The following is a 71,860-nucleotide window of genomic DNA, read 5'->3' on the forward strand; positions in this document are numbered from 1 at the left end:
GATCAACACCTCTGATAGACCCATATCTGAGCAGAATATATCCGATTCCTCCTCTGTGTGCTAAAAAACAGAGAATATTTCACAGCAAAATGCCATAAATGTGGGTTTGAGTTCCCGTTTCGCCTCATTTTATTGATTTAATGACAGAAATAACACAACAGCTGAAGACATTTCCACCAAAATAACCCTCTGATTGCTCAAACTTAAAGAATTTAGACTGAAAATGAGCGTAAATCTGTCCAACACACCCCCTCACAGCTGAGAATCTTTCAGATCACGAGCTTACCTGAGATGAGCTGAACAAAGGTCCAGGAGGACGGATCCATCATCGGGGGGGTCGAACACGCCGCCGGATGGATGAGTGACGGATGAATGAGTGACGGAGCAGCGGAGCAGCGTCTCCTTTGTGTCGCTGCTTCAGAGTCTGAGGCAGAAAATGAGCTCGACACATGAAACACAGACATGAAACCCTGTGATGAAACCACCGCCGAGCCCACGGCCCACAGCGCCCCCTGCAGGCCATCCGCAACTCTCTCTCTTTATCTCTTTTATTCTCCAGGTTTCCTTTCCCTTCTGCTTCCAGCTGATCCGATGCTTCCCTCCCCCCCTCTGAATGAAAGCCTGAGTGGTCTCATGAATATAAAGCTGATCGGGGGGGGGTTTACACAAACAAATCAGCCAAAACATCCACGATAACTTCTTCTTTTTTGTTCAAAATGACATTATATTAGACAACAGAAACAAATCATCATGTTTCCAAACTGTTTTTAACTCTTTTAGGGAAACATTTTTAACATTTTATCGACACTCAGAGAGAAGAACATATTAAAATGAAGACTTTCCACATTTAAAAACACTAAAAACAGGAATTAAAGTGAAACTTTCCATGTTTTTATGATCCCTCTGTTTAACATTCAGCGGCTGATGAGTTTTATTTATAAAAATGATCACATATTCCTCTTTATTCCCATTTCTAAGTGCAGTGTTTTGTGTTAACTGTTCAAAATGACATTAAATTAGAGAACAGAAACAAATAATCATGTTTCCAAACTGTTTTTAACTCTTTTAAGGAAACATTTAACATTTTATCGCCACTCAGAGAGAAGAACATATTAAAATGAAGACTTTCCACATTTAAAAACACTAAAAAGAGGAATTAAAGTGAAACTTTCCATGTTTTTATGATCCCTCTGTTTAACATTCAGTGGCTGATGAGTTTTATTCACAAAAATGATCACATGTTCCTCTTTATTCCCATTTCTAAGTGCAGTGTTTTGTGTTTACTGATGACTGTACCATTATCAGGCAGCCGGGGGGGCAGCCATCCTCAGAACAAACAATACTACAACACATTAATTTAAACATATAAATGTAATCTTCTAATGGAATGTGGACAAAAGAACTGATGTCCTGTCTCGCTTTGGAGAGACTAACATATATTGTAAAAAAGAAAAATAATTTTGCTCACTTATGGAGACCTTATATGGACTTTCTGGAAACTCACAACCTTGAATTGTGATTAATTGTACAAGTTCTGCAATGTGTGCACTGCTGTGACCCTAATGGAATGTAATTTTGTTTTATTAATTATTATTTATCTACATTAGTATCATTTTGTTTGTTTTATTCTATGTTTATCTGTTTATTTATTTTTATTCTAGTTTATTTATTTATTTTTTATTTATTATTATTATTGCTCGATGGGGATATAATGTTCATGTTTAAATCAATGAAAAATCATGAAAAAAATATGTTTAAAAAAACAACAACATATAAATGTAATATTTTCCCCTCAGAGTTTTAATTCTTCTTCTTTATGGTTTCATGCAGTAAAAGAAACCTCCGACAAAATGAGCAGCAACAAAACAAGAGAAACAGTAAAAAAAAATCCAGAAGAACTGTTTTATTTCCTGTTATTGATCAGTTCAAAGAAATAAAATCTACATTATTTTCTCACTTTTCCCTTAAAAAGACTTTAAATACAGAAACGGCTTCATTTCAGGGATAAATTAACATGATAAAAAACCTTCAGACACGAGCAGCTGGAAAGTGTTTCAAGGCACTTTGAGCCTCTTTCAGCTGAAAGAAACAAACTGCTGTTTCCTCTGATGATGTCATCAGAGAAGCTGATAAAACTGCTGTTTCCTCTGATGATGTCATCAGATTGAACTCGATTTTTTGAAAAAACGTGGGCGCCATCTTGCAAGGACGGCCACTAATCGCCTGGTTAGTTTCGTTTGGTTAATAACGGTTAAATCTCGCGGAAAAGTAAAGAAATAAAAGGATTAACTGAATCGCGTTCTGCTAACTCTAAGCCTTCAGCAGTGGATTTACCGTAAAAACTCGTTTTTTTTAGATTTCGTAGGTTTCTACGTCCAAACTAAAGATGCGTTTTTGATCTGGAAACTCTTCAGAAACATGATTTTTCTAACAGAAACGGAGTGAAATGTGATTTTTAGAGGCCGAAGCAACAGTTTAAACGTATAAAAATGATTCTGAGCCAATCAGAATGCGACGTTAGAGTCTCATTAGGTCCGGGCAGCTGGGAACTCTCACGTTTCCAAATCTCTGGCCGAGAAATCTCACCAAAAGAAGTCCGAAAAGAAATGTCCCCAAAAATGTAGCTTATGTGGCCGATAAAATGATTTTTAAAGGTCTAAAAGGACCCGATTTTAAGCCCCAACATCCCGTTTCTGAGGTCTGCAGAGTCACGAAGTTCTAAAAAGCTGCATTTTACAAACATGAGCCGAGTTCTTCAGCCGCGTCCTGTTCTTCAGGGTCGAGTCGTTGTGGTAAAAACACAGATTCTGTCTTTTTCTGTGAGTAAATAAAAGAAAAAACGTCACTGAAACACGACTGCAGGCCGCAGATTTCACGTCTCTAAACGACGGTTTGACTTACGATCGAAAAAACAGACGACGCGTCTTTTTTCTGACATCATCGACCACCCGAGTCCGGTTAAAAAAATGACATCATCGCCTACCGTTTACATTCAAATGGTGGTGTTGATCGAGAGGCTTTTACAAAAAAAACGAAGCGTCTTTAAGGCCGAGCGGCAGTCGACACGAGCTTTGATCCCCTGAGTTTAGCTGCTGGCGTCCCTTCTTCTTCTTCTTCTTCTTCTATCATTATTGCTGCAGGCGAGAGTAAAAACAAGAAAACCTGCCGGTGAACGGATCAGGCAGGACGGAAAATACTGTAACCGATGCTTCATTTTTTATCAAAACAAACCCTCTGAATTCTGGTCAAAAATAAACAAAAAATAGGTCCTCTTCTGTCACAAATAAGAAATATAAAATTATCTCTCATGTAAATATATATCTTCAGCCAAACACGCGTGTAGATTTCATCATATTTACAGTCAGCTCATTTACATACAGTATGAACAGGGAGGAGACTCAGTCCTGACGGGGAGAGAAATCCGGCCGATCCGACACCAGAGGATTCTGGGAGATGTGGGCGGAGCCTCCTCAGGTCAGACTTTTAGTACTGGACGTACTCAGACTGAAGAGACTGAAAGAGAAAGAGAGAAAGAGTTTAGAAAAGAGGTCATCGTGTGGAAGAGGAAATTCCAGATTAACGCCTCGTTAACGTGTTCTGCAGTTAAAACGCTCTGGATCGGATCTGTCACAATCAGAGGGTTCAACGCCACAAACAAATCCACTTCTGTCAGTTTAATGCAGCCTAACGGGACCATAAAGGGGGGGGGAACTCAGATCTATTTACAGAGAAGTTAAAACAGAGAAAATTACACATTAAAGAGGAAATAAATGCACAGAAAAGCATTGATGTGGGAGCTCCAAACGTTTCCTGACAAGAGAAATGTGACACTGAGTTTATCTTTAATAAATTAAATCATACTTTAAGCTTCACAGTCAGTTAGAACCAGTTAATTCATCATGAGGATAAACTCGGTGACCTCAGTGTTCAAAACCACATACTTCTCCTACTACTCCTACTAACTTTTTGAGTTAGTATGCGAGTTTGAGTAAGCGAGTATGCATGATGTATGATGTAGTATGCAGGATGTAGTATGCAGTATGCAGTATGTAGTATGCAGTATGTAGTATGCAGGATGTAGTATGTAGTATGCAGGATGTAGTATGCAGTATGCAGTATGTAGTATGCAGTATGCAGTATGCAGTATGTAGTATGCAGGATGTAGTATGCAGTATGTAGTATGTAGTATGCAGTATGTAGTATGCAGTATGCAGTATGCAGTATGAAGTATGCAGTATGTAGTATGCAGTATGCAGTATGTAGTATGCAGTATGCAGTATGTAATATGCAGTATGTAGTATGCAGTATGTAGTATGCAGTATGCAGTATGCAGTATGTAGTATGCAGTATGCAGTATGTAGTATGTAGTATACAGTATGCAGTATGCAGTATGTAGTATGCAGTATGTAGTATGCAGTATGTAGTATGCAGTATGCAGTATGCAGTATGTAGTATGCAGTATGTAGTATGCAGTATGCAGTATGCAGTATGTAATATGCAGTATGTAGTATGCAGTATGCAGTATGTAGTATGCAGTATGCAGTATGTAGTATGTAGTATACAGTATGCAGGATGAGGATGAAGGATGATGGGAGTTTGACCGCCCAGCCCACATGTGTTTCTGGACTTTAGGACTTTGGAACCGAGTTCTGCAGGTTATCCGGTTCCTGTAGAACCAAAGCAAAGAGCCGTGTGCTCATCCCCCTCGTCTCCGGTCCTGTTTGTGGTTTCATGGACAGGATCTGGAGCTGCAGTCGGGGGGAGGAGGGAACCTCAGGGTTCCAGCTCTGCTTTATGCAGATGATGTGGTTCTGTTGGCTCTGAGTCTCTTCCTCAAGGGGGAGGAGTCTCTGCCTCAGGGGGAGGAGTCTCTGCCTCAGGGGGAGGAGTCTCTGCATCAGGGGGAGGAGTCTCTGCATCAGGGGGGGAGGAGCTCCATCCATCCAGAGTTTCGTTCTGCTGCTCAGAGACCTGAAAGGATCCATTTATTTCTGGTTCTTTTCTCCCAGACTCTTCGGCCTCATCTCGGTCCTTTGTGCTGAACAAACAGAACTCCTCAGGATGCATCCTGCGTCCTCGTCTGAACCTCTTAAAGCTCAGCGGGTTCCTCAGCTCAGCAGCAGCTTCAGGTTAGTGAGAGTTAGTTACATTTAGACAATCAAACACCCCAGAAATCTGCTGATTTTCACCTCCCGCTGATGAACACGCTCAGAAAGCACAGCTGGAAACATTCAACAGGTTTAAGGAGACAGAAAAGCCACAAAGGACACGTTTAAACTCCTTAATCTCAAAGATGGCCGCTTTAATGAGCTGTAAGTCATGTGACCTGCTGTCACTGAGCCGTCAGAAGAGTTAATCATGGAAGGAAACAGCAGGAAGTCAGAGGTCAGAAAGTAACAGGAATCATCAGATCTTAAAGAGTTTTCATCCATCCAGCGTGTTAGTGATGTCAGGACAAAGAACCAATCAGCAAAGAGGGGCGGGGCTGAGCTGCTGCTGTGTCGGAGGACTTACGGGTATGGAGCGGCTCAGGTAGCGTCCCGAGGGGCCCTTCATGGCGCTGTAGGCCCCGCGGACCCTGTAGGCGCCCAAGTCCTGAGGCGCCTGTCGCACGAAGCCTTTGGCTGCGGGGGGCGCCACGCAGCCGCCGTACGGGCCGCCGCCGCCGTTGTTGTTGACCTCGTGCTGCATGCTGCGGGGCCCGTTACCATAGCAAGACAGAGCGGGGGAGGAGCTTATGGAGGAGGGCGGGAGAGAGGAGTACGGGGCCGTCCTCTCGTCCTCCGCGGCGTACAGGTTGCTGAGAGAGCTGGCCAACCGCGAGCCGAGAGCCGAGCTGAGGTCAGCGGCGAGGGGGGCGGGGCATATACGATAAACACATGAACAACAAGAAACAGACAAACTGAAGCTGAGCGGAGGTCAGAAACCGTCAAACTGACAAATCCCACCGATGATGTCATCAAGAAAAACAAACAAACGTTTCTGCAAAACTTTCAAATGATGTTTAACTTTAATCGTAAAGTTTGATCACGACTGAATCAGAACCAGTTTGAACCGGATTAAAATCCGATCCGAATGATTAATTTTGATCAGATGGACTTAAAATGAATCTATTCCAGAGTAAACCTGTTTAAATTAGATCTGAGTTATTAAATATGATCCTGAACAAGATCAGAACTTAAAAATCTAATTAAAATCTGATTTAAAGCCATTTTAGGATCAAACCAGAAACTGAAAAAAATAAGAGAAAGAAAGACAGAAAAAAAAGAAGAAAAATAAATAAATATAGAAAGAAAGAAAGAAAAATTTATGAATAAAAGAAAAAGAAAGAAAAATAAATAAATAAACAAACGGAAAGAAAGAAAGAAAAATTAATGAATAAATAAACCGAAAGAAAGAAAAATTTATAAATAGGAAAAGAAAGAAAGAAGGAAAGAAGAAAGAAAGAAACAAATAGAAAGAAAAATAAATAAATAAACAGAAAAAGAAAGAAAGAAAAAGAAAGAGAAAAAAAGAAAAATAAATAAATAAATATAGAAAGAAAGAAAGAAAAATTAATGAATAAAAGAAAAAGAAAGAAAGAAAAATAAATAAATAAACAAACGGAAAGAAAGAAAGAAAAATTTATAAATAGAAAGAAAAATTAATGAATAAATAAACAGAAAGAAAGAAAGAAAAATTTATAAATAGAAAAAGAAAGAAAGAAGGAAAGAAGAAAGAAAAAAATAGAAAGAAAAAGAAATAAATAAACAGAAAAAGAAAGAAAGAAGAAAAAGAAACAAAAAAAACAGAAAGACAGAAAGAAAGAGGACAAGTTGAGGTCAGACTGATGAAGAGGAAGAACGAGGTGATGAAGGTGAACAGGTGATGAAGGTGAACTCTGACCTCCTGAGGTTGGACCCTGGGGTCGAGTTCCTGCTGATCCTCTTGGCCGCAGCAGAAGCAGAGGATGCTGGGAACTTGGAGGGCTTGAGGGGGGAGGCGGAGCTTTGGCCGGCGCCCGACGACAATCTGAACACAGACGGGCGAATCTCCATCAATACGTGATCAATATCATCGATTAAATGTGTCGGACTGTGGAAGCAGACGGTACCTGAGCGGCTGAGAGGCGGAGCGGCTGTGCATCTTCACCTCCTCCACCCTGAAACCAAAAGAGGCGTCAGCCCAGCGGTACAGACTAAACGGTGAAACTCTCAGCTCTGAACCTTTCTATTGAGGCGGGCTTATAATTAAACAAACGTCCCTTTTGTTTAATGCTGTATTTTATGTTTGCTCATGTCTTTTAAAGCACTTTGTGGCTTCTAACCTGTGAAAAGTTCCATATAAAGAACCTTTACTCACTCATTTTGCTTTAAAATATCTGGATTGTTTCGTTTGTCCATAATAAACCGATTTAATCTTTAATAATTTCCTCTTAACTAAGTCTCACGGCTCCGGTTTCAGTACCTCAGGACTGTGGTGGTGGCCGGGCGAGGAGGTCTTCGGCTCTTCAGGGCTCTGAGTTTGTCTCCCTGCGTCAGAGCCGGCCCGCCGTCCGTCAGCTCAGCCTGGAAGGTAAAACAAACAGAACCGACACGTTATTCTCCAGAAAAGGACGAGCTGGTTCTGATCGATCCAAACAAAGCTCCGTAAAACAATCCCAGATTTAATGAATCCACAAATAAAATAAGAGCTTTCCATTTTCAGGACGTAAGGCCAGAACATCCCAACGTTTTAATCTGAAGAGGAAGAAAGATGTTAGCTGATCGAGTTTGGCTCGTGGTCGCCGAGTTGATCTCTGAGATGAAGCAGCATAAATTAAGTTTTTTGACACCAAAAAATACATTTTATAAAGACAACGGGGAGGAAAAGGCAGCAGAAAGAGATAACAAAACTGATGATGAGACAACATTTTTGTCCCCTTTTAAAAACATATGTTAATATTTTATTCCGCTTCAGTTCTGATCATAACCACCAAGTTTTCAATTATTTAAAATTTTTAACCCTTTAAATACTGGTTTATATGATGTAAATGCCAATTTCTGTAAAAAAGAAAAAGAAAAAAAAAAAAAACACAAAAACTGCTATATTTTCAAAATATGGAATGCAAAGTGGAATTATTGAGTTGGGATAATTATGGTCTGGGATATGTCAATGATCAGCAACAGCATTGATTTTTAGGGATTTCTTTTTTTTTTTGCTGTCTGATTTAAAAACAAAAACTCCTTAATTTCTGAAAAGGGACATTTTTGTCCCCTTTTATAAAACAACTTAAAAACATCATATTAATATTTTTTTCCACTTTTTTTTTTTTCCATAAATCTTTTATTCCACTTCAGTTCTGATCATAACTACCAAGTTTTCAATTAGTTTTTTTTTTTTTTTTTTAAATTAACCCTTTAGATGCCAATTAGAACTTTTTAGCCCAAATTTTAAGCCTTTAAGATGCCAGTATTTTCAAAATATGGAATACAAAGTGGAATTATTGAGTAGGGATAATTATGGTCTGGGATATGTCAATGATCAGCAACAGCATTGATTTTTAGGGATTTTTAATTTTTTTGTTATGCCTGATTTAAAAAAAACTCCTTAATTTCTGAAAAGGGACATTTTTGTCCCCTTTTAAAACGACCGAAAAACATCGTATATTTATATTTTTTTCATAAATTTATTTATTATTTTATTCCACCTCAGTTCTGATCATAAACACCAAGTTTTGAATTATTTTCAAAAATGTAACCCTTTAAATACAGTTTTTTTTATGACGTAAACACCAATTTCTGTAAAAAAAATTTTTTAAAAAGGCCACAAAAACTGCTATATTTTCAAAATATGGAATGCCAAGTGGAATTATTGAGTAGGGATAATTATGGTCTGGGATATGTCAATGATCAGCAACAACATTGATTTTTAATTTTTTTTTGGTATGTCTGATTTAAAAAAAAAACTCCATAATTTCTGAAAAGGGACATTTTTGGCCCCTTAAGGAGTTTTTTTTCTACACAATGAAAAATTGCATTGTATATGATGTGTGTTTGAAATTCGAAAAAAATAGTTAACAATGCACAACTGGACCAAATATGATGAGTATCACTATTTCGAGGCTGGAAAGGGGTCTGACCTCGTGTAGGTGGTCGGCGCTCTGCGACCTGAGCACGCCGCCGCTGTGGGTGGAGTTTAAGGAGAGCTCGTCCATGCTGCTGATGAGGTGAGGCACCGCCTTCTCCTCCAGCTTCGCCTTCTGGGAGCGCTGACCGTCGCCCTGAATCCAGAGCGCCGCCTGCTTCCTGTTGAACGCAAAAACAAACACTCAGCTTTCCGTTACCAATCTGCTGGATTTAAACGTGGCACAAAAGCATCTTTGAGCTCCAAAATTGGCATTTTATTCATTTATTTACTGAGGATCAGCGGTTTTTTCGTCTTTCAGGGTCCTAATAACACGGCTTTAAATGTAGAATATCATCAGTGAGCCGTTTAAACATCGAAAATAAAGTGTGAGCTCAGAAAACCTAAAAATCTGACACAAACTATGGAGATTAGTAATAAAAATGATGTGTTCACTCCTCCTGGGAGGTTGTATCTTTTGTTTAGATCGCATCGATTTGGGTCTTGACGAAAACCGGAAGTGACGTAGTTAAAAACGGGATAAAACGGGAACTTCTTTCCCGTCATTAACTCATTGGCTGCCAGCCATTTTCAGTTCAGAGCCACCCATACTGCCAAGTGTTTTTCAGAATTTTGACTGATTTTCCAAGACCCACAGAAAAGTGTGTCTTATGACTATGTACACACCGAAATTACCAAAAGAAAGAGTAGACTCTCTTCTTTGATCAGGAAAAAAAAGTTTGTTTCTACCATTTTCAGTCTTTTAGTAATAGACAGTAGAACATAGGTTGGTTTCACCAAAATCAGCTGTTTGACCCAAAAAACGGAGAAAACACGCTTTTTCTTTTTTTGTGCAAAGTGGCACTGCTGCCACCTAGCGGGTAATTTTGCCAGTATATTCTCTGTTTAGTGTTTACAAGCCTAAGATTTAGTGACGAACTCCGCTAGATTCTCCCCCAGCCCGCTCCGTTAAAAAACGCAATTGACGTCTATAGACGTCTTTGGCAGTGAACGTTTTTTTTAAATTGACGTCTATAGACGTCAATGGCACCGAAAGAGTTAAAAGAAGCATACCAGCTACATGAAACCGAAGAATAATTTCAATAAAATTCTAATACAATTGCCCAACGTGGTAAGTTAATTTTTTAACGTTGTAAAGAATCGGAAAATGTTTTTTTTTTTTTTTTGCATAGGTAGGTTGTTTGGCAGATTAGCATTATGCTATTAAAATATACTAGCCATTTCTAAGTGTTCTGTATGTTAGCGGCTAGTTAGCAAAATGCTAGCACTTGTGTAGTGCATTAAACAGGTTGAGGGTGATGTGTTCAAAAGGGAAATATATATGGCTCATAAGGTTGTAAAATGTGAGTTAAAGCCAGCATCATATGTTATACTGTGAAGCTTTAAAATGTATGGTTTAAAATGTGTGTTTATTTGAATGTTATAAATGCTAAATATTGAAAATTTATTTGTTTACAGTTTAACCGGTTTGACCGTGTAATGCACAAGGCAATAACCAACAACAACAAAGACTAGCTTATGTTATTCGTAACAAATTATGATAATTGGTGTGGATTTCTTCAGCTGCAGAGAGTTCAGACTCAGAACACAGACAGAGCCGCGTAAAAGCAAACATCCACCTCATTTCCACTCTATTGTTTAAAACCAGAGTCAGCAGAAACCAGGTTCAGGTTAAGGAGAGAAACCAGTAAAAACCCGTTTACCTGCAGCGACTCAGGCATCCGTTACCCACAAATATGTCTTCATGTTCATTTAACGCAGCGGTTCCCAAACTTTCTCTCAAGAGGGCCGGAGATTTTCCATGTAAATTACAATAAATATGCCTTCTGTATACAGCAGATCCATCTCAGCTGAATTTTAGCCCATTCAATGTAGGCTGTTGTTATTATTTATGTTAAAATGATAGAACATAGTCTTAAATGGAAATAGCTGAAATCACAAAACAAGTAATAATAACATTAATAATGTTAGAAAGAAGCCCGTTATATTTTATTCCAACATTTGTGAACTCAAACAATTCTATTTGGCATAAAAAAAATTAAAAAAAACTTCCCAGAGTGAAGAACAATTAAGAACATTTTAATATAAAATCATGGCTTATTGGGGGGAAATTCGACTACTTTTGACACAAAATACTGAGGTGAGAGCAGCGTGAACGTTATGTTATGATGACTGCATAGGATTCTAAATACAGTGGCCATAAGAGGACAAAAAATGCGTTTGTGTTATTACATTTGCAGAGTCCGTCTCTGAAAAAGGCTGCGCAACAGCGCCACAGCCTGCCAGTGGCCAAAAAGGAAATTACATATGTACCTGTTAGGAGTCGCCATAGAGAATGAACGGGGAGAAAAAAGGGTGCGCAACAGCGCCACAACCTGCCAGTGGCCAAAAAGGGAATTACATATGTACCTGTTAGGAGTCGCCATAGAGAATGAACGGGGAGAAAAAAGGCTGACGGTGTTAAAGTCCGGTGTGGGAGGTAAGGAATACATCACGGACATATTTTGGAGGGCCATTAAAGAATAACGTGGCGGGCCGTAGTTTGGGGATCATTGATTTAAGCCTTAAACGTCTCGTTCTGACACTAAACTCTCTGTTTTATCAAAGATTGACTGAAGGGAACCGTCTAAAACTTGGTTAATGTGTGTAAAGCTGAAACAAAGTAGGTGTTAGGACATTTATTTTTCTCAGCGTGGAGGTTAAATGTTAAAAGAATCAATAAATTTGAGATTTAAACACACCAAAACATGTCAGAGTTGGACGTAAAAGTTCAGCCGAAGCTTCTTCTTTTACCTCATAAGTGATGGATTCCAGATTTAAAAATACGCATCAATAGAACCCGACAAAATATATGAATCAAACCTTTTGGAGGATATTAATTCAACCGTTTCATATAAATAAATGAGATACGACACAAAATGGATCTAAAAACTGATCAAATAGAGGAAGAAAAACATTGGAAACGTGAATAAAATGAATCACGGTTCATAGTTTGAGCTCCTCCGGCTGCTTCAGAGCCTCGTTTTCACCATAAATTTGAACTTTTAGAGGTTTGCTGGTCACATCTCTGCGTTTCCAGATTGATTTTAAGATTCTTTCACTGGTTTTTAAGGCTTTTAATCCAACACTTTTGGGTAATGAGCCTCCTGCAGCCCCCAGGTCTTCAAACGCTGGTCTTATTTTTTACTTTGAAAGGCACAAGATGTCCCAGGATCTGCTCATTCCTTTATGTCTGATACAGATAAATACCGACAGACTCTAAATGCAGTAAATATTATGCTTTTCGTTCAGTCCGTCTTGTTTTTTTAAGAGTAAAAATCACTGGAAATGTGTGAATATGAACTTTTTCTGCGGATGAATCAGCGCATGAACTCTGTATTCTAAAACCCTTTAAAGGAGCCAAATAAAACACATATGCTGAAAGCTTAATGTGGAACTTCTGAGCGATAAGAAATAAATACAGCCAACACAAACGGAGGGGCTGGAAGGAGGAGATACGAACCACTACGGAGTGGAAACTGAGGTCAGAAACGCAACAAGATGTGTTTAGCTCAGTTTCCAGCAGAAAACAGCGCTGAAAGGTGCAGGAATCCCTCACTTTCATCTCCCAAATACACTTTTTATGTCATTCGAGTACAAAAATGGGGCTAAAACTGCTCTGAACTGGCAGATAACTGCAGCCCTTAAGTCGTGCCTCAGACTCTCAGGCGGACCGAGGTAACTTTATTTCTATTTATTCTTTAAGGAGATGCACTGAATTTTGGTGAATAAGAGGACCTACTTTATTTTGTTGCACATATTTGTACATTACCAGGAATGTAGCACAATATGGATGTGAAAGCAGTTATAATCAGCCTATGTGACAATAAAATTTGTTTTGGTTAAAATCAACAAATAATCGTGATAATTAATCTTGACATCAATATTGCTCAAAATAATCGTGATAATCATTTTGGCCATTATCGTGCAGCCCTACTTCGATGGACGACGGTTCCCATCAGCTGTTTTTCTGTGACGCACCTCCGAGTTTACGCTCCTCAAAGTTAGCTGATCAGAATCGTCCACATCGTGATGCAGCTAAACATAGATTTGACGCCCCACCTCAGTACCACGATAAGGTCAAGTCTACAACTTGGAAATCCATCATCCAGCTTTATGAGCTTCATAACAAAGGGGGTAAATAAACGGTTTTTGGAATTCTTTGCTGTCATTTTTCTACTTTTAAACTATTTTTAATAGATTATTTTACTCAAAATCCCCCAAAAATCTATTTAAATGACTCGTTATAGACCAAAACAAATAGGAAAAACATCAAAGATGGTGGTTAATTCTGCAAGCCGGCGTAAATCCCCTCAATGAAACATAAACTTGAGGGATATTTATACCGAGTGGGTGAAACGTTATAATAATAATAATAATAATAATAATAATAATACATTTATTTATATAGCACCTTTCACACATAAAATGTAGCTCAAAGTGTTTTACAAATAAGATCAATATGCAAAGTAAATAAAGTAAAACAACCACAAGAACAACAAAATAGATCACAATAGAGAAACAACAAATGTGATATATAAATAGTAATAATAATAATAATAATAGAATCCATAAAACTAGTAGAAGGCGAGGGTGTATAGATGTGTTTTTAGCTGCTTTTTAAAGTTTGTAATATCTGTTGACTGACGAATATACACTGGTAGAGAGTTCCAGATTTTTGGTGCATAAACACATATTACATCATAAATGAATAATTAAATAAAACTGAAACAAAAAGGAGACTCACTCTTCCAGGAAGTTCTGCTGAGGGCCAATCACGGAGCCCGGTCTGCAGATCCTGATCCAGGCGATGGCCTCGCCCGCCGTGAAGCGATAGTGTTTCATCAGGTAACAGCCAATCAGAGAGCCCGTCCTGCCCAGACCAGCTGACAGGGAGACAGAGGTGAAGCCGTGAGTCAGCAGAGCGCTATCACAGTCTCCTGAAGGTTTCCTGCCGTCTGTTTGCATCAGAAACACTGAACAGAGCTGCAGATGACCCGAAGCACTCAAACTACCAACCTCACACCGGCTGAGTCAGCCACTGTCTCACATCTGGACGGAGCCAGAACAAACACAGATACCAGCCTGATGACCCGATCCCCGTCCTTTAACCCGTTAAAACCCGGTGCAACATGTGCTCGCAGCATCGGTTTCTGCACAGCTCTCTGAAGGTCCATGCTAACATGCTAACTGAGGCCCGCAGAGTCTGAGATGTAGCTCTTTGGGTTTCTGACCTTGGGGTGACCTTTAACCTTTAACATGCTAACTGAGGCCCGCAGAGTCTGAGATGTAGCTCTTTGGGTTTCTGACCTTGGGGTTACCTTTAACCTTTAACATGCTAACTGAGGCCCGCAGAGTCTGAGATGTAGCTCATGGGTTTCTGACCTTGGGGTGACCTTTAACCTTTAACATGCTGACTGAGGCCTGCAGAGTCTGAGATGTAGCTCTTGGGTTTCTGACCTTGGGGTGACCTTCAACCTTTAACATGGTAACTGAGGCCCGCAGAGTCTGAGATGTAGCTCTTGGGTTTCTGACCTTGGGGTGACCTTTAACCTTTAACATGCTAACTGAGGCCCGCAGAGTCTGAGATGTAGCTCTTGGGTTTCTGACCTTGGGGTGACCTTTAACCTTTAACATGCTAACTGAGGCCCGCAGAGTCTGAGATGTAGCTCTTTGGGTTTCTGACCTTGGGGTGACCTTTAACCTTTAACATGCTGACCGAGGCCCGCAGAGTCTGAGATGTAGCTCTTTGGGTTTCTGACCTTGGGGTGACCTTTAACCTTTAACATGCTAACTGAGGCCTGCAGAGTCTGAGATGTAGCTCTTGGGTTTCTGACCTTGGGGTGACCTTTAACCTTTAACATGCTAACTGAGGCCTGCAGAGTCTGAGATGTAGCTCTTTGGCTTTCTGACCTTGGGGTGACCTTTAACCTTTAACATGCTAACTGAGGCCTGCAGAGTCTGAGATGTAGCTCTTTGGTTTCTGACCTTGGGGTGACCTTTAACCTTTAACATGCTGACTGAGGCCTGCAGAGTCTGAGATGTAGCTCTTGGGTTTCTGACCTTGGGGTGACCTTTAACCTTTAACATGCTAACTGAGGCCTGCAGAGTCTGAGATGTAGCTCTGTGGGTTTCTGACCTTGGGGTGACCTTTAACCTTTAACATGCTTACTGACAGCTGTCCTGAATGTTTTCCACTTGTGAATAATCTTTCTCTCTGTAGAACGATGGGCTCCAGATAGTTTGGAAACGGCCTTATAACCCTTCCCAGGTTGATGGGCAGCGGCAGCTGCTGATGTCTTTCCTCCTTGGCATCGTGTTAACTCACACCTGAATGCTGCAGAACTTCTGCTTTTATAGAGCTGCTCACACTGACTGATGATCAGTGAATCCGAGCATTGATCAGCAGTGTTTTGTCTCAGTTTTTGTTCCATAAATGACACAGTTTCATATGTCAGGTGTTGTTTTTACCTCATTTTAACACCTGCTGAGGAACAGATAATACATTATTATGTCCTGATATATTAAACTTTATAGCTGAAATAGAGAAAAAAGTATTTTTCATGACTCTTGCTGTGTCAAACTCTTCTGCTCACGTCTGATTTTGGAACTTTTATTGAACTAAAAAGTCCCATCTGAAGATTTAAGAGGTAACAGAGCTCCCTCTGCTGGACAAACCTATAAACTACACCTGAGGACAGACATTAACATTAACGGGACACACATGACGGGGAGACTCTAACCTTTACAGTGAACAGCGACGGCGCCCTCGGTGTTCTCGCAGATGTGAAGGAAGCGCCGTACGACCAGGTCGCTGGGCGTGCTGCCGTCTATGAAGAAGAGGTCGCAGTGGTCGAAGCCGGCGTCGGTGAAGCGCTTGGCGTCGTAGATCTTCTTGTTCAGGCGGATGACGGTGGTCACGTTGTGTTTCCTGAAATAGGGGAAGTAGGCCTCGGGGGCGTGCAGCGGATAACCTGCAGGGGGCGGAGCAACCACGAACATTTTAGACCTTTCATTGAGCTCATTACTCTGGATTGGGGATGTTAACCGATGACCGTATGACCGATGGTTGACCAAATCAACGTTGTCCGGTTAGAATTTTTCTGCCGTCGGTTTAAAAAAAAAAAAACTCACTATATCTTTAGAAATGTTATGTGAGCATGAGCCATCCCAGATTGGAAGAACAACCGCAGCAGAGCTCACGTAGTGCCCTCCTCAGAGGTCCTCTCTTACACCGGTTGTAACTTGTACGCCGTACATGACGGTCCTGTCTGCGCAGTTAAAAAAAAAAATAAATCGCCACTATTAACCTAAATAAAGCCAATGTGGCTGCGTGTGGACTACAACATAATAATAATTGTAACACTGTAATGGCAAAAGACACAAGACTAACTTAGCCTACTTGTTGTGATATATTCATCTGTACTTAAATAGCAAGACGACAGGAACTTATTGCAAAGGATTTTGTGCAGCATAGGCTACGCCACAGAGGCTGTTGGCATTCGGTAAGTTTTTTTTTTTAACGAAGTCATTGGTTTACCTACTTTCCTGTAACACCGCCAAATGCACCGTTCTCTGTTTGTGACTTTGTAACGGGGGCTTTTAACAGCCCGAGTTCGGTGCCGCGTTTGATTCGTGTTTAAAAAGTACCGTGACTGGAAGGGCGCCGCTGCGCGTAATGTGTAATTATTATTATTTTTCTACCCAAAACCCTTATTCCTCCACAAGTACGCCTAGAACTAGTGGTCAATGATTGGGGAAAATGTATAATACCAAGGGCACGAACCAACATTAATTGTGTGGTGGGAGCCTAACCAGTCGGCAGAGAAAGACGCGCGACAGGACACAGATATCATAAATGGCACTTATAGAATTTTCGGTGACCGACTTTAATCGACTAATGAGGCTCAGTGGTCGGTCAAGACTTTTTTTAAATTTCAACATCCCTACTCTGGATGAACTTCTAACTTTCCCAGACTTTGGCTGTGTTCGAAACCGCATACTACTCCTACTACTCATACTAACTTTAACTTTTTTTTAAGTTCCCGGATGCATACTAGATTCTCCGAAATGTTGGGTGTGCATCATGAGGTTACTACTCATACTCAAACTACCCAAGATGCAACGTAACGTGACGTCGCCGATCGTCATTTCCTGTCAAAACGGCAGTTTCAAGCTAGCTACAACGAGGGTAGGTTCACTTCCTGTTTTCAAAACAAAAGCACCAATTGTATCGTAATGGCTTTCCCTATGATAAAAGGCAACGGGTATTTTATTTTGTGAAAATAACAGGAAGTGCGTTGCTCACTGCGGCTAGCTTTAGTAGCGCCGAATTCATGGGAACAAAATTGTAAATAGCCGGTATTTTGTCAGGTTTTCAACACGTTGGGGATCTAAACGACTACTTTCTCACCTGAAAATGTTTCAAATGTTGCTAAAGTTTACCGAGTTTAGAGCTTAAGGGAAATCAGCTTCAGGCCGGCTGATTTCGGCTCGGGCAGGAGCGAAATGCATTGTGGGTAAACGCTCTGCATACTGTCTGATCGATGAGTATGCTGTATGTAGTATGTATGCGGTTTTGAACACATCCTTTATCTGACATCCACAAACAAACCTTCAACACATCGTGCTGCTTTAACTTCCTCTGTGGGAGGAAGTGACACGTTAGAACAGCTGGATTCGCTGCACAGATGCCGTCTTTAAGCTACTTTAAAAGCGTTCTATCAGCCTAGGCTGCGGTTATAAAATCAGGATTTTATTAGAGCAGAGCGACCGCCAGCTGGCGTGTTTAGTCTATGTGTTGTGGCCATTTATGTTTTGTAAGTCATGGTTTCTATCGGTTTGGTTTTCTTTGGGATATTGGAATATACTTTGGTTGATTTGGAGTCAAGATCTGGGGTTAATTTTTGTATTTGAGACTGTTTAAATTATTTTGGTGACTTTTAGACCCGCCCATTAATCAGACAGATTAAGAACACACCGGGGGCTTTTTTTTGTTGGTCAAATGTCCGGTGTGAGGACGGGAGGTGGTGGTGGAATGATTTTTTTGACCACTTTTAGATCTTGTTAAATCAAAATAAGTTAACTTTCGTTTTCATCCAAATTGTAAAAAAAATTTTGTCATTGTTTTGTTAATATTTTTTTTGTTGTTAAAAAATAAACTACATATATTTTTTAACAATCAACTGAAGTGCGTGCAAGAACAAAACCACCTGCTGCCACCCACGGCCTTTGTTGGAAAATATAATTTGGAAATTAAAAGGCCGCGACACTATGCTTTCCGCTCATTATTATTTAGGTAATCAATTATTCTATTTATTAACCGAGCAACCTGATCAGAAACACTTTTGAAATACTGATTTAAACGAGAAAAAAAAGACAAAAACCGATCCCAAACGAACCTTTAAGCTCCATCAGGCTTTGCCGAACGCATTTTAAAATCCATTTTCTGAGTGTGTTCGGGGTCCTTTGGGAAATGGACCTGCTTTTGGTAGAAAGTTACGGGTCGTTCACACCTTCTTTAAGCATTTATCAGGGTGATTTGCTTCATTCCCGTCACTCCAACAGCTTCCTGAGGTGGAGTTTTCTTTAATATAACAGGGAAACGCCTTCGAGCTGCTTCCTTCCAACACTCACCGTTCTCTATCTTAGTTTTAGGATGAGGTCCGCTGAAGGCCAGAAACTTTCCCGGGACGATCCAGTTCAGGTCTCCGTTCTCCACCCGCTGACGAGAAAAAGAGACAAAGGTTAAACATTACAGATGTGGAACAGCTGCATCATTACAGATGTGGAACAGCTGCATCATTACAGATGTGGAAGAGCTCCCGCATCATTACAGATGTGGAACAGCTGCATCATTACAGATGTGGAAGAGCTCCTGCATCATTACAGATGTGGAAGAGCTCCTGCATCATTACAGATGTGGAAGAGCTCCCGCATCATTACAGATGTGGAACAGCTGCATCATTACAGATGTGGAAGAGCTCCTGCATCATTACAGATGTGGAAGAGCTCCTGCATCATTACAGATGTGGAACAGCTCCTGCATCATTACAGATGTGGAAGAGCTCCTGCATCATTACAGATGTGGAAGAGCTCCTGCATCATTACAGATGTGGAAGAGATGCATCATTACAGATGTGGAAGAGCTCCTGCATCATTACAGATGTGGAAGAGCTCCTGCATCATTACAGATGTGGAAGAGCTCCTGCATCCTTACAGATGTGGAACAGCTGCATCATTACAGATGTGGAAGAGCTCCTGCATCCTTACAGATGTGGAACAGCTGCATCATTACAGATGTGGAAGAGCTCCTGCATCCTTACAGATGTGGAACAGCTGCATCATTACAGATGTGGAAGAGCTCCTGCATCATCACAGATGTGGAACAGCTGCATCATTACAGATGTGGAACAGCTGCATCATTACAGATGTGGAAGAGCTCCTGCATCCTTACAGATGTGGAACAGCTGCATCATTACAGATGTGGAAGAGCTCCTGCATCCTTACAGATGTGGAACAGCTGCATCATTACAGATGTGGAAGAGCTCCTGCATCCTTACAGATGTGGAACAGCTGCATCATTACAGATGTGGAAGAGCTCCTGCATCCTTACAGATGTGGAACAGCTGCATCATTACAGATGTGGAAGAGCTCCTGCATCATTACAGATGTGGAAGAGCTCCTGCATCATCACAGATGTGGAACAGCTGCATCATTACAGATGTGGAAGAGCTCCTGCATCCTTACAGATGTGGAACAGCTGCATCATTACAGATGTGGAAGAGCTCCTGCATCCTTACAGATGTGGAACAGCTGCATCATTACAGATGTGGAACAGCTCCTGCATCATTACAGATGTGGAACAGCTCCTGCATCATCACAAATGTGGAACAGCTGCATCATTACAGATGTGGAACAGCTCCTGCATCATTACAGATGTGGAACAGCTCCTGCATCATCACAGATGTGGAACAGCTCCTGCATCTTTACAGATGTGGAGGAGCCCCTGCATCATCACAGATGTGGAACAGCTGCATCATTACAGATGTGGAACAGCTCCTGCATCATTACAGATGTGGAGGAGCCCCTGCATCATCACAGATGTGGAACAGCTGCATCATTACAGATGTGGAACAGCTCCTGCATCATTACAGATGTGGAACAGCTCCTGCATCATCACAGATGTGGAACAGCTCCTGCATCATCACAGATGTGGAAGAGCTCCTGCATCATTACAGATGTGGAAGAGCTCCTGCATCATTACAGATGTGGAACAGCTCCTGCATCATTACAGATGTGGAACAGCTGCATCATTACAGATGTGGAAGAGCTCCTGTATCATTACAGATGTGGAAGAGCTCCTGCATCATTACAGATGTGGAACAGCTGCATCATTACAGATGTGGAAGAGCTGCATCATTACAGATGTGGAACAGCTGCATCATTACAGATGTGGAAGAGCTCCTGCATCATTACAGATGTGGAACAGCTCCTGCATCATTACAGATGTGGAACAGCTCCTGCATCATTACAGATGTGGAACAGCTGCATCATTACAGATGTGGAAGAGCTCCTGTATCATTACAGATGTGGAACAGCTGCATCATTACAGATGTGGAACAGCTGCATCATTACAGATGTGGAACAGCTGCATCATTACAGATGTGGAAGAGCTCCTGCATCATTACAGATGTGGAACAGCTGCATCATTACAGATGTGGAACAGCTGCATCATTACAGATGTGGAACAGCTGCATCATTACAGATGTGGAACAGCTGCATCATTACAGATGTGGAAGAGCTCCTGTATCATTACAGATGTGGAACAGCTGCATCATTACAGATGTGGAAGAGCTGCATCATTACAGATGTGGAAAGGCTCCTGCATCATTACAGATGTGGAACAGCTGCATCATTACAGATGTGGAAGAGCTCCTGCATCATTACAGATGTGGAACAGCTGCATCATTACAGATGTGGAAGAGCTGCATCATTACAGATGTGGAAAGGCTCCTGCATCATTACAGATGTGGAACAGCTGCATCATTACAGATGTGGAAAGGCTCCTGCATCAGGTCAGGTGGACACAACAAATTAAAAACTTCTGATTCTGGATAAAAGTTTAGAGCCAGTAAACCTGTGATGTTCCTTCTGTTGTTTTAGACGTGGTTAAATCAACAATACCCTCATCCTCCTGACGGGGGCGCTACAGTCTAGATTTCTAACTAAGACAACACGGAGACATCACTCAGCTCCACAAACCCTTTTTCTTGCTACTGAATGAACATTTTAACGATAAAAACTCTGCTGGGTTTGATCCGTTTCTGCTTTTCTGAGTTTGTTTTCAGAGTTTCTGACCGAACGCACGGACCGGCCGAGGTGACCTGATGAGACCCGTCGACAGGTTTTTCCTTCCCACTAAATCATTTACGGCTCTGCGGCGCCACAAAGGCAACACGCTGCTGCCTTCTGAGGCGGGTCGGTGCTGGGTTTTACCTCGTAGTGTTCGTACTCGTCCACGTCGAACGTCTCAAAGTCGAAGAAGCCGTGCTGCAGAGCCTGAGAAACACAAAGAAAGCAGATTCAATAGATAAAGACTGGGCACCGGTGGAGGGTTTTCAACACTTACTTTATCAGATAATGTGAAATAAGAGACACACAAAACACATTTACATTTGTTGCAGCCTCTAACGTGTGTTTATTTGTCAGTTTTGTTTATTATTTGGGCTCCATGTGGAGACATGACCAGGTCTTCACAGGTCTTTTACAGACTCTGCAGTGAGACGGGCTGACTGAGGTGTTTTTCATAGCTGCTCATGTTTTATTGACAACGAGCAGGCAGAAAAGTGCTGAATTCATCCAGCGATGGGACGATTTAGCATGTGACCGTCTGTAAAATGTCCTTTAATCGATGCCGAATTTAAATAAAAACAAAAAACAGCCGCTAGAATCTGCACAAGTTAAACAAAAACAAGGAGGGAAAAGCTTCAAATATCAACCCAAAAGGCACAAAAATGGAAATAATCCAGGTGCAACACCAGGTAAAATGTCCTTTCGTCGATACTGAATTTAAATAAAAACAAAAAACAGCCAATAGAATCTGCACAAGTTAAACAAAAACAAGGAGGAAAAAGCTTCAAATATCAACCCAAAAGGCACAAAAATGGAAATAATGCACTGAGACACCAAATTAAATGAATTCACAGTTCAGATGTAACACATATTTAGGTTCAGGGTCCTGTGAGCTGAGACAGTTGGAGGTCAAACCAGCTTTTAGACTGAAGAACGACCTCCTGAGAAGTTTATTTTGCACACATCAGTCACTAAATAATGTGTAATCAGTGTAAACTATTAACCAGATGCACATATCAGTAATGAGCTGCTGGTCTACTCTCAGTGCTCCAACATGTATTTATTAAAAACTTCCATGTGGAAACTCTGAGTGACGACTCTGATCAAGATTAGCGGACAGCTGCTGTCCTCTGATTGGCCGCCGTCACCCTGTTCTGTACAAACGCTGCTCTCAGCACGCTGAGCTGTTATATAACAGTAATCTGCTGACACAACTGAAGACTCTCAGCCTCCAGACCGCCGTCTGCTTCACCATGAGTCACAGACATTCAGACTTTTTATTTTTACGTCTTATTTTAAACTCGTTCTGAAAACCTCTCGCAGGATTGGTTGAATACTGACCAATAACCTGGTCTGTAACTCACCTGATGAATAAATACTTAAAGGTGACGTATTCAGTAAAAACTCCTCCTTCCTGTTCCTGGGAGCAGATATCAGGGCGTTCTTTTTATCATGAAGCTGCCTCAGCATTGGGAGAATGACTCTGAATACTGTTCCTTCTCATATTAAAATCAGTGTCTTCCCCCCGTGTGACATCACAGAGGGGGCGTGGCTACAGATGCTAGATACACTCACCACACAATGAACCTGACATTTTTATCCACTTCTGACCGCATAAACAGCACTTTACATCATCAAATAATTACTCTATTAACACAATCAACAGATTTTAGAAATATAAAACCACTCGTGTTAAAATAAAAGGTCAAGTTTCTCTGTAAATGTTCCTTCTGTGATCTCAGAATCAACCGCTACGACGAGGTTTTACCACGAAAAGCACCAAGAGACGACTTCTAGTGTAAACTGGGACTAAATGATTAACTAAAATGTATTAAAAATCAGATTTAATCTCTTTCAGGGGCTTAAAGAGCCGCTAATCCAGGACACTTTGTGATGAAATCTACTGCTCTACACTTCAAAAAGGTGTGAACGACACTTAACTTTTCTACCAAATGCAGACAACACTGTAAGATTAAAGCCTGTGGAGCATTTCAAAGCTTTAATTTAAGTCTCTGGCTGCACTTAAATCATCCCAGTAAGCTTAAAAAAGTACTTCGTAGAACGCTGAACCGACACTTGGATTCAAGAGGAGTAAAAAATCTATTTAAAAACGAACTAACGATGTTGATTTGAGAGAAAAACACATTTTTAAATGAGGTTTAAGCAGAAGGTAGCCTCACCTTCCTGATGCCCTGCAGACAGTCCAGCACTGAGAGGTTGTAGGTGCAATTCCCAAAGGAAGCGTCCCTGAACACACACAGAAAATAGATTTAAAACACATTCAGCGCGGCCTGATGGAGCTTTAAGGTTTGTCATCGTTACAGTCGCTAAATAAACCTACGGCCGAGGCAAAGGGAAGATTAGTTAGAGTCCTGGGATGCCAACAGCTCCTGCCAGACATCTTTTTGTCAACCTAAGTCATTTAAATACACAAACTGCAGCGCTGACGCTTTCCAGACATGTTCCAGGGACATGGTGAGAACGAGTTCATCCAACCAGAGAATGACTAAATGTGAGGCTGTGTGAACATTAACGCTCCCGAGCACCGACAGCAAGTCGGAAATGAACACAAAAATATGTAAATGGCCAAATAAATAGGTTTACATTATGATAAATGATCATTGATGCAAAAATAATTGAGCAGAATGTGAAATTAATACATGTTTTGCTTGAATTTTAAACTGAATTAATTCAGTTTTTGTTAATCAGAATCGCTTTTTATTGCCAGGTATGTGGACACACACGAGGAATTTGACTCTGGTTACACCTCGCTCTCTTTAGTGCAACAAGTACAAAAATAGACATAGAACAAGACTAAAGTAGAAAGTGCAAATTGGTGCATGGTGCAAGGATGATACACTGAAGCCAGATCCGGTTTTAGCTGTTTAACACAGAGACAGCCTGAGGGGAGAAGCTGTTCCTGTGTCTTGTTGTTTTGGCGTACAGAGTTCTGTAGCGCCTTGCAGAAGGGAGGAGTTTAAACAGTTTGTGTCCAGGGTGTGATGGGTCTGCAGAGATGTAACCTGCCCGTTTCCTGACTCTGGACAGGTACAGGTCCTGGATGGAGGGCAGGCTGACACCAATAATCTTCTCTGCAGACCTTATTGTCCGTTGCAGTCTGTTTTTTTCCTGTTTGCTGGTTGATCCGAACCAAACGGTGATGGATGAACAGAGAACAGACTGAACAATGGCGGTGTAAAACTGGATCAGCAGCCATTAATTAATGTTGCCATTTATCAATATTATTGAATTTTAGTAGCATTTCAGATCATATAAACTTATTAATTTAGCCATTTATAGAGATCTTTGTAGTTAGTTTCGGATTATTTGCAAGTTGCATCGATGAAAGAAGCATTTGTAAACAAACAACTGTTTCTCCGGACAAACTGCGTCTTTCTTTGCATCTTCTTCGGATTTTCTACCGAGCTTAAAAAAAAAAAAACAGTTTTTAACTTCTGTTATGATGCGTAACCATGGCAACGGGAAAGTCGTTAACCTGTCGGGAGCAGCTAACTGAGCTTAACGAAGCCCGAGCAATGCCTGGAATAAGATCCTAAATAATAAAAAAAAATAGAGATGAAGAGGAGACGTCTAGGATTCAGAGCAGGAACAAAATGGAGGATGATGGAGACCTCTGAAGGTTTCTACCACACCTTCCTCTCTGCTGCACGTCAACTTTCTACATGTTTGTCAGCTGGTTTATATTTTATTTTGTCATCTTTCTGTATCAACAGCAGATCTTTTATAATAATAATAATTAAAGCTGCAGGAATAAGTAACTTCCCTTCAGGGATTAATGAAAGTGGAAACGAATCTCCTGCTGTAAAGTCAAAGTGTGAACGAACTGTGCAGAGAGTCTGGACCTTATGTTCATGTGTGAAGAGGACTCAGCCTTCCTGCAGGAACAAGCTGGAGCTCCACAGCTCGTCTATCAGCAGCGTTAGCAGCGTTAGCATTTAAAGACGCCGACACTGACCGATTGTCATAAAATCAGTATTCCTGCAAAGCAAAGCTGTGACTTCTCTGCTCACAATGTAAGAACCAACCAGCTACTAAACTCCAAAGAATTTTTCATGATTTCTTCCTTTAGTTTAGTTTCCTCGGCCACATAAAGAGGAAGATTTAAAGTGATACTCCGGAGTAGATTCAACCTGGGGTCATTTGAACCGTGATATCCAGCCAAGTAGCCCACCCGCAGTTTTTTCGATATTGGCTTAGATATGCTATATTCTACATGTTTTTTTTTATGAATTTTTATGTTGTAGAGTTGTGAAATTATTTTATCAATGGAGAAACTGAGCAGCCTTGCTTTGTTGTCTACAGTAGTAGATCAACCTTCATCTTACTTTGAAGCTCCCAGATAAAGGAAGTGACGTCGACGCAGCTTTAGCAGCAGAGAAGCTATCAGGCTTGTGTTGATAATAATAAACTCCTGGACTATTTTCAAACTTCCAAATGCATCGCTTTGTGAGTACAGACCATATTTGTACTACTGTAGAAGTTTGGTGTCATGGCATGTGATTTTAGTGTGGTAATTTTGGAGATACGGACCAGGATCCATTAACCCTTGTACGAAGCTATCAGAAGCTATTCGGGATAACTCAGTAACTCAGCTGATGTTCAGCCAATATCGAAAAAACTGCGGGTGGGCTACTTGGCTGGATCACTTTAATACACTATTCTCATCAGAAAGGACAAACATTGGGCTGAAAGATGAGAAAAAACATCAAATGTTTCACGCAATTATCTGTAAAAAAAAAAAGTAAATAAAAAGGGAAAACTATAACTTCAGGTTGTTCACAAACTTTGAGACCTTTCTTCGATAAAAGTGTGATTTTAAACATTTTATAGCCTACTGGTACTGTTCTGAATATCCACTTTTTCTTTATTTTATTATTTTGTATCATTATTGTCTTTTTTATTATTTTAATCTTGTATATTTTTATGTCTGTAACTTTTTTTCTAGTGTAACACTTGGGGTGTACTTTTCACACTATGTTTATTTTTATTATTCAGTTTTTTTTTGTATAGACAGCATGGTGAGGTGGGGGGGAGAAAATAAGAAAAATATGCATGTTGAATAACATTGATCAATGCTCATTCTCTCAAATAAAAAGTTTAAAACAAAAAAAGAACATTTTTACGGAGCTCTGGGGGGCTTTAAGGCAGCCACATGCACCCAGGGTTGCAGAGGTGTTGAGGGGAGAAATCTGACCCCAGATTCCAAATCAAAACCTGAGCTGCAGGTCCACACAGAGGGATTATAACAGAGCGCCGTGACTCAACATCCCCTCAGCTCACAGCGACACGGCTCTGCTCGCTTTGAGGTTAATCCACCGGGAGCAGCAGGGTTGTTCGGGCTATTCTGGTCCTCAGAGTGTGGATGTTTATTTCATTATCAAAGCAGTGTCAGAGGCTCTCGCTGAGCTCGTGCATGTTCACAGTTTGGTGAGAGGAGGGCTGTTTAATACAGTTTCCCGTCCTGACTGAAACCAGACTGAAAGGACAGTTCATGTCCAGGTTACCATACAAAGCAAGATGCTTGTTTTCAGTAAACAGCCCGAGATCGAGAGCTATCTCAGATAAGATCAGCTGCATCACACCACACCTTCAGAGAGGTGAAACGCTTTATGTCAACAGCTGACAGTTTCTCTGTTTTTCCTGCATGACATGATGAGCTTACGTAAATACTAATTAGTCTGGAAATGTTCCAAAAGTCCTGACAGGCACTGAACAAAAATGAGTTTCCCACAGAGATTTAATCCAGCCCTTATTTATGGAAATAAGAAATAAGAGCTGAAACATGTTCCAACATGAACATAAACCCAGAATCTGAGTCAGAACCAGAGTTAGTTCAGTTCTGAGCAGCTTTAAAGTGAATATCTGCAGATGTTTCCATGGTAACAGCTGCAGAGACTCACTGAAACATGTTCCAACATGAACATAAACCCAGAATCTGAGGCAGAACCAGAGTTAGTTCAGCTCTGAGCAGCTTTAAAGTGAATATCTGCAGATGTTTCCATGGTAACAGCTGCAGAGATCCACTGAAACATGTTCCAACATGAACATAAACCCAGAATCTGAGGCAGAACCAGAGTTAGTTCAGTTCTGAGCAGCTTTAAAGGGAATATCTGCAGATGTTTCCATGGTAACAGCTGCAGAGATTCACTGAAACATGTTCCAACATGAACATAAACCCAGAATCTGAGGCAGAACCAGAGTTAGTTCAGTTCTGAGCAGCTTTAAAGTGAATATCTGCTCTGAGCTGCTTTCTCCTCCAGCACAGCCTGAACCCTCTCAGACGAGCTTTCTGTCCTTTCTTTAAGTTAGTTCTTTAGGCCTGACACTTCTTCTTCTGTCCTCCACTTGTCCAGTTTCCTCAAATGTTTTAAGGACACACTGCACACCATGCTGAGATATGCCAAGTTTTCAGCTAACAGCTCTTTGGGAATCACCTTGTTGCTGCAGAAATCCTGTTTTCTGTCTGTCACACTGTGTTATCTTTGCTGTTTTTCACACATGCAGCTAAAGAAATGGGAACAAATCTTAATTCCAGTCTAAAACCCACAAAGAGCTTCTAGATTATTCATTTCTGGTGGCATAAAACTGTTTAATCATTTAATTTATATCAATTATTCCATAATTAGTCATTAGATTATATCTTATATTCCTTTTTTAAGCTTTAAATTGAATCTTATTTACTTTTTCTTGATGTTGTTTAACATATAATTCTTATTATTGTCTGTTTTTTTTTCTACTTTTAGACGTGATAACATTAATTTTTTTGGGATTAGGATTTTTTTTTATCTGAATTTCTTATATTAATTTGACTCTTTTGGTAACTGAAAGCAGTTTTAATATAAATGTACAAAAAAGTTGAAACTATGAAGCTGTTTTTCACAGATGCAGCTAAAGAAATGGGAACAAATGATGTGTCTCTGTGACAGGCTGCTGGAAACAAAGTGCCTAAAGATCCAGTTTAAAATGTGGACACAACACTGGTTCATCCCTTGAGTTAGGAGCCTTTTCCCTGCCTGAATGGTTCATAGGTCAGAGTTAAGTGGCTTAACAAAGAAAAAACTGGACTGAAAATGAGGAAGAAGCAGAAAATGTCCAAAGAGAAACTCTGAAAGAGCTTCAGGAAGCTGCAGAACTGCTGATCAGGACCCTTTAAGAGATTATAAGAGTCTAAAATATACAGAAATGAAGGCTGGATGCTGAAGGGATGTTCAGGAATAATAATTTACAGTAAGTCTAGTCTCATTTCTCTGACGGTCAGCGAACGCCTCACCCTCGGTGGGCGTGGCCTGTAAGTCCAGTTTAATCCTCCAGCAGCCTGCAGAGAGCTCAGAGCTCCTCATGAGGCCGACAGAACAACAAAGTCCTCCTCCTATCAGCAGCACTCTGCCGTTATGTAACCGCTCAGTGGGTTGGCGACAACAAAAAGCCCTTTATGCCACAGGCACGCACGCACGTGCACGGCTCGTCTCAGTTTGCGTGTTCGTGATGAAACAACAAACTGAAGCTTCGAACCAACTTTATTCCGCCTGCTTGCAGCTGAAAATGCACCAAACACACCGTCTGAAAGCAGCTTATTTCATAAAAACAACAGGAATTACACCTGACCAAAAGCAGAGGGACGATCATCACTCAACATGCTGTCGACACTAAAGATAAACACCGCTTTTTATCATCACCGACTTCCTTCCACCGGAGAGTAAAGCAGTTCATGTTGGAGAGGTTCGGGAGCCTGAAGGGACACAGATCCCAGGAGTCTGAGCTGCATGCGTCCCTCCTGCAGCCACGTGGGGATCAGAGCGTTTTCCCAGCGTTTACATTCAACTTATTCCACAATCACTGCAGTAACCCGATTCATCTACTTGATCCGTTTGGGTTTAGCTTCTTCTTCTGCTGCCATTGTTCATCGTTCATTCACAAAGCTTCCAGACAGAAAATACCTGAATCCTGCTGAGGTTGGCCGGTACAACAGCATGCACGGCCTGTGCTAAATGAGTAAATAAATCAGTCCCCCTCCTGTGTTTAAAGGAAGCCGGTTAAAGGTCCCAATCACACAGCATTGTGGTCACCGAACATCACGAAGGTCGTGCCCGTTTAAACATTTAATTTTTCATTATATTTAACTCGGGCTGGGCGAGTTAACTCGTTAGTTATTTAACGCCGATAAATATTTTATCATGCATTAACGCGTTTTAATGCACGATTATAATTTTTTATAATTATTATTTTTTATAATTATTATAAAAAAAATTATAATTATTTTTTTAAATTATATATTTTTTTATATTATAATTTTTTAAATGTAATTTAAAAAAAAATATATATTTTTTTTAAATATCATTTTTTGGGTTCTTTTGTGCCTTTAATGGATAAGAAAGTTCAGAGAGAGGGGGAACAACATGCAGCACAGGGCCGTCCGACCGGGGCCAGCTGCAGCGAGGACTATAGCCTCTGTACATGGGGCAGCTGCTCAGCCCACTACGCCACGGACCACCTGTTTTATCATTTATTTTATTATTGTAAAAGTCTGTCGCTCACAGGGTTTTATTTTGTTAAAGTCTATTGCTCACAGGCTTTTATTTTGTACATAAAAACTTCTACATAAAAACTACAGACAGATGCTGATGTTAAAAGTGTGTTTGCACAACAAATGTTATGGCACTTTCATTCATATGGCAGCACATTTAAAATAAAGCTAAATGCTAAAAGCTATGCACTACTTTTGGATTCATTTTTGGATTTTGCGTACAAATGCGATTAATCGTGATTAATCAGGGAAATCATGTGATTAATTAGATTAAACATTTTAATCGTTGCCTGGCTCTATATTTAACTTTATTGAACTGGCCAATCATTAGGGTTTATAAAGGCAGGCTGGAGGAGGAAAAAGCCTCGTTCACATCCTGTAAAGTGTTAAAAATCTGCTGCACACTGACCTGAAAGGCAGGTAGGAGGCGTTGGAACCAGAGATCAGGGCTCGGAAGGCTTCTTCTGGGGTTTTCTTCAGGTAGATCACCTGAGATGGAGACACAGATCACATGATTTAAAGCTCGTTTTCATCTCATCTGAGGAACCAAAACAAGCCGTGGGGCTCACATCTGTTAAATAGCACATCTGCTCCTTAAGTTCATCTCTGTTGTGAGCTATAAGAATCCCCGTCGGTCACATGTTCGTCAGGCTTTCTATTAAAATGAGGACGGTGCTCATATTTCTGACTGGAGCAGTGGTGAAAGGCTCCATCTTTGCTGATTAAGGATGAAGATTCATTTTATCACGACGCCGAGGCCAAACTGTGGGAACTGACGAGTGTTTAAAGTGTTTGGGATAAATTGATTAAATATGTCAGAAAGCCGAACAGAGGTTTGTTATCAGGAAGCTGAAGGTGTTTAAGGTCGCCTGGTTTTTAATATCAATCATTTCCATCCATCTATCTATACATCCATCCATCCCTACATCCATCCATCCATCCATCCATTAACCCATAACAAATACCGTGTATGTGAAAAGCAAAGCAAAAGGATTAAACTACAGTTCCCATGATGCTTTGAGAGGTTCGTGAGTTGGTGACAGGCCACAACTTCTTCTTTATGTTTATATTTCTTTACATTTAGCCAAACTGTACCTGGTAAATGTTGTTATTATCTTTAATTCTGTGATTTCTGAGTGAATTTAAATGGTTTTGGGGAGTTTTCTTCATCCGATTTGAAGCTCTGAGAACATCAGATCGAGTCCCTCGTTTGTAAATCTACTGATCAATAAGCTGTACTCACGGCGTAACCTCCGATCAGCACGGCGGCGTTGGATCTCTTCCTCTGGTCGAAGCTGGTGTAGTGAACGATTCGCTTCCTGGTCAGAGTGAACGACTGCAGGGGACGAAACACAGAAAAACTGTCACATTTAATTCAGTTATAATCCGTAAGATTTGGTGTTTTTCTCCATTTTCTGCGCATCACTCACAGGAAAGACGACACAAAACTGTTGAACTTTACCCTGAAACTGATATTTTCCTAGATAAACTGATAAATTCAGACCCAACAGCTTCAGTCTGAATTAAAACCTCAGTAAAAATTAAAGCTGCACGCAGCCTTGAGCGGGACCGAGCTGTTACCATTAAATCTGTAGGAGGAGTTCGATCAGATGCGAGGTGTGAAAAAAAAAAAAAAAGGACGTTTCCAACCACCAGCAGGTGGCGCTAAAAGTGGATGTCACTATGTTATATGTGCGCGTTCAGGCTGGGTCCAGCATTCACCGTATGGAGTTTGGGACAGATTGGATTATGTATGTGGGAGTTATAAGCGACTTAATTTTTTGTGGCGAGTGATGGCGAGTCATCAAACTTTGAGGCAACGCCTTTTGAGTTTTGAAAAAGTTTCGCCATGATACTTTCCCCCATGTTTTAAGAGTAACCTGGCCAATTCTGTAGCATTAAATCTGTAGGAGGAGTTTGATCTTATGCAAGGTGTGGAATCGGTCGAAAATGGCACGAAAACTCACTTTCCATCCAAAATGGCCGCCTTCCTGTGAACGTGGGACCATGGCGGCATGAGACTTTTTTGTGCGTCTGGGCATGATGAATGAGTGTACCGAATTTCGTCGTCCCACACGAAACTAAGCCCAATGCGGGGACCATTTTTAAGCATTATAGGGGGCGCTACAGAGTCAATGAGCGACTCCCAAAAATATAAAGTTTACATTCTTTCATGTCGTCGACTGGCAGGTGGCGCTCGCAAAATTTCCTGAGTCTTCGAGCCCCTTTTGCAAAGAATAAGAATAACTCCTGCAGATGCATAAGAGCTGGCGTGTCCAACATGACATTCAGCTGCAGCTTCTCACAGAGGACCGTGAAACCGTCGGCTCTCATTAGAGTCTGGCTGCTGACCCCGTCGGTCCAGTCATCGTCATTCCCAGAGCTCATGTCCACGATCCCGTCCCCGATGGTTCCTGTGATTTCTGAGTGAATTTAAATAGTTTTGGGGAGTTTTCTTCATCCAATTTGAAGCTCTGAGAACATTCTTGGGTCAGAACTCAGGTTTTTTCAGGTCCAAACTCTGGCTGGGAGTCTCATAAACCAACTGTGTATGAATTTGCCCAAGTTGGAATTTATTTAATTGGCTTGAACCGGACGGTATCTTTGAGGCGTCCGTATAAATAAAGCTGCTGTTGGGCTCTAAATGCACTTTTTATGCTACAAACCGTGAATAAATGGTCTAATTTTTAGCACAACAACAAATTCCTTGCATGTGAAAAGCAAAGCAAAAGGATTAAGTTGTGAAACTACAGTTCCCATGATGCTTTGAGAGGTTCATGAGTTGGTAACAGGCCACAACTTCTTCTTTATGTTTATATTATATTTAGATATATATATATATATATATATATATATAATATTATATTTATAACGGTGACTGCTGAGTTCTTCTCAAATTGATTGATTGATTTTTATTTATTTGTTTATTTTGTCATTTATTATTATTTAGTTAGTAGTAGTATTATTATTATTGTTGTTAATTCAATCATAAATATTAAAGAAAAATGTTGAGCTACTTGACGAATTTGAATTTCCCCCATTGGGGGATAAATAAAGTTTTTTTTATTCTATTCTATATTTCTTTACATTTAGCCAAACTTTACCTGGTAAGTGTTGCTATTATCTTTAATTCTGTGATTTCTGAGTGAATTTAAATAGTTTTGGGGAGTTTTCTTCATCCGATTTGAAGCTCTGAGAACATCTCCATTCTGGCTGGGAGTCTCATAAACCAACTGTGTATGAATTTGCCCAAGTTGGAATTTAATTAATTGGCTTGAACTGGACGGTATCGTTGCAGCGTCCGTATAAATAAAGCTAAATTGAACAGAACCGGGCCTGCTTGGGGGGGGGCTGAGGCTTCGAAAAGGAGCAGAAACTCGTGACAAACATCAGCGAGACGCTGAACACGTGGATCCGGACCATCCGGTCGGCAGGTCGCCATGACGAATGACATAAGTCGAGCGGAGGAATGCGGTCGCCATGGCGACGCGCATCAAACACACAACAGAGAAGATGAATGCGTTACAGTTTCAGTGAGAGTGAGAGGCGGCGTCGCGCTGCCTCTGCCCCGTTGCATTCTGGACATTCCTGCAGAGGGAGAGTCGCCGGCAGAAACTCACCTTCAGCTTCTTGTTGAGTTTGCAGCAGTATCGGTACAACATGGCCAGGTTCAGAGGCCCGAAGTCTGCGTAGAAGCTGCGGAGACACAGAGGGACGCTGGGTTTAAAGCCCGCCGGGCTCCTCGGGCCGCCGCCGCCGCTTTAAAGCGAAGCTGACGGCGAGCAGCAGCAGCAGAGTGAAAGTCTGCTGAGATACCGAACATATTTTATCTGCTCTGGAATGATCTAAACAGGAAGTTCCTCCCGCTGCCAGGCCTCTGAACTTTCAGCCGTTTGTTACCTGAAGCCAAAACAAACACCTGCATGGAACAAACTGGGGAAGCGTTAAACTGCGATAAACCATCCAAACTTCATTCATAGTGAGAGTGCTTTAAGGCATTCTCACTATTAAGCTCCTGTTTCTCTTTATTATTATTATTCCGACAGTTTTCGGCACCTAACTACTTCTGCATGCTTTCAGATATTTCTACAATTTTGCTTTCAAAATGTTCAGCTCTTTCAGCACATTCCTACTTTCATTTTTGGTGTTTCTAACTTTTACACTTTTTTAAGATATTCAACTTTTATTCAAATTTTCCCGTCATTCAAATGAATGGAAACTGCTTTCAGCTCTTCTAAAACTTCCTCCTCTTTCCAACCTAACTACTTCTGCATGCTTTCAGCTAGAGACACCATTCAAACTTTAAATGGGTCACAAGACATTCAGCTATTATCTAATTGTTTTAGCTTTTTAAAATCTTCAGCCAATTTTGAAATATGACAGTTTCAAAAACATGAACATTTTGCTCCTTCTTGATTTTTATGAATGAGCACACAGTTGAGTGCGTGCTGATATGTTTCAAATTTTGCAGTTTTTTCAAACAAATTCCTCTAACTTTCATACAGTTTAACTTAGAGAAACAAATTATACCTTAAAATGTAGGAAAATTTGTCCTCTTTCAGCCAATGTAACTACTAAAGAGCTCACATTTACAGAATTTCAGCTATGAGCCTTGAACAGAGATCAAACTCGCAAATTCTCTGACTAACTCCAATGTTAAGTTTGGTAGTACACAATAAATAAATAAATAAAATCACAAAATTCCTTCAACCAATACCTCAGCAACAGTTTTTACAGCTAAAATTTTCACTATTTTCAGCTTTTTTAGCATGGTGAGCTATCCCCATTCAGCTCATAAGCGTTCTCACTGCTGTTTCACAGGAACAGCTCTTTCTAGTTTATGTTTATTATGCGTTAAAAGATCCATCGGTTAATTTAAACTAAACCAAAACACATATTGATCTCCAAACATTCCTCCTGATATTGATAACAGGACTCTGGAACAGCAGCTATTAGCTTCCTAGCTCACATCCAGCTGTGCTAACATCTGTCTCTGCTTTCATAAACTGTGTTTCAATGCAGCTGAAGTCCTAATAAAGCCTCTTAGTTCCTGTTTTATTCTCCGTTATCAGCCAACACAGTGAAGCAGAACATGTTGAGTTAAACGAAGCATCGCAGCCGATAATCTGCATCGAGGATTTTTTGTAATCGAGTTAGTTGAGGAATCGTTTCGGCCTTAGAAACTAATACATTTCTACGGAAGCGTATTGCATTCACTAAAAAAAAAAACTCAAACTGGGTTTGTTTTTCTGGCTATTTTTTCTGTTTTTCTTTCTAATTTATTTTTTGGTTTGTTTTTCGGGGTAATTTTTGCTGTTTTTCTGGCTATTTTTTTTCTGTTTTTCAGGGTAATTTTTTCAGTTTTTCTGTCTAATTTATTTTTTGGTTTGTTTTTCGGGGTAATTTTTTCCAGAAATATCGAGATACTTTGAAATCCCGCCAGATTATCCAGCCTGCAAGTGACTCCGTTGGACCTAAGGTGACTCCTGCCCCCGCCCATACATGGCCGTCTTGAACACTTTGAAACATTGCTATGTCCAGGAGATCTGAACGGGCTTTCCTTCTGAACAACAAAGTCTTCAGGTGCCTGCGTAAAGTCGACAAACTCATAGTTATGCCATCTACATGACTTAAAGACAGGACTATCTCCCAGTGTCTTAAACCCGGGTCAAAGTAAAACTTGTTTAAACTAATGTAGATGGTTGGATGGATGACAGTTGTCTTTATTTGATTTATTTATTTAATCTCTGGGCTTTTTAGTTTTGTTTTTGTCTTTGTTTTTTTTATATTATAATGTAATCTTTATTTATGATTGTAGCGTGGATTTGTGTGAGTACAAACCATATGCTTGCTTTTTTACAAGTCCCCTTTCTCTATTTTGTTTTGTTTTACTATCATTTTTATGTACCTTACTGTGCTATTGTGCTGTTTTGTTTTGATTTCTGTTTGTTTATAAAATGAACAAAATTCTTCATAAATAAATGTTTAAAAAAAAGAAAAAACTTGATTAAACTAAACAAACCAGTCATGTTTGCTTCCATTAAATCAAGCCCTCATAAAAGAATGAATGCGTTGATTGTTGCTTTCTAAACTAAAAAAAAATTACCCCGAAAAAATAGCCAGAAAAACAGAAAAAAATTAATAACACAGAAAAACCGGAGGTTTTTTTTGTGTTTTTTTAAAGTGAATGCAATGCGCTTCCGTACATTTAAAACGTGTTTATCCTGTAAAAGACAAGCTGATTAAATCCTTTTTTATCCTCCAGTAACAACAACTACCTGCAGGTCCAAACCTGCAGCAACACGACGGGACACTAAACTGTAATAAACCGGCTGTTTGACCCGTTTCTGAGATAATTAAACTAATTTATATGTGACCCCAGGTAATAAATAAAACACCCGATCAGTCTGATTGATCTGTGAGAGCATCAATATGTGCGAGTGGGGCCTGAAAGCCTGAACCTGTGGCTTCTTCTACACATCTACACTCCTTTGGTTTCCTGTTGCAGGTCAGCACCCAGAATGCATTGCGGCGGGTTGGCAAACTTACTTTTCGTAGACGAACTCGTCGTCGGTGCAGAAGTAGTGCGTGTTGGCGGTGCTTTTGGGTTTGCTGCGCAACGTGGCGAAGTACAGACGCTCTGCGGGACAGAGAAAGGTTAAAGGTTAAAGGTTAAAGCACATCCTGGCTCCGTCTGCGTTCTGATCCGGTGACGTTTACAAGCTGTTCTGTCCAGTTTGGTGCCGGATCAGAAACATCCGATGAGATGAAACTGTGAATATATTCCGTTCGATCACTCAAACTGCCTCCAACCAAAATGACTCAATAAATAAGTTTATATGATGAGAAATGCTGATAAAAATTAATAAAAAACTAATTTACGCAAAGACAATCGAATAGAATTCATTTTATTTGTTATTTTAACTGGAATATAATTAATTTCTTTATTTATTTGTTTATGTATTGAGCAATTTATTCCCTCCAAATGATTCATTTCTTTTAAAAACATTTTTATCTAATTATTGTCATTTAATCTCTCCGTGTTTCGGCTTCTTTATGCAAACGAGGAGGCGGTTTTCCTCCTAAATGTGGGTCTTTGTGTCAGATTATGGCCGTTTCAGTGCTCCGTATCGGTTATGACGCTCCAGGAAACAAACCTGCCCACCAAACCTGTTAAAGGAGGCAAAGTTTGTCAGGGCTCAGCCCGGAGAGGCAATAAATGTGCTGCTGCGTCTAACCTTTTAACATAAAATCACTTTGTGAAACAAGCAGATTAAATCAAAGCCAGATGTTTTTAATCAAATGTGAACAGAGCTACAGACTTAAATCAATGATGTTGCTGATTAGAAACAAATAAACTTGTATAAAAAGCTATTTTTTCTGGACCCATTTCTCTAAAATCCACACAGATCACTGAGTTACTGATTTAACTTTTAGGCAGAAAGCTTCCCGAACACGAGGCAACAGGCCTGAACAACACATCCATCTTCCCACGGGACACCAAGGCGTTCCCAGACCATCCCGAGCCGGCCGAGAGATACCATCTCCTCAGTGAGTCCTGGGTCTGTTCTCCGGGTGGAACATGTTGGAAACATCTCCCCCGGGAGGCGTCCGGAAGGCTTCCAGATGTTCCAACTACCTCCTTTCTTGGAGAGAAGCAGTAACTCTCACACAGCCGCTAAAACTGAGCCCAGAAACCCTTCAGAGGAGGCTCATTTTGACTGTTTTTGGTTCCGTTTTAGTCTTTTGGTCACAACTAATGTCCAAAAGGAGACACTGAAACTGTCCAACCCAGAGTTGGTAACCCTCCTTTTTCTCAGGGGTGCTAATATTTATCCAAACTGCTTCAAACAATGTTAAAAATGCTGATAAAATTCACATATTTCTCTTCATTATCAAAGGCTCTGTAGTTTCAGCAAACAGGCCTTTAACATCAGTTATACAGAGTCATTTTTACCTTTAAAACGCTGAATATGTGACATTTACCCTTTATTTTTCAACCTTAAAATCAATAAAATTAGAACTACAATAAAAAAAACATTCACTTAATTCCTTAAACACCTTCATTCAAGCCGTTTTAACTTATTACTTACTCTAAACCAACTCTTTTTACCCTCAATAATGCTTAAACTTTCAGAAACTGTCCCTTTATAAGCCTTATTAATGTCTAATTAACTGTTTTACTTTGATCTAACTCTGCACTCGAGTTCTGGAACATCCAGAAATCCATAAACGTGATAAAAATGACTGAGACAAACTCAAACTGTTCACCAGGCTGTGAATAACTCCTGATATCATCATGACAAAGCAGCAGCTTTAAAAACTGAGATAATCTGAGGCTTCAGCCACCACTTTTTAGTCACTCTGCAAAGAAAAATAAGCATAAAAACATCTCTAATTCCTCTCTGGGGTTAAAGACTAACAGACACTTTAATACTGTAAGTAACCCTCTGATCTAACACTATAAAATAAGTCAATTAAGATTCATTTATTCATTTTTTCTGCTGTTATTGTTGTTGTTTGATCTTGTGTAGACATACTTGTACTTTTGTGGAGACTTTAAACTGTTTTGATATGTTAATTTTCAGCAACAGTCCTTTAACACCAGTTATACAGACTTATTTTTACCTTTTAAACACTGAATATGTGACATTTACTTTCTATTTTTTAACCTTAAAAATCAATAAATGATTTTATTTGTTTCTCTTTATATTCTTTTATGTATTTTTCATGCTTCTTCCACTCCCTGCTGCAATGATTTTATTTTATGTGAAGCACTTTTGTTTTGTACATGAAATGTGCTACTAATAAATTTGATTTGATTTGATAAAAACATCTCTAATTCCTCTCTGGGGTTAAAGACAAACAGACACTTTAATACTGTTAGTAACCCTCTGATCTAACACTATAAAAGAAGTAAATTAAGGTTTATTTACAAATTCTTTCTGCTGTTATTGTTGTTGTTTGATCTTGTGTTGTTAAACTGCTTTCTAAGTTACCTTTGATAAACTCCGCGGCTCCCAGCAGCTCGCAGTCCTCTGCCATCCTGAACAGGGCAGACAGGACCGGGGAGTGCTTCACTCCCTCCACCGTCATGGCTCCGTCTAATTCCTACCAGAAACTTTTTAAACTGCTAGCAGCTCGGTTAGCCGTTAGCGGGCTAGCACAACGCATCCGCGCCAAAAAAAAGTGTTTTAAAAAGTTTAAAACTCCCCCCTCAGTTCGCCATCGGTCTCTTGGGTGTATCCTCACTCATTGTGGGGGTTTTTTTCTGTCGTTTTTGCGCGTTACATTTACCGTTTTTGACCGGTAAATATTTCCCAGTTAGCATGTTAGCATTTTAGCATGTTTGCGCCGCGGATGCTTGACGACGTTCCCCACAGACTGAAGCTCTGATTGAGCAAATCCCTCTTTAAGACACGTTGCCGTGACAACCAGAGCCGCTCTCGTCGCGGTCGCAGCCAATCACAAAGCAGAACACTCCGTGCTGCCTTCACACGGTCCACTGAAAAACACTACACAAGTGAGACTTTAGATTTGATACCAAAATATTTACTTTAGATATATTTACTATAGATTTATACTATAGATATTATATATATAGATATATAGATATATTATAATATTATATATTATATTTACTACAGATATAGATATATTATATAGATATAGATATATTATATATATAGATATATTATATTATAATATTATACATTATATTTACTATATACCGAAATTCAACCCAAATAAATAAGTTTTAAAATAGTCTTGTGCGTCTATTGCACGTTTTTACGCAATTATTTTGACAGTAATTAAAGGAAAAACACATATTCATCATGAATTGCCAAGAATTACTTGTGTACAGACAGAAAACTATTCAGTTTTTTAAAGTTTATTACATGTATTGTGTGCACAGCTCAAGCAGCTGTGTTATTTGGTTCTTAATTATTATCCTATGATAAGATCTAAATTAAATGCAACATTTTTGTCTTTATGTCAAAGTACAGATGCATTTCTAATGGCTGATTCATTGCTCTATTAGATAAATATGATTCATATTCACTCTTATAATATAACAAATGCCCTTCTTTTATATATTTATCTTTAATTTGTGAACTGTTTTTACAATCAACAAAAACTAACTTAAAAAAAGCTGATGTAAAATCTACCAATTATTAGTTATTTTGTTTTGATGTGATTGAAATTTACAATATCGATGTTAAATCTATATAAAATCTCAGGATTTATACTTTTTATGGAAAAAGGCATCATTTTAAAGGTTAAATAGTGTAATATCTTTACTTACATAGTAAATAAGTTAGTAGTACCTCTACATGTTTATTTTAACTTTAACAATCGTGATCAAAAAGCCAAATTTATGGATAATATTGGATAATATATGGATTTTTTTTCCACTTAAAGAATATGATATCGACTTTGTATCTTAGAATGCGAACACTCAAAGTTAAAAAAATCATCAGCATTCTCAATAAACTGTGTAGTGAAATGATAAAACTTTGGGATTATGAAGTTTTTTATTTGAAAAATACAAACGTTATCTGTTACTAGCCTCATCAACAAGGCCCGGAGCCCCTCTCTTCCCTTCCAGACCTACGAGCTACATTAGCGTAGCATCTTCAGACCTTCAGTCTATTTATTTGGAACCACTTCTTCCTGTTCATATCTGCACATTTATAGTATTTGCAGCATTCAGCTTGCACCACAGCCCCTTATCTTTTAGATTCTGTACATATTTATCTATATTATCTGCACCAACTACAGTCAAAGTCCTCGTCAGCGCAAACCTACTTGGCAATAAACCTGATTTTGATGGTTTCGGGGTTAGATCTGATTCCCGGCATTCTTAAAAAGACCAAATTTTTTATCAAACTAAAGTTATTTTGTCTTTTAATTCATTTGTATAATCATTTAAGTTTCTCTGCAGTTGAAAACTACAACATCTGTAGTTTTACTTGCTGTTAAAAACAGGATTTTGACCTAAAAAAAGGACTAAAAGTTCTCGTTAAATTAGTTAACAAATGTTTTAAAAAGTCACAGTTTTAAATCTAAGAGTCATAATCATTCAGGAAATTTTTTAAAAATGGGAATTTTAGTGAGTTTAGTGTTGACTTTGTGTCTTAGAATGTAAAACTGACCAAAACTCTTAATTTTAACTAAAGAAACTAAATGTTGACACGATGGAACTCTTTCTGGTTGTTTGTAATTTATCTAAAACGCTCCAGAACAACAAACTAACGTCTCATTTCTGATCCAAAGTGACACTAAAAGCTGAAAAGTTGTTATTTATAGTTTTTTTCACCAGTTGCAGCAGATCATCAGCAGCTTTTTCCTCTTTTATAACCGCAGCATCAGTTCTGACGCTGCAGATGAATTCAGGCTCAAATCTTTGGTGAAATATCTCAAACTGCTCTCAGTTCTGTTTCTGGATGTTTCCTCCAGAGATGAAATAAGTCAGAATCAGACTTTTATTGGGTCGAGTTAAATTCTGAGCCAATCAAAAACGAGGAAAATGAAGCTGAAATAAACTGACCCGATGATGAAATCAGACTCACCTGCGATCAGTGAGATCCACACACAGTTCGGAGCCGATCCGGCTCCAGGTCCCGGTCCCGGTTGGAGGATCCGGGGGTCGGCCTGGTACGTCCTCCAGCCCCCGGTGTCCGCCATGCTGCAGGGCGGCGAGCAGACTGCGAGGACGCCGCTGAGCCCAGGAGGTGTCGGGTGACCCGGGTCGGGTTACTGAGGTGTGAGTTTACAGCGTCCTCGGGTTTCAACACACATTCAGCTCCGAGCCGGGCTTCCAGCTGTGCGCACTGTACATCAGCTCACCTGCAGCAGGTGAGTTAAAGAGGTTAGAGGGACGACCAACACGACACCGGGCCGATGACGCCACGGAAACAAGGTGGGAGCCACAGGAAGTGCTGGTTCAGATCCAACAGACCAAGTCTATTACATACACATTTAGTTCCCTTTTTCCTTCATCCTGCAGGTTCAGACCCAACTGATCCATATTTCATATTTAAAGTAAACTACATTACCCACAATTCCTATCCAAACACAGAGATGATCCAGTCCAGATCAGAGCCGGCCCAAGGCATATGCCAACTATGCGGTCGCTTAGGGCCCCCACGCCACCAGGGGGCCCCAGAGAGCAATTTTGAATTTAATTTTGATTACAACTTTATTTTTCTGTAAGATAATGTGAATGTCATTTGATTCTATTTTGTATTTTGAACATTTTGCACACCATTGCACATCTGAAAGAAATTAAACTATTTAACGTGTTTAGTATAAATGCAGTCTCCAGCCTGCTGATGTTACTTTCAAATAGTTCAATTAATGAGCCATACTTATACATCACTCTTTATGTAGAAGTTAATTAAACCATATTTATGAGTTTGCTATCCCTTTAAGGTTAAAAACAAGAATGACACCTGTATAATGTAAGAGGATTACAAATAATGCTAATGATTGTGGGTCCGTTACACACATAACAGTGTAGCCTGTGGAATAATGAGGCATCTGGAGCTGAGGTGATGGTGGGGGGGCCCCAAATGAAATTCTGCTTAAGGCCCCATAAAGGCTTGGGCCGGCCCTGGTCCAGATAAAAGAAGTGATGAAAAGATGAATAAATCTAAAAACAGACCTCACAATCTCTTGGCCCTATTTTCTCTCCCTTGGTATCACTGCCTGCTGTGCAGACCGAGCAGAAGTTCTGGATTAACCTACATTTTATTTAGCAGCAGGATGTCAACTTTCAAACAAAGGAGCATCAAATAAATACCAGGGTTTTTGGATTTGGGAGGTAATTGTTTTCCAATTTGACCAGATGGTGGTGTTCCACCTGGATCTGTACAAGGACCCGTTCTTTTTCTTTTGAACAGTCGTGTTGATTTTGGGCAATGAAAAAAAATAATTCACACATTAAGGACCAATTCTCCTGTTTAGTATTCGTCTTGTAAAGTCAGTGCAGAGTCTGATTTATCAGATTATCAAACTCTCAAATGAAAGTTAAAGTTAAAGATGAGTTGCTCGAGTCGGACATCTTTTCTCCAGACTGTCCCTTCTTCTCTAGATATCATAAAGGAAAACACAACAGTCAAATACTTTCAAACATTTGTTTAAATCAATTTAAAAAACAGGCAGAAATGTGCGTTAACGTGGGGAAGAGTTTTATTTATTTAATTATTACAGCATTTGAGGAAAAACCCTGAGAGACAGAAGCTAAGAGGGTCGGCCATGATGAGAGCAGCTGTGGAGTCCAGTAGAGAGAGTGTGTCTTCAGTGTGTTTACAGAGCGCGTTACTGTGAGTGTGTTCGGCTACAGGTTGGGGTTAACCGCTCCTGATCCTTGACATTCGATGAAATAGGTGAGGTTGCTGCTCAGCTCGTCCTCACACTTTGTTATTGTGAACTTTGCCTGCAGACACAACAAGAGACGAGTCAGCGATTCAGTTCAGATTCCCACGTTTCTGTCAGTATGGCTCCGTTTTAAAGCTTTAAAGTTCAAGATCTGTACTGGACAGCCGTCAGAAGAGAGATAAAAAGCTGATTTATTACACTTTTTTTATTTCAAACAATTAACAGTTTATTATCAGAGGAAAATCTATCAAAAAAGAACAAGTATGAGGAGAATAAACTCGGCTGTGTAGCGTCACCAGAGGGGGCGCTGTAGGCCATGTTGCTAATGTTTGTAATTCAGGAGAAGAAGTCATTCGAATAGGAAACCATCCCAGAGGAAAAAAACAACACCTGTGGTGGACATCCACAAGAGGAAAATGGAGTTCTAAAGAGGTTATTTAAATATCTACCAGGATAAAGACGCAATTCACAAAGCAGTTTTCATTCCCCCTCGTGTGAGTCAATAAAGAGGATAAACATTTTAGCACATAAGTATGTTTTTTCCCCCATATTTTTCACCTTTTACTGAAATATTTTAAATACAATAATAAAAAAAAGTTACAAAATCCCAGCTAATGTTGCTTTTTTTTTTAATTATTCTAATTATTTCAGTGTCAAACAATCAAATCTTTAATCTGCTTCATGTCAGATTTTACAACTCAATTCAGTTTTATTTATATCTTACAGACTTTTAAGGTTGCTGTAAATAAACCTTTACTTAAAAAAATCTACTCGATTCAGAAGTGATAGCTAATTATCGACCTCTATCCAAGTTCTTGAAAAAAATACTTGCAGCTCAGCTTTGTGATCTTTTCCACAGAAATAATCAGTTTGACGAGTTTCAGTCAGGATTCAGAGTGCATCATAGCACAGAAACAGGTGAAAGTTACCAATGATCTCCTCTTAGCCTCTGATAGCGGACTTGTCTGTGCTTGTCCTGTTGGATCTCAGTGCTGCATTTGATACGGTCGATCACAGTATTTTATTACACAGACTTGAACATGTTATTGGGATTAAAAGAACTGCATTAGGCTGGTTTAAGTCATATTTATCTTGTAAATGAAGAATCTTCCTCACACACCAGAGTAAGTCATGGAGTTCCCCAGGGTTCTGTGCTTGGACCGATTCTTTTCACTTTATACATGCTTTCGTTAGGTAACATTATTAGACAGCATGGAATAAATTTCCATTGCTATGCTGATGATACTCAGCTGTACTTATCTATAAAACCAGATTAACCCAATAGGTTGGTTAGATTTACTTTCACGAATTTAAATAAAATATGAATGAATCTGCATCATATGTTGAGTTTATGGTCGACTGGCTCGTCCGTGTCACCTTCAGCTTTAAACTGATCAGCTGACATTTCTTCACCTGCCTTACAGGTAACAAGCTGATGAAGTTCTGACACTAAAAGGTTCCTTATGTCTGACCTGAGTCAGCTGCTCTGCGATGTGAATGGCCGTCTGTGTGTGTAGCGTCACAGCGCCGGTTCGAATCCGAGACGTTCCCTTCGCCAGTGCCATGAAGATGATGAGCTGCGGAGGAGGAGGAGTTAGAGGTTAGTGATGTCACAGTGAGGTCACGGACGTACATCAGAGGGCGAGGGCGCCTCACCTGGTCCTGCAGAAACTCGTCCACGCAGCCGTTGTGTCGGATGTTTCTCAGCAACATCTCAGCAGCTTCAATGCCAATTTTATCTGCGTACACACCTGGAAAACACACAGGAGAGAGTTTACCTGGGCTGTCCAACGCTCAACACAGAGAATCTGGTGTTTTTATTCATCTCATTTCATGTTTAAGCTCCGCCTGCCTGAATAAAACGGGCTGAAAGTCCAACATTAACATCAAATCTTGTTTCTATTCACCTACACTTGATATCAGACATGTTTTATTTGAATTATACCCTGAGTTAAGGTGTGTTCATTTAAAAAATGTTGTCCCTCTTCTAACAGACGATCTCTGGACTCTGATAACAAATTAAACTAACAGAACACCAGTTCTTGGCCACTCAAACACTGAAAACGTTAATTTTGACTGATTTTCTGTTGTTTTTATGTAGATAAAATGACAGAAAAACATGAAAAAGATCAGAAGTTGGAGCATCTTTGTTCATAGTCATGTTCATGAACTCAGAAAAGGATCAAAAAGGGAAAAAAAATAACAGAAAAACAGGTGGAAATGTGCTCAGAAACCAATGTTCACGACAAGTTGTGGAACCCAAAGAGCAGTGATGTCATCTGTGATGTCACCACATGCAAATGAGGTGATTAAATTTACTCCCTTCATAAACTTTGGGTCACACTGAATATTTTTCCCCTTTACAGCATCTCTTTATCTCTGAGCATTTTAAAGCTGCAGCCCTTTGAAACCCAAAAGTAAAGCTTTAAGGGTTAAGTTCTGTGCTTCTGTTTGGTGCGTTGCTGCCCCCTGCTGGTCAGGTGACGCCGTTACCTTTCTTTCCCAAAGCTGAACCTGCAAACAGACAACCTGTTGACGACTCTGCGATGATTCTGAAACGCAGACGGGAGAAGAACCAATCAGATAAATAATGAATCATCAAAAGGAAACTACTCAGCCAGTGGGCGTGGCTTACATGATGCCGTTCCCGCTCCCGCAGGCCTTCTCCTTCTCCTGCAGCGCCTGGATGTTGATGTATAGATCTTTGATTTCCTTCCTGATGGTTCGAACAGCTGCGGCCGACATGTCTTTAGCCAGCTGAGACCAATAAAAACACAAATCAGACTACGGATCACACAACAGAAAATACAGAGATTATTTAGGTAATCGATTATTCCATCGATAAATCAGATAAGAATCAGTTTTGTAATAATAGACAGAAATTTATATGAAACAGCATTCAGAACACATTCATCTCCAAAATAACAGGACTATAGAACAGCAGCTATTAGCTTCCTAGCTAACATCCAGCTGTGCTAACATCTGTTAGCTTCTCTCCTACCGTCTCTGCTTTCATAAACTGTATTTTACTGCAGCTGAAATCCTAATAAAGCCTCTTAGTTCCTGTTTTATTGTCTGTTATTAGACAACACAGAATAACTCAGAATAACAGAAGTTAACTCGACACCTTAACCAGCAGTTCTCTGATGTTACAGATAGGGATGTCGAAATTTAAAAAAAGTCTTGACCGACCACTGAGCCTCATTAGTCGATTAAAGTCGGTCACCGAAAATTCTATAAGTGCCATTTATGATATCTGTGTCCTGTCGCGCGTCTTTCTCTGCCGCGTGGAACAAGTTATGTCCCCATTTTAGACTGGTTAGGCTCCCTCCACACAATCAATGTTGGTTCGTGCCCTTGGTATTATACATTTTCCCCAATCATTGACCACTAGTTCTAGGCGTACTTGTGGAGGAATAAGGGTTTTGGGTAGAAAAATAATTGCTGTGCCTGCGCAGACACGCACAGCCACACATACGCGCAATGGCGCCCTTCCAGTCACGGTACTTTTTAAACACGAATCAAACGCGGCACCGAACTCGGGCTGTTAAAAGCCCCCGTTACAAAGTCACAAACAGAGAACGGTGCATTTGGCGGTGTTACAGGAAAGTAGGTTAACCAATGACTTCGTTAAAAAAAAAACTTACCGAATGCCAACATCCTCTGTGGCGTAGCCTATGCTGCACAAAATCCTTTGCAATAAGTTCCTGTCGTCTTGCCATTTAAGTACAGATGAATATATCACAACAAGTAGGCTAAGTTAGTCTTGTGTCTTTTGCCATTACAGTGTTACAATTATTATTATGTTGTAGTCCACACGCAGCCACATTAGCTTTATTTAGGTTAATAGTGGCGATTTTTTTTTTTAACTGCGCAGACAGGACCGTCATGTATGGCGTACAAGTTGCAACCGGTGTAAGAGAGGACCTCTGAGGAGGGCGCTACGTGAGCTCTGCTGCGGTTGTTCTTCCATCGTGGGATGGCTCATGCTCACATAACATTTCTAAAGATATAGCCTAGTGATTTTTTTTTTAAACCAACGGCAGAAAAATTCTAACCGGATGACGTTGATTCGGTCAACCATCGGTCATACGGTCATCGGTTAACATCCCTAGTTACAGATACAACATGTCAGATAAAATTTGCTGTTTTTATTCTGGTTGGACTTTGATGGGACTCAGAATATTAGTTCACATTAACAGACTGAAGCTGCTCTGATGGGCACATTAAGGATAATATGATGGTGTGTTAGCGGGTAGTTCTGGTGACATTTTAACAGAAATAGCCACTATTTGTCCCACACAATAAACACAAGTTGCCTCAGCTTCCTTCCGTTCTATGCTAGCGTCCTTCCGTTCTCTGCTAGCGTCCTTCCGTTCTCTGCTAGCGTCCTTCCGTTCTCTGCTAGCGTCCTTCCGTTCTCTGCTAGCCTCCTTCCGTTCTCTGCTAGCCTCCTTCCGTTCTCTGCTAGCCTCCTTCCGTTCTCTGCTAGCGTCCTTCCGTTCTCTGCTAGCGTCCTTCCGTTCTCTGCTAGCGTCCTTCCGTTCTCTGCTAGCGTCCTTCCGTTCCCTGCTAGCTTCCTTCCGTTCCCTGCTAGCTTCCTTCCGTTCCCTGCTAGCTTCCTTCCGTTCCCTGCTAGCTTCCTTCCGTTCCCTGCTAGCTTCCTTCCGTTCCCTGCTAGCTTCCTTCCGTTCCCTGCTAGCTTCCTTCCGTTCTCTGCTAGCTTCCTTCCGTTCCCTGCTAGCTTCCTTCCGTTCCCTGCTAGCTTCCTTCCGTTCCCTGCTAGCTTCCTTCCGTTCTCTGCTAGCTTCCTTCCGTTCTCTGCTAGCTTCCTTCCGTTCCCTGCTAGCTTCCTTCCGTTCCCTGCTAGCTTCCTTCCGTTCCCTGCTAGCTTCCTTCCGTTCCCTGCTAGCTTCCTTCCGTTCCCTGCTAGCTTCCTTCCGTTCTCTGCTAGCTTCCTTCCGTTCCCTGCTAGCTTCCTTCCGTTCCCTGCTAGCTTCCTTCCGTTCACTGCTAGCTTCCTTCCGTTCTCTGCTATCTTTCTGCTCTCTGCTAGCTTCCTTCTCAGCTAACAAGGAGACTGAGTTCCATTAAAATGCTAACGTGAAACGTTCCCTTGTGTTTGTTCCGCTCAGTGGACTCGATATGTGAACTGGCTGCTTTCTGCTGAGATTCTGTAGCATTGACGTTGTGCTATCGTGCTAAGCTAACTGGCTTGTACAATGGACACTGTTCAGTGTTTTCTCTTTTCTTTGAAATGCTCCTGAAAAGCTACATGTTTCCTTCCTACAGCTGACCGATTTAAACATTTAAATGAATAAATACCTTCATTTTCTCCCTAATTTACGTATTTATACACAGTAAACGCTACCTTAAAGGGCAGCACTCCGGCTACGAACGCTCTGCCGTGGATCTTGGTGATGTTTCCTCTCTCCGTCATGGTGACGGGCTGCAGCTCTTTGACCGGATTCACCGTCACCATCACCTCTCCTCCGCCTTTAGGGTAGTAACCCCTGAGGAATGAACACACCCGCCGTCAGAAACTAAACTGCACCCAGATAACACACACACACACAGATATAACCATGAACGCACCTCATTCTGACGTCGCAGTCAAAATGGATCCCAAACTTCTCCAAGATGGGTTTAAAGACCTGAAGAAGAAAGCCAGAATGTTCTTATTGGAAGCGGCACAGCTAACCTCTATTAGCCGAAATATCTGTTATTTAAAATCTTTTACCCATCAGAATCAGAAGTCTGAAGTGGTGTATTCATTAGCATTCAACACACAGCTTAAAGCATTTTAACAAATAAATAAAAAGAACAGTTCAAAATCAGCAGCTTTAAATATGTTCTTTGTGGGTCGAGTCGAGCTCGAGTTGGGTCCTGAATAACATATTTAGCTCTTTTAAGTTAGCATGTCCTGGCGAAGGTCTTCCAGTAGGGGGCAGTGGTGGAGCCTTTGAACGCTACACAGAAACGATTATTTAGGTGCTCGAGTATTCAATCGATTCCTCGAGTAATTCAATGTGTTCTTTACTCGAGTCGATTTCAGCCAACCTGCCTTTTGATTTAGCCACACTGAGATGCAAAGGTAACGCGTTAGCTTGCTGTGGACTGAATGGCTGTGTTCGAAACCGCATACTTCTCCTACTCATACTAACTTACTGAGTTAGTAAGCGAGAAGTTCCCGGATGCATACTAGATTCTCCTAAATGTTGCGTATGCATCATGAGGTTACTACTCATACTCAAACTACCCAAGATGCAACTTAACGTGACGTCGCCGATCGTCATTTCCTGTCAAAACAGCAGTTTCAAGCTAGCTACAACGAGGGTAGGTTCACTTCCTGTTTCCAAAACAAAAGCACCAATTGTATGGTAATGTCTTTCCCTATGATAAAAGGCAACGGGTATTTTATTTTGTGAAAATAACAGGAAGTGCGTTAGCTCACTGCGGCTAGCTTTAGTAGCGCCGAATTCGTGGGAACAAAATTGTAAACAGCCGGTATTTTGTCAGGTTTTCAACACGTTGGGGATCTAAACGACTACTTTCTCACCTGAAAATGTTTCAAATGTTGCTAAAGTTTACAGAGTTTAGAGGGAAATCAGCTTCAGGCCGGCTGATTTCGGGCAGGAGCGAAATGCATTGTGGGTAAATGCTCCGATCGATGAGTATGCAGTATTCGGTTTCGAACATAGCCAATGTGTTCCTGGATGACCACAGAACTTTATTCTGTCTCCCAGACGTTTCTCGGTTGTTCAGCTTCCAGCTGAAAATTTCTGAACTTTTCAGAAAGGCTTTGCTGTCGTTACTGTGGCTTTTTTCTAACTGGTAACCAAATATATGGGAAAAGATCATCCTGTGGGTGACCGTCATGGCAACCATAAAGATTACCATCTTCTCCCCCATCTGTCTGTCCTGAGCTGTGTGAGCCATAGAAATAATCACGTTAAAAGGAAGGAAAAAACAGTTTGTGGCAACTAATCAGTAGGTCAGCACACGTTAAAGGGATAATCCGGAGTAAAATGCACTTTAGGTCAATTTACGGGATGCTGGGAGTACATACGTTGAGTTGACATCAAAATCATGTCATTCGGATGCGTTTTGAGAATTTCGATTTGACCGTTTTTAGCCTAAAGTCGTTAGCCTGGAGGAGAGTGGGGCATATGATGTCACCGCTACAAAACGCTATTTTTCACCTCTTCTACAGCTCCAAACAACATAACACTTACGTGGTAGTGAGTAGAGGGTCCCTAAAGCCAAACAGAAGTGTCCCGAGGTCTTCATGTGGTCGGCTAGAGAGTCCAGAATGAATTTAATCAAGCCAGTACCTTTACGGAAATGCTCCTGCTGCAGCTGGCATCTTCAGCGTAAAGTCCGTATAGTAGAAAGCCGAGTGTGGAGTAACTCGCTCTGGAAATTCACAATTTCGTTGCCGTTTTTTTTTTTTTTTTTTTTTACAAACATAGTCCAGTATTTCTTTCGAAAGCCAGGATAGGAACAAACACGCACCATAACTCCAAAAGTTTGCTCCGCTGTTTGTTCAACAATCTGCTCACACGCCTCTCCTTCTTCTGTGATGGTCACTCCAGTCACGCAAAAGACGTCTTCCGTAAACAAGAGGCTCGGTCACGCGAGACGTAAGGTCACGTGACATTTTATACAATTCCAACCTGTTAGTAAGCTAGGCTTTGCTGTTGCATACAACTTCATTTCACTTTAGAAAGAAATACTGGACTATGTTTGTAAAAAAAACGGCAACGAAATTGTGAATTTCCAGAGCGAGTTACTCCACACTCGGCTCTCTACTATACGGACTTTACGCTGAAGGTGCCAGCTGCAGCAGGAGCATTTCCGGAAAGGTACTGGCTTGATTAAATTCATTCTGGACTCTCTATCCGACCACATGAAGACCTCGGGACACTTCTGTTTGGCTTTAGGGACCCTCTACTCACTACCACGTAAGCGTTATGTTGTTTGGAGCTGTAGAAGAGGTGTAAAAATAGCGTTTTGTAGCGGCGATACCATATGCCCCACTCTCCTCCAGGCTAACGACTTTTGGCTCAAAACGGTCAAATCGAAATTCTCAAAACACAACCGAATGACATGATTTTGATGTCAACTCAACGTATGTACTCCCAACATCCCGTAAATTGACCTAAAGTGCATTTTACTCCGGATTATCCCTTTAATATGGTGTTAAAATAACAGCTGGCACTGATCACCGTCTCTCTGAAAGGAGTCCTACTGAAAACTGTCTCTTAAAATAACCTGGAACAGCAGCCTGATCATATAACTCCTCATAACTTTTACTCGGCCATTTTCATGTTAAAGTTCTTCCAGACGGCGGAGTCGACAGAACCAAAGTCATCTGTAAACACTGCCAAGTTGAATTGTCTTCTCAGCGTAGTAGTTCCAGTCTAAAATATCACTTAAAGGCAAAACACACAACTGATAGCAGCAAGTCATTCAAGGAAACAGACAGTGGAGCGAGGCTTCTACATAAAAACTACAGAAAGATGCTGATGTTAAAAGTGTGTTTGCACAACAAATGTTATGGCACTTTCATTCATATGGCAGCACATTTAAAATAAAGCTAAATGCTAAAAGCTATACACTACTTTTGGATTCATTTTTTGATTCTGCGTACAAATGAGATTAATCGTGATTAATCAGGGAAATCATGTGAGTAATTAGATTAAACATTTTAATCATTGCCCAGCCCTATGGGGGAAAAAAAACGTGGTAAAAAAAAAAATAGTATTCTGAGAAATAAATAATACTAAGAAAAGGGGAGTCGTATTTATTCTTGGCTTTTTAACAGTGACTTCTGAGTTCTTCTCAAATTGATTGATTATTTTTATTTATTTATTTAGTCATTTATTATTATTATTAGTAGTAGTAGTATTTTTTATTAGAATTTGTATTATTATTGTTGTTGCTAATACACAATCATCGTAAATATTTATATTTTTTTGAGCTTCTTGACTAATTTGAAGGAGTTTTTCTATTCTATAATATCATGAAACAGCCGTTTCAACGAGAGCATTTCAGAGCGTGTTTAGCACGTTGTGTGACAGTAATTGTGCACAATGTAGCAATCTTGATTGCACTGAGGAGTTTTTGTAATTCAGTTATTTGAGGAATCGTTTCAGCCCCCCATTTGTTGACCCTCGAATCCCTCCGAGTGCGCTTTGAAAGTACCTTGACGGTGTAGTCTATCTGGGGAGCCATCTCTGCGTTGGTTCCTCCCTTCAGGCAGAGCTGTGAGGCGGCGTCGGCGTACAGAGCGCAGGGCAGAGCGACCTGCAGCAGCAGACACACACTCCTGACGAACAAACAGATCATAAAGAATCAATGAGCACAGTGCACCTCAGGGACAAGCAGCAGCTGTTCGCGGCGTCTCACCCTGCGGTCTGCGTGTCGGCCGTGTGGTTTCCAGACTGGATCTTTCCTGGAGTCAGACTGATGTCAGTGGAGCCGATGCTGGCTCCCTGCAGACTGCCTGAACACAGGTCTGAGACCACCTGCAGGCCGCTCAGGTGCTGTGGTCTGAGCACACACAACACATCAATGAGCACCACCAAACTCCATTTAAAAAACTCCCCGTTTTACATCTCCTCGTCTTATTTTGCTAATTGGCCTCAATTTACAGCAAGAAAAACATAGAGAAATATACACAATTAAGTTGTTTATATGTTTCAAAGCAGTATAATAAAATCTACACAAAGAGAATCCAGCCAAAGGAAAAAAAAAATTAAATCTAATTAACATAATTGATTCACAGACGCTTGATGACGCGGAATGAAAAAACGGGACTGCGGCACAGACAATTAGGAACAATTTGGGAGGTTTAGTCAAAAGTTTAAACGATCAAACTCAAAATGTTGCCACGCCGAATTTAAGTGGGTTCAGTTTTCAAGCCGTATGACCCCAGTAATGGTTCAAAAATTAAATGCGCTCGTCGACAACCTTAATTTAGGGATATTTTCACTGGAGTCTGGTTCAAGTCTTTTCTCCAAAGAATTGTGCCAAAAGTTTCTCATCTGCAACATCTAGGTGGAAGCGAGATGCTTAAACTCTTCAAAGTGATCCGTTTTTAAATAAACACAATAAAAAAACTGTATTGATAATTACAAAATTTAAAAAAAAAAAAAAAAAAAAAATCCATTTGTGCTGAGTAACTTAGCCAAAAATCAACTTCAATGAATAGGCTAACGTTAGCCTGCTAGCAGGCGGCTGCTAACTCACCTGAGCCCCGGCGTGCTCCTCCCAGCTCGGATTTTGGTGATTTTAATGGCAGAGCCGGTGATGCAGCTGAGCGCCGCGGAGACTCTCAGGATCTGTCCGCCCTGCGGAGAAACGACGCCGGATTAGAAGCTGCATCAGTGCGGGAAGAAGCGGCTGCTAGCCGCCGCCGTTAGCCTTCTGTTAGCATGTTATGCCAACAGCGGGACAACAGCAGCTTTTCTGCCGCTTTTCCGGCCGAATAAAGTGCGAATACTCACTCCTTCCATCACGCTGCCGTCTATCTCCACAGCAGCAGAATCCATCTTCATTCACAACCTTCGGCTTCAACTTTTGCTCGGATACTAATTGTCCTGGCTCAGCCTCCCGGTACTTTTCCGACTGTATGTTTGAGTTCTCTCGCTGCTAAACAAAAAACCCACTTCCGGTTCCTTTCAAAATAAAACCTCGTTGCTGCCATGTTGTGTTTTTAATTAAGCTGTATGGGGAAATCACTTTGACTAATGTTGCCGTTGACTGTAGGTTATGTTAATGATAGAAACAAATCTATTATTTTCTTTAAAGACAGACTAAACATGGAGAAGCAGCATTTAGCTGTTATGCTGCTAACAAGTGGAACAAACTGCCAGTGGAGATTAAACTTTCACCAAATGGAGACATTTTAAATCCAGGTTAAAGACATTTCTGTTCTCATGTGTCTATGCATGAAATCTGCATGATATATTTGAACTTATCTGGACTGTTGCTTGTTTTTAAATTCATTTAAATTAATTTATTTGTTCCTCTTTATGTTATTTTATGTATTTTTAATGCTTCTTCCACTCCCTGCTGCAATGCTTTTATTTTATGTAAAGCACTTTGAACTGTTTTGTACATGAAATGTGCTATATAAATAAATTTGATTTGATTTGATTTAAAAAAAAATTAAATCAGACCAGTTTGTACCATCCTACATCATGAAGGAGAGCTCAGCTAAATAGGACCCAAAACATTGTTGTTATCGTTCTGAAGTTGGTGTTAAAGATCATCTGCCTGTTCCTTTTACCACATTTTCATATCAAATCAAATCAAATCAAATCAAATTTATTTGTAGCACATTTCATATCCAAAACAGTTCAAAGTGCTTTACATAAAATAAAAGCATTGCAGCAGGGAGTGGAAGAAGCATTAAAATACATAAAAGAACATAAAGAGAAACAAATAAAATCATTTAAATGAATTTAAAAACAAGCAACAGTCCAGATAAGTTCAAAGATATCGTGCAGATTTCATGCATAGACACATGAGAACAGAAATGTTTTTAACCTGGAATTAAAAATGTCTCCATTTGGTGAAAGTTTAATCTCCACTGGCAGTTTGTTCCACTTGTTTGCAGCATAACAGCTAAATGCTGCTTCTCCATGTTTAGTCTGGACTCTGGACTGGACCAGCTGACCTGAGTCCTTGGATCTCAGAACTCTGCTGGCTTTATATTCTCTGAACAGATCACAGATTGTAAACCATCAGCAGGCTTTTAAAGTCTATTCTGTGACTGACTGGAAGCCAGAGTAAAGATTTTAAAGCTGCTGTGATGTGTTCAGATCTCTTAGTCCGGGTTAAAACTCCAGCAGCAGCGTTCTGGATGAGCTGCAGATGTTTAATGCTCTTTGTGGAAAGTCCAGTTAAAAGAGCGTTACAGTGATGGAGTCTGCTGGAGATAAATGCATGGATGAGTTTCTCCTGGTCTTTTTGGGAGAAGAATTATCTTAGTTTGGTCTTTATTTAATTGTAGAAAATTCTCTCTCATCCAGGTGTTTACTTCCTCCAGACACATAAAGCTGTGTATCGTCTGCATAAACTGTGATAATTGATGTTAAAGTTCTGCAATATCTGACCCAAAGGGAGCATATACAAGTTAAACAGAAGAGGTCCCAGAATTGACCCCTGGGGGACTCCACAAGTCATGGCCACTCGCTCAGATTCATAGCTGCCAACTGTAACAAAATAACTCCGGCCCTCTAAGTAGGACCTGAACCAGTTAAGGACCGCCCATTTTTTCAGGAATTACGGACTTTTTTTTAAACACAATTGAAATTGAACACAATTCAACCTGCACAATTGGGTGAGAAGCTCTCTTAAGTTTTATTTAGAAAGCGCCAATTCACAAAAAAAACGTCATCTCAGATACAGTCCAAAATCAAGCCAATTAGAATCCGATTGATTGTAATCCAATAAAATCAAATTAATTACATTTCAAATGAGTCCAATTCATACAGAGCCAATTAAAAAGAAGTTTTCCAACTAAGGAAACCAACAGACTGCAATTAAATCTTCTCTTTGATCCAATCCCCGGTCCTGAACGTGCACGAGGCGACTGTGGGGAGAAAAAACTCCCTTTGAACAGAACCGGAATATATATATTATTTATATAGCGCCAAGTTACAGCAAATGTCATCTCAAAGCACTTCAATAATACAGTCAAATTCAAGTCAATTGGAGTTCAATTCATTGTAATCATAATCCAATCTAATCCAATGAATTGAATTAAAAATTAGTCCAATTCATTCATACAGAACCAATTAAAAAAGTTTCCTCGCTAAGGAAACCAATAGATTGTATTGAATCTTCTCTCTGATCTAATCCCCCGTCCAAAAAGTGCACAAGGCGACTGTGGGGAGAAAAAACTCCCTTTGAACAGGAAGAAAACTCCATCAGAACCAGAACCAGGAACCATCTGCCTGGACCCGCTGGGGGCTGAGAGGACAACAAGCAGCGTAACACCAGGCCAGAGACACCTGCTGAGAGAGAGAAACACAAGTTAATGACAACAATGATGTCACATGTACATGGAGAGGTGCATCATGGGAGCTCCCTCAGCAGGCTGGGCCTATAGCAGCAGAACTATGGGCATAAAAAACAGGAAATTAAACTGCTGCCGCCCCCTGAATCATGCAGAACGCTTTGATTTAAAAGTCACGTTCAGTTCTCCTCCAGGAGATGGTGCTACAGCTCAATGAGTCAAAGTCAAAGTCAGCTTTATCGCCAACTTCTGCAATACACACACAGACATGCTGATGGATTGAAAGGACCTGAACAGTGCAATGCAGTGGGTTGCAAATGAGTAAACATTGTCAGCTTCTAAAACTTGTGGTCAAACACTTACCCAAACACTGAGGAGTGGTAATAAACTGCCATCTCAGTCAAACTTCGAGTCAACTCTGAGAATCAGAGGTCTGTGGGACGTTTTTAACCTCGTAGCACCACAGTTGCAGATATGCAACTGACAATAAACCCAAAATATTGGTTTATTCCCTCCCATTTTTACATAAAATGTAATGTAAAAACATATTACACATTAATGTAAATAATTTATGTAAATTTACAAAATCAAGTAATGTAATGTAAATAAAAATATAATGTAAAGAAATAATGTAAAGAAATAAAAAGCTTGTTGCATATCTGCAACTGTGGGTGCTACAAGGTTAAAGTTTCTTTAATTCAGGGCTGCAGGAAGTGTGTGGTGTGCAGTTCTGTGAAGCCTAGAACTGATTTCTTGATGTATTTTCCGTAAAACAGGAAACAGGTGAAGCTGTGAATAATTTAGACTTTTTTTCAGCTCCTTGCAGGTTTCTTCGGAGTAAACATTAAAAACCTTTAAATAAAAAAAACTAGGGCTGGGCAACGATTAAAATGTTTAATCTGATTAATCACATGATTTCTCTGATTAATCACGATTAATCGCATTTGTACGCAGAATCCAAAAATGAATCCAAAAGTAGCGTATAGCTTTTAGCATTTAGCTTTATTTTAAATGTGCTGCCATATGAATGAAAGTGCCATAACATTTGTTGTGCAAACACACTTTTAACATCAGCATCTTTCTGTAGTTTTTATGTAGAAGCCTCGCTCCACTGTCTGTTTCCTTGAATGACTTGCTGCTATCAGTTGTGTGTTTTGCCTTTAAGTGATATTTTAGACTGGAACTACTACGCTGAGAAGACAATTCAACTTGGCAGTGTTTACAGATGACTTTGGTTCTGTCGACTCCGCCGTCTGGAAGAACTTTAACATGAAAACGGCCGAGTAAAAGTTCCGTACCCTTCTCCATGTTTGGTGGATCCGCCGATTACTTTCTTTTCCTGTTCCACAGCAGACAGCAGCAGACTTTTACAAAATAAAAGCCTGTGAGCAACAGACTTTTACAAAATAAAAGCCTGTGAGCAACAGACTTTTACAATAATAATATAAATAATAAAACAGGGGGGGTCGGCGGCGTGGTGGGCTGAGCAGGCGCCCCATGTACAGAGGCTATAGTCCTCGCTGCAGCTGGCCCCGGTTTGAGTCCCACATTAGAAGGCCCTGTGCTGCGTGTTGTTCCCCCTCTCTCTGCTTCCTGCTTCTTGTCTCTCTGAATTTTCCATCCATTAAAGGCACAAAAGCCCCCCCCCCAAAAAAAAACTGCATTAATGCCCAATAAAATATTTATCGGCGTTAAATAATTACAGAGTTAACGCGATAATAACGAGTTAACTTGCCCAGCCCAAAAAAACCCTCAAAACTTTGAGATTGTCGACACGTGGTCGTATATCAAAGATAATTGATTGATCTGTTTGTTTTATTCAGTCACACAGTACACAACAAATGTGTTCAGTTCAATCATAACATTTTAAGTTGCTGAAAAGGCTGAATATCAACCTATATTTTTACAAATACTAAAGTAGAAGAAGAAAAAAATAATGGTAAAAAGAGAAAAGACAAAAAACAGAATTGCATCCAATAAAGTGTCAAAAATAGAAGAATAATGAAGCAAAATCACGAATAAACACAAAATCCTTCACAAATTATAAATACTTGTAGCACTCAAAAATTGCTTTAGAAACCAATTTCTTACATTTATATTAGCGTCATTCCATAATGAAACCCCAACAACCGATATGCATCTCCTTTTAATGTCCTTTTTTGGCCTTTGGTGCAGTAAATTTGCATTTGTCTCTTTAATTATACTTTGATGATGCACAATTATCGGCTTTCATTTGAAAAAGAATCATTTCTGTTATCAATCCCCATTAAACCAGAGCAGTTCCAGACTTCCTGTTCAGTGAAAGTCCAAAGAGAACATCTCAGTAACAGACACCAACAACAACAGAGCTGCTCTTTAAAGCCGATTCTCTGCTGAGGCGTTAAAGGGGAACTCCACCTGAGGAGTTTATATGCCTGAGCTTATCAGCCGCAGAGATAAAGCTGAGCTTTTACTGCTCTGTGCACACGTGTGTGTGTGTTTTGGATATTATGACTGCTGCTCTGGGATTTAAAGCAGCAGCTGATTAAACAGGCGCTGAGGCGTGAAACCACTCCAGCCCTCAGATTACACATGTGAGGGAAGGCGTGACCGATCTATGAAAACAGTTCACAGAGCAAAGAGTTCTTTAGAGCTCACTTAAGAGATTTATGAATGTTTTCTGCTTCAGACAAACTGTTTAAATGTGCTTTACACAGGATTTATAGGCCGACTTTCTCTTGATTCCTGTGGAAACATGACTACTCTGTGGTTTGAGGTCAGAGAACACAGCAAACGGGTGATTAACGGATGCTCAAACAAAGCCACCGTCACTTTAAAGCAAAACTATTTACATGCACAGCGAAAAATTCTTTGTCGGTGAGGTGTATATTCCATATAACCTGCTGAACCAGTCGCACCCCTCATTCACCCTAAGAGCTGCTTCATCATGACGATGACGACGTCTATGCGCGACACCGAAGCTTGTAGAGTGTTAATCCAACATGGCAGCGGACACAACGTTACCGTTTGATGCAGCCTTAGAAAGTGTTTTAAGACCCAGCCACTGTTGGTGGCCTGGGTCTGGGGGCCCTCTCGGCCTGCTTCTGATTGCTGGGGAGGGGGTTGTGACACTATACACTGATATTTAAGCATAGTTATTATGTGGGACCATCTATGTGTATTGCATGTTCATGCACTCACACTCACACATTCATTAGCCCAGTAGCATGTTCACTAAGCAGTTGTTGTGCTGTCCTGTGGTTTAAGGTCACCTGTGTATTATATGTGATTGCTGCTGCTTGTGTTTTTTTTGTTTGTGAGTTTGTTCTCTGCGCGCTGCTCTCCTTTCTTCCTTCATGAAATGAAAAAGTATCGTCTCCGGACTCTCTCTGTGAGCTCTTACAGCAGTGTTTCCCAACCGGGGGTACGCGTACCCCTAGTGGTACGCGGAGGTACTGCAGGGGGTACGCGACGCACGGGGAGTTTTTTTTTTTTTAACGATGGAAGATTATTTTGATTTAGTATTTATACTATTTTGGTTAATTATCTATATTTCAAGAAAATGTTTTTTATTCTTATGTTGAATTCAACTGAGGTAAAAAAAAAGAGAGAAAGCCTGAGAATTTTATGTTCAAGTTAAGGATATTAAATAAAATGATTTTCATGTAATAACCACTGTGTTGCTCTACTTTTGGAGAATCATCGCACGCGTTGTATGTGTGAGGGGGTACTCAGGCCAAAAAAGGTTGGGAAACACTGTCTTACAGCATCGATATTAGACGCCTGATGTGATCGTCCATGATTAATATCACCATCATGCAGACCATGAACACGGTGGCCTCCCCGCTCTCCATGTTAGCTTCTTTGTGGTGTTTTTTCTTGTCTCGGGTTTTGTTTTGTTCTGTTTAGTTGTTGAATGTGGCGCTAAACGGCTAACGGCTAACATCACTGACGTAGACGGCTGCGCGCGGCGCATCAAGGGCGGATTATACTTCTGCGTCTATCGTCTTGACGTGTTGCTTTGCTCTGGTCGCGAACCACTTTTCATGTTATGGTTCTGCAACCTCGGTCTGGAATTTCTCGGGACGCACAGCAGTTTCCCCTCGCGAGAATTTCGGTGCGCGGTGACGAGAACTTCGGCGGCGCCGGCGGAAGTGTTTATCTTTACAAAAAAGAAAAAGTGTATGCAAGATATGGATCTGGAGTTGCTCGACATCGAAGAAGAACAGCTTTTTTTATTGGAGTTGGCGAAAATGCAAAGGTGGAAGCCACACAGACAACCGGAAAGGCACACCGAGGACCAATCACAGCCGCTTTTGTCTGCGCACTTCCGTTGGTGGTCTGCGTGCGTCCGACGTGTAGTCAGGATTTTTCTGAGGTGCACGACGACGCGCGCAGAGCCTCTGCGTGGGGGAGTGGTCAAGATTTTGACGCTCGCAGAGGCTCTGCGTCCGAGCGTCAGAGGCTTTGCGCCTGAAGCATAAATCAGGCTTCAGTCCCTATCAGGTCCCGACTCATGTGCGAATGCAGACTGAAACAGTTCCGCTGGGGAAGGACAGCTATCAGAACGAAATTCGAGTAGGACAGTTCTGATAACTACTTTCTTATAACTACTCTGTCCGAAAGCGTATATCTCTACGGACCAAGCTCTGATTATTACACAGAACAAAAATAATCCTAAATTCCTTTTCAAAACATTCGATCTTTTAATAAACACAGATTTTAACAAGTCCTCCATCCCAGCATCAGACACTGCATGTGAGGACTTTGCAGACCACTTCAGAAGTAAGATCAATGCTATTAGATCCAGCCTTTTATCTCAACAAAATGTTGATTTTAACATTTCTGAAGCATTGTTTTTACCCGAGGAAACACTGGATAGTTTTGTCCTGGTTGATGCCAAGATGCTTGGTCAAGTTTTCTCCCAACTAAACCCAACAACCTGCCTTTTAGATCCCATTCCCACATCTCTTTTAAAGACATTTTATGGTTTCTTCGAGTGTGAGCTTTTAAATATTGTAAATTGCTCTCTTCAGACGGGTGTTTTCCCATCTGCTTGTAAAACTGCAGTGGTGAGGCCCCTTCTGAAGAAGAGCAATATAGATCACGAGATCCTTGATAATTACCGACCTGTATCCAACTTACCGTTTTTAAGTAAAATTATAGAAAAAGTTGTTTTTATCCAATTAAATGAGTTTTTAAACAAACACAATATTTTTGAGAAACATCAGTCTGGTTTTAGGAAGAACCACAGTACAGAGACTGCCCTTTTAAAGATTGTAAATGATCTCAGGTGTAACATGGACTCACAGAAGCTTTCAGTCCTGGTGCTGCTGGATCTTAGTGCAGCTTTTGATACAGTAGATCACCACATTTTATTAAACAGACTTAGGCTGCGGCTACACGGAAACGTTTTTCACTGTAAACGATACTTTTTCTCATCGTTTCGCTGTCGCAGCCACACGGAGCCGGCGTTCCCACTACCCCAAAACGATAGTTTTTGAAAACGGGTTCCAGAGTGGGAAAGTTTGAAAACGGCCTCGTTTCGTTTCCATTGTTACAGCTAAAACGTTTTTGCGTCAGTCACACGTTGACGCTGTGAGCCAATTTTAACACTTCTCTATTGTCTCACAGCGTGGCGTGACACAGCGGCGTGTGTACTGCATCGTTTCATCGTTATCATCCGTTCTCGTCTGGACAGCAGCGCGTTTCCGTGTGGTCGCAAGAATTTTCGTACCCGTTTTCAAAAAAAAACTCGTTTCGTTTTCGTGTAGCCGTAGCCTCAGAAGCCTGGTGGGTGTCTCTGGTACTGTTCTTAAATGGTTTTACTCCTATCTCACGGATCGACAGTTTTTTATAAGTATGGATACATGCTCCTCAAGAATCCATAAAATCAAGTGTGGGGTTCCCCAAGGATCAATTTTAGGCCCACTGCTTTTTAATCTGTACATGTTGCCACTTGGGGATGTCGTCAGGAGACATGGCATTAGCATTCACAGCTATGCTGATGATACACAGCTTTACATTGCCGTGTCTCCTGATGACCTAGAACCAGTTAACGTTCTTTTAAACTGTATTTTAGACATAAAGTCATGGATGGCAGATAATTTCTTACAGCTCAACCAGGGCAAGACTGAAGTTTTAATTATTGGTCCTGAAGACAAGAGAGAGATAATTTTACCCAAACTACAAAATTTTAAATCTTCTCAACATGTAAAAAATCTGGGTGTTCTTTTTGACTCTGAGCTGGATTTTATCCAACATATTAGAAATGTAACAAAGACAGGATTTTATCATTTTAAAAATATTGCCAGAGTCCGCCCATTTCTCTCTCTTGCCAGCACGGAGGTGCTGATGCAAGCTTTTATTTCTAGTAGAATAGATTATTGTAATGCCCTGCTCTCTGGTCTTCCCAAAAAAAGTATTTATTACCTACAATTAATACAGAATTCAGCTGCACGTGTGCTGACGAGGACCAGAGGGCGGGAACACATTACACCAGTTTTAAAATTGCTGCATTGGCTCCCCGTGCATTTCAGGATTGATTTTAAGGTTCTTTTAGTTGTTTATAAATGTCTTAAAGGTCTTGGGCCTTCTTATCTATCTGATCTGCTTTTAAATTATGAGCCCTCGCGGACCCTGAGGTCCTCCGGTACCGGCCTTTTAGTTGTTCCTAAGGTTCAAACAAAAACTTATGGTGAGACGTCGTTCCACTATTATGGACCTCATCTGTGGAACAGCCTGCCAGAGAACCTCAGGGCTGCAGAGAATGTTAATGTTTTTAAAAAGAGGCTCAAGACCCACCTTTTTAGTTTAGCCTACAGCTGAATTTTATTTAATTTATTTAGTTATTTATTATTTTTATATATATATATATATATATATATATATATATATATATATATATATATATATATATATTATTATTTTTTGTTTGTTTGTTTTGTTTTAGTTTACTTTTATCTATTCATCCATTATTTAAAATATATATATATTTTTTATTCATTATTATTATTATTTTATTTTATTATATATATTTTTAAAATTATTTTACTATACTTATTTATCCAGTGTTTTTCCTCATGGGGATCTTCCACACCGGAGACTATGCCCACTCGGTCTGTGGGGTCATTACTGTGGGGATGGCCCTGGTTCGGGGTGGCTGGGGGATCCTGCACTGCAGCCCTGGCTGTGGTGTGGATGCCGGCCCGCCCTGATCCGGGCGGTTCCCCGTGGTGGCGGCCTCTGTGGTCATTGGTGGGCTGGCTCCCGGTGTGGACAGATCCCCAAGATACCGTTTCCTCGCTTCAGCGTCAAGCCAGATTTTAATGTTGCTTTTAATGTTGATTGTTGTTGATTGTTGTTGATGTTGCTCATGTTGGGGGTGGTGGGGGGGTAGTATGTGTGCAGTGTGGTTGTCGGTGTGATGTTGTGTGTGAGTTTATGAATTGAATTGATTTTATTACTGATTTTATTATGTAAAGCACTTTGTGCTGCTTTTTTCTTTAGTATGAAAGGTGCTATATAAATAAAGTTTGATTTGATTTGATTTGATTTGCATGTGGCAGTGTTTAAATGGGTCCTGAAGGAAACTCTTGCAAAATAACAGTTCCGCGTTCAGTACCGTGTGTATTCTACGTGGAAACGCGCGTACCGAACCGTGACGGTTCGGCACGAGTACATATACCGTGCCGGCCCTAATAAATTCTTTTAAAGACCTTTTAAAATGATCATTAACTGGCCACTGCAATTGTTTTTAATTTCATTCCTTGTTCGCTGTCTGTTTTTTAGTGTCTGTGTATACTCAGTTTTTAATATGTTTACTTGTTTAGATGTGATGTAGTGGTTTTGTCTTGTCTCTTGTGTTTTATTGTAATGTAACTTTTTTAAGCCGCCTTCTTGACCAGGACTCCCTGGCAGAAGAGTTATTGTAACTCAATGGGACCATTTCCTGGTTAAAGAAAGGTTAAATAAAATAAAAAATAAAAAATATTTACATGGAAAGCCAACAGACAGTGATGCCAGTATTCATGGGAGTGGCAGAAAAGGTGCCCCTGGGTCAGCTCCAACGAGTACAAAGAATGTGTGACCAGGAGAAGAAGAAGTTAGAGGCAAGATCTGAGAAAAGTAACTGTTCAGAAATAACAGATTCATGAAAACCTGCAGTACAGAGGCATATAACGACCTAAAAATGGGCTTTTCTTCAGTTTGACACAACACTGAGGCTCATTTGTTCATTTGAAACCTTTATTCTCATGTAGAGACACATGAAATAACCCATCACACATGCACAAGGTCCCAGACTCCGTCAGAAAAGCCGATCAGCAAAGGAAACTCAGTCAGTTGTTGTTGTCATAATATATCATTATTCGTTTTTTTTATACAAATCTCCTGTTGAATTGTGTTTTAAAGTAATGCTGATGGAAAATCCCATTGAGTCACTGTGACTTTGCAACCAGAATAAAGAGCTGAAAGTCAGAGTTGATTTGAAATCAAAACCACTTCCTCTTCCAGCTGCTGCTCATTGGAAACTGGAAATGCACCGTGAGTGGCGTATCTGTCCTATTATAGAATCTGTGGTGGTACACAGGTTTTGATGCAATGCATTGTGGGATTTGTAGTTTGAGTGGAGGGAGTGCGATTTACCGGCGGACATTAATAATAGACGTATGAAATTATCCGGCCAAGGGAAAAATATTAGCAATGACTTGTCGAGTCATTTCATGCAAGTCTAAGTCAAGTCATGAATACGAATATGAATATTTCTGCCATGGCCTGAACAGGCTAATGTTATGCCTGTTTGGTTCGTTAGCTAACGCTAACAGTCGTAGCAGTAATAAAAACACATTAACAGACAAACTTACTTGATAGTGTAATAGGTTGTAAAATGCCATATTTAGTTTTAATGTAAACTGTCACACCCCCTATTTTTTTGTCAAAATCTATGTAATTGATGTATTTTCACATGACATACAAGTACACAGTTAAGTCATATGTGGTGTTCTCGCGCTGCTGGGGATATCACCAGGGAGAATAGCTACCTGGCTCTGCTCATGCGCAGCTCAGAAATAAATGAGCATGAGCAACGCTAACTCTCGTCCTCTCCTTGCTGATTCACAGGCACGAGTTAGCTCATGTACATCTTGGCTACGCAGTGCTCTCTAGCCTGTGTAACCCTTGCTGCTGGTCCAGATTTCCCCTAGGTCTGGTGCCGGTAACAATAGCGTACCTTATAATTTTTCTTCAAAAGAATAAGCAGGCTGCCCTCAGTGCCCCGGCTTGTATACTCGACTGAAGGGCTGGTTGCTGAGCGGGAGACTGAATGTTGCTACTGCGCATGCACACTTCTTCTTTGAACGCGCGGTGGGAGTGAGACTGGGTTGGCTACTTATTGTTGCGAGTGAGCTTAACTCTAAATAAAGTAATCTTCGCTCTAAACACTGAGTATTTTTGCGTTTTTCACCATGCTGTAATGACCAGATCAGAAAACCCGATAATTCAACCAGACACAAGTTTAGTGGTAAAAGGTTTATTGGATCAAAGGTGCTGGTTAGGAGTTGAGGGGAGTTGGAGTCCAGATAATCCTCCAATAAGGCTGTGGATCCGTGATGGTCAGAGTCCGCTCCAGGGTACGGAGAACAGGGCCAGAGATGACAGTCAGAGGTAATCCAAGGTTGGTATGATCCTGAGGATCCAGGGAGGTCTTCTGTAAGCAGAGGGTTATAATCCACAAAGCTGATTCAGGTATAGGTCGGAACAGGAAATCAGGAATACAAAGTAACGATGTGAAGCTAGACATCTGCTGGCTGTGAGGCTTGCGATAATCTGGCAGGGATCTCTGGCAGGAAGGAGTTGATATAGGCGGAGTGCAGAGTGGGAGAGAGCAAACCTTAATCAGGCACAGGTGAATATCATTGAGGCAATTAGTGTCAGAGCAAGAAGCAGGCCAGGAACTAAAAAGATTCCAGGCTGCAACATTACACATGCAAGTAACTGTTACTTCATAAATAGAAGTCGTAAGTGCATATTGTTGATAACCTAGTAAAGTTAACTCATGAATGTAAATCAAGGCAGCTATTACATTTTACATTGTGTACACAGTGTACGTGTGCTGTTAATGCACAAATGCAAAATTCGATATCACAAAGGCAATCTTCAGTTTTACAAATGCCATTTAATTTACAAATACACATCTACAATTGTGAAAAACAATTTACAAGTTACAAATATGTTTTTTTTTATTTGTGGATATCAAAACACGAATGCAAGTCAAGAAATATTTACGTGTGGATTTGTGCGACTTTCATGCGAAGAACTGTGGAAAGCGAAAAATGTGTGTGCTGGTGATTCACAAATGCAGAATCACATTTCACAAATGATTTTTTTTGGTTTTACAAATGGCATTTTATTTACAAATGCACATCTATATTTGTAAAAATCAATATACGAGTTACAAATATGATTTTTTTATTTGTAGATATTAAAACACACATGCAAATCAAGACATATTTGTGGATCCCCTTCTGGTATATACAAATATTATTGAGACAAATTTAGCTCCATAGCTACTGAGCCTCCATTTTTTTTCGTAGAGTGGCAGCAATACGTCCTCTGCAGGGTTGCCAACTTTTCCAAAAACCTTGGAGTGAGATTTCAGCGGGTCGGTTCGTGACACGCATCTCAGAAGTTGTTCCACAGTACTGATATATATATCTGTGTAGATATGATGTAGACACATGTATACATTTTATGAATATGCAATAGTCCAGAGTATGTGGCCTTCCTCTAGAAAATTTTGCATTTCTTAAATGCAATTTCTGGTGTTGGGGACATAATTTGCCACTTCACCACCAACTAAGGTTGAGGGACACCTCACTTGTGTGGGGGGTCTCGGGGTCCTCCCCCAGAAAATTTTGTATTTCTTAGATGCAATTTTCTGCATTTTAACCAAATTCTGGGGTGAATAATGGCAAATCCCATCTGATTCACAGCCCTCTGATTTTTTTTAATGTAAACCATAATGGCAAGATTGAGAATTGATTTTTTTATGCAAGTCACTCAAGTTTCTGGTGACTTCCACATTATCACGGGCCCAGGCAGACACTGCCACAGTAAGATGTTTTATTATTACAGATCCTGAAATTTCAGGATCTGTAAGTTGTAGTGCATTTTGTATAAAATATTAACTGATGAAGTTTTGAAAGTGCACACTGCAACAAGTGTGAAAAGTGTGAACAATAAAAGTGGAAATGTACAATTTTTTGAAAAATGTAGGCGGATGACTACTTAGCATTACCAACAAGCATTTATTAGCTCTGCACAGTTCCCACAAAAATAAAACACCAGTAGTCAAAAGATTAAGGTCCAGCAAACATTTATTAAAAATAAAGACAGAAACTGTCACATGAAAAACACTTTTCCACGGCTTACTTTTTCCTGAGCTCCTACAAACTATTAAGTTTGTAGCTTTGAGCCTATTAACTAGCCAAATCTTGTATGAATGAGCCAAAATGCATGGCCGTCAGTTTTCTTTTCCTGCCCGAGTCGGACATGATGATTCCGAACCAAAGTCCGGTCACCTCGTCAGCTGTTTCCCCGCTATCACCGCTTAGCAACCAACCTAGCAACAACAACAAGCCAGGCATAGCGCTACAGAAGGTGAGCCAATCACAGATAGCAAGGCTGTCCCCACCAATGACACGCCGTCTTTGAGAGAAGTAACCGCAGAAGGGGGAAATTAACCCTTTGTTTCGCCCGTGCTCTGCTGTGGTCCATGAGTTTAAGCATTCGGAAATTATAGAACGAGAGTGAAAAAAGTCCACACAGAAAGAAAAAAATATCTCGCGTGAGATTTCTTTGTTAAGCGTGAGAGCGTGACACTAAGTCTGAAAGAGTGAGTGTCACGGCAGATGCGTGAGAGTTGGCAACCCTGTCCTCTGCACGTTAACATCTACACATGAGTGAAAATCCCCCACCATGAGTCTGCACATGATTATCAGGAATCAGAGAAAACGCGCCTCCCTTTTGCTAAAAGGCGGAGTTTATAAGGTTATATTATATAAAGAGGAGTTCCGCTCAGCAGCTCAGTCTGTATCGGTCCTCAGGAGGAGCCAGCGGGCGGAGCTGACAGCATGAGCCGGACTCTGACACCCTGCCGCGGGCTGCTGCTCGGTGAGTGTTGCTGCTGCTACTCAGAGCTCCATGTGGGACTGTTTCTGTTCGGATGGCTGCAGCACAAACAGACTCCAGGCTCCATGATTACTGCAAACCTTTGTCCTCTCTGGGGCTCATTCAAGATTTTACAGGAATTTAGGAGATAAACTCCCTCTGAGCTCATCCTGTCTGTCAGAAGCTGCGCTACAGCTGCTTTCATCCTTCTGAAACAAACACAAACAAGCAGAAAGCAGAAAGCAGCTTTGTTTCAGCATCATCTGAGACCGCAGACACCCAGCGGTGAACCGTGCGCGCCGCGTCGCTTTCTGGCACCGCTGTTTCCGCAGGCGGTGCACGAGACAACACCTGTTACTTACACCTGTCTGTGTCCGCCGCACGTGACGCTACAAACGAAGTCAAATGAAACGCGTAAATGGGTTAGGGTTACGCGTGGGCTTTGTTTTTAAGATGTCCAAATGGGACTTGTCAATTAATAGAGACATTTTAATTGGGAGTGCCTTAGTCAGAGAATTTTTTGAACTTATATACTTATTTAAGTTCTATATACTTATTAAAGTTATATGTACTTATTAAAGTTCTATATACTTGTAAAAGTTATAGATACTTATTAAAGTTCTATATACTTATTAAAGTTATATATACTTGTTAAAGTTATATATACTTGTAAAAGTTCTATATACTTGTAAAAGTTATAGATACTTATTAAAGTTATAGATACTTGTAAAAGTTATAGATACTTATTAAAGTTCTATATACTTATTAAAGTTAGATATATTCATTAAAGTTCAATATACTTATTAAAGTTCAATATACTTATTAAAGTTATATATACTTGTTAAAGTTATATATACTTGTTAAAGTTATATATACTTGTAAAAGTTCTATATACTTGTAAAAGTTATATATACTTGTAAAAGTTATAGATACTTATTAAAGTTATAGATACTTATTAAAATTAAAGTTACTGTACGGTTTTATCTTAACTGTTGGTGCCATAAACCGGAGTCAAAGCAGATTCTAACTCACTTTGTCGGTGTTTTAACACGCCTGTTGTGACGCAGCGCTGTGGCACTTCCCCGCGTGCACGCTCACAGCCTCAATGTTAAACTCCATCATAAAGCTGCCCTGATGGGGCTGATTCAGCATGTCAACAGCCCTCTCTGTTTGTAGAGACGGAGCTGGGGCAAAGAAGGTGCAGAGCGTGCACCTTTCTGTGGAAGTCTGCTGTTAGAGCTACATGGAAATGATTCATGACTCCACTTCCCCTCCGTAAGCACTCAGATGTGTTCAGTTTGCTCAGAATTCAGATTGAAGAGTCATTTGAAGTCAACACGTTTGCAGGTTTGCAAGGAAAGCAACAGCATCAATGTGAGGTTTATTTTCTCCTCACATGGAACTCTGAGCTTTACTCTGAGTTACAGGTGTGACTTTGACCTCTGATAGTTGTGCTTTCCTGAATAAGGAAACCTAGAAAAAGCTTTGTATGGTTCTGAGACCATTTAATGAAGAATTTAAAAAAAAATATATATATTTACAATGATTGTATATTAACAACAACAATAATAATAATAATACAAATTCTAATAAAAATACTACTACTAACTAATAATAATAATAATAATAATTATTATTATTATAAATAAACAAAAAAATTGGGGGGGGGGGGATAAAAATAATTAATAAAAAAAACAAAAAAAACAGTTTTTAACAACCTGACACAACTTTCTGGGGTCTTATTGACATGTTTGAGACAGAGTTTGATCAAAATACCTGCTGGTGACTTCAGACGCTGCAAACGGAGCTTTAATAGATGATAGTTAGCGACTAGTTAGCGTTGTAAGCGACTTACAATAAGTGTGTTCCACATCGGTAGGCAAAAGAACTTCAGGTTACATGAAATCATAAGTGCATTTCCTTCCAAAACCAAACAGCTAAGAGCAGAACTAGTGCTAGAGTAAGTTAGGAATTATCCATCCAGCAGCAGCAGCAGTTTGGGGAAAGACCTGAGGGCCCAAACATCTGGATCGGTTAGTTTTATTACAGCAGATCTGCCCTTTGGCAGACTATCAGAGATTTATTCACCTGAGAACCATCTTCGTCACATGAAACCCAGCCGCCGCTCTCTGATAACTCAAAGCATCACAGTTTATTCCCTCCTGCTGGTTTCTTCTTTCAGGTTTGGTGGCCACGCTGATGTTTCTGTGTCCTCCAGCTGCAGCGGCGTCTCTGCACTGCAACGTCACGCAGCTTCCAAACGGCACGTTCAGGTTCCAGCTGTCTGAGCCGCCCGGCTGCTCCGGCTGCTCCGGCTGCTCCGGCTGCACCGCCTCCTGGGAGGACACCCACGTGAGTCCATGCTCCTTAATATGTTGAGGTGCAGAAGAAGAAGCTGCTGAAGCAGGTTTTAAAGCTCCAGCATGAAATCTGGGAGTGACCTTTGACCTTTGATCTGAGGTCGGACAAACATATTAAACAATGTCGTCAGGACTAGTTTTCTCCAGCTGCGTCTCCTGGCCAAAGTTAAAATGTTTTAATGCTCTTTATGTGGGCGTCTCCCAGTCTTCTCTCAGCCGCCTTCAGCTGGTGCAGAACGCTGCTGCCCGTCTTTAACCAACACCAACAGACGTGTGCACATCACTCCTGTTCTTAACTCCCTCCATCGGCTTCCTGTCCTTTATAGAACTGATTTTAAACTTTTAATGTTTGTTTTTAAAGCTCTTAGCGGCCTCGCCCCGTCGTATTTATCTGAGCTTTGAACAGTCCTGGTAGAGCTCTGAGGCCAGCAGATCAGTTTCTGCTGGAAGTGCCCAGGTCAGAATACAAACCCTGGGGTGAGCGAGACTTTTCCCAAAGCTGCCCCCAGGCTCTGGAATAAGCCCCCCGTCCAGCTGTGTCTGATTTCTGACCTGGGCCTCTAAAAACCTGCTTATTTAGGATGGCTTTAATACCCAGCAGTATGATGACACTTTTATCTTATTTTATCTTATTTGATTTTGTTGTATTTTATTGATTTCACTGTTCTTTTATTGTTTTTACTTCTTCTTCTCTTTATTTATTACCTGCTGTAAAGCACTTTGGTACATCGTAAGGATTGTCTGTAAAGGGCTGTAGAAATAAAATACATTTACACCAGCGGGAGGAGAACCCTGTAAATGCTGCTGAGGTTTTCCAGCTGTGCTGATTTTCTGTGGTCGACTCAGCAGCTGGAGTGGTTTCCTTCAGCCGTCTCATGCAGACCTGAAAGTGGCGGC

At 40.5% G+C, this 71,860-nt stretch overlaps 3 protein-coding genes across 4 annotated transcripts in view; 1 reads left to right on the forward strand and 2 right to left on the reverse strand.

Annotated features, from left to right (window-relative positions):
• Positions 1–1,888: 1,888 nt before the first annotated feature.
• cdc14ab (cell division cycle 14Ab) lies at positions 1,889–39,423 on the reverse strand. 2 transcript variants are annotated; one of them, XM_075486059.1, is made up of 16 exons: positions 39,043–39,423; positions 36,593–36,683; positions 33,664–33,739; positions 31,287–31,379; positions 30,453–30,532; positions 23,679–23,745; positions 21,643–21,705; positions 18,781–18,868; positions 15,888–16,118; positions 13,892–14,030; positions 9,101–9,266; positions 7,447–7,547; positions 7,094–7,141; positions 6,886–7,011; positions 5,515–5,836; positions 1,889–3,513 (listed from the first exon to the last, which is right to left on the reverse strand). In XM_075486059.1, exons 1-16 carry the CDS (start codon positions 39,137–39,139, stop codon positions 3,484–3,486), a joined length of 1,818 nt encoding a protein of 605 aa, XP_075342174.1. In that variant the 5' UTR covers positions 39,140–39,423; the 3' UTR covers positions 1,889–3,483. The 2 variants fall into 2 exon arrangements, with proteins under 2 accessions (XP_075342174.1, XP_075342175.1); XM_075486060.1 differs by lacking the exon at positions 5,515–5,836.
• A 3,796-nt stretch (positions 39,424–43,219) lies between these two features.
• Positions 43,220–54,082, reverse strand: rtca (RNA 3'-terminal phosphate cyclase). Its single transcript, XM_075484495.1, has 11 exons — positions 53,938–54,082; positions 53,681–53,781; positions 52,838–52,981; positions 52,634–52,757; positions 49,022–49,080; positions 48,798–48,939; positions 46,062–46,183; positions 45,920–45,978; positions 45,083–45,177; positions 44,899–45,003; positions 43,220–43,484 (listed from the first exon to the last, which is right to left on the reverse strand). Exons 1-11 carry the CDS (start codon positions 53,986–53,988, stop codon positions 43,386–43,388), a joined length of 1,101 nt encoding a protein of 366 aa, XP_075340610.1. The 5' UTR covers positions 53,989–54,082; the 3' UTR covers positions 43,220–43,385.
• Positions 54,083–68,536: 14,454 nt separating this feature from the next.
• LOC142399937 (uncharacterized) overlaps positions 68,537–71,860 on the forward strand; it is an 8,632-nt gene continuing 5,308 nt past the window's right edge. The window contains exons 1-2 of the mRNA XM_075484496.1: positions 68,537–68,606; positions 70,786–70,955. Coding sequence (XP_075340611.1) covers positions 68,567–68,606; positions 70,786–70,955 — 210 coding nt within the window. The 5' untranslated portion in view covers positions 68,537–68,566. The remainder of the gene's footprint in view (positions 68,607–70,785; positions 70,956–71,860) is intronic.

This window comes from Odontesthes bonariensis, chromosome 15, assembly GCF_027942865.1.
Source record: "Odontesthes bonariensis isolate fOdoBon6 chromosome 15, fOdoBon6.hap1, whole genome shotgun sequence".
NCBI lineage: Eukaryota > Metazoa > Chordata > Actinopteri > Atheriniformes > Atherinopsidae > Odontesthes > Odontesthes bonariensis.

What these genes read in the sequence shown, in the direction of transcription:
- cdc14ab (XM_075486059.1), bottom strand. Translation starts at nt 39,139, where the DNA reads ATGACGGTGGAGGGAGTGAAGCACTCCCCGGTCCTGTCTGCCCTGTTC. An exon ending in GCCTCCTACCTGCCTTTCAG is followed by an intron (nt 23,746 to 30,452) that starts GTCAGTGTGCAG and finishes GTGTGTGTTCAG; the next exon opens with GGACGCTTCCTTTGGGAATT. An exon ending in CAGCAGAACTTCCTGGAAGA is followed by an intron (nt 9,267 to 13,891) that starts GTGAGTCTCCTT and finishes TGCGTTCAACAG; the next exon opens with GAAGCAGGCGGCGCTCTGGA.
- rtca (XM_075484495.1), bottom strand. Translation starts at nt 53,988, where the DNA reads ATGAAGATGGATTCTGCTGCTGTGGAGATAGACGGCAGCGTGATGGAA. An exon ending in GACTGCGACGTCAGAATGAG is followed by an intron (nt 48,940 to 49,021) that starts GTGCGTTCATGG and finishes TTCATTCCTCAG; the next exon opens with GGGTTACTACCCTAAAGGCG. An exon ending in ACGAGTTTCTGCAGGACCAG is followed by an intron (nt 45,004 to 45,082) that starts GTGAGGCGCCCT and finishes CCTCCTCCGCAG; the next exon opens with CTCATCATCTTCATGGCACT.